This window comes from Setaria viridis, chromosome 2, assembly GCF_005286985.2.
Source record: "Setaria viridis chromosome 2, Setaria_viridis_v4.0, whole genome shotgun sequence".
Lineage (NCBI taxonomy): Eukaryota > Viridiplantae > Streptophyta > Magnoliopsida > Poales > Poaceae > Setaria > Setaria viridis.
The window spans coordinates 25,336,343-25,407,642 of NC_048264.2; the positions used below are offsets into that span (position 1 = coordinate 25,336,343).

At 46.0% G+C, this 71,300-nt stretch overlaps 3 protein-coding genes, 1 long non-coding RNA gene, 1 other non-coding gene and 1 pseudogene across 8 annotated transcripts; 4 read left to right on the forward strand and 2 right to left on the reverse strand.

Moving 5' to 3' along the window:
• Positions 1-6,619: 6,619 nt before the first annotated feature.
• On the reverse strand, positions 6,620-6,693 carry TRNAN-GUU (transfer RNA asparagine (anticodon GUU)). The gene has a single exon. It is a non-coding gene; the product is annotated as a tRNA-Asn (tRNA).
• Positions 6,694-16,231: 9,538 nt separating this feature from the next.
• LOC117845609 (uncharacterized) lies at positions 16,232-17,160 on the reverse strand. The gene is made up of 2 exons (XR_004638096.2): positions 16,806-17,160; positions 16,232-16,712 (listed from the first exon to the last, which is right to left on the reverse strand). It is a non-coding gene; the product is annotated as an uncharacterized lncRNA (long non-coding RNA).
• A 682-nt stretch (positions 17,161-17,842) lies between these two features.
• LOC117845611 (cytochrome P450 89A2) lies at positions 17,843-19,663 on the forward strand. The gene has a single exon (XM_034726676.2). The coding sequence runs from the start codon at positions 17,988-17,990 to the stop codon at positions 19,557-19,559; it is 1,572 nt and encodes a 523-aa protein (XP_034582567.1). The 5' UTR covers positions 17,843-17,987; the 3' UTR covers positions 19,560-19,663.
• A 22,255-nt stretch (positions 19,664-41,918) lies between these two features.
• Positions 41,919-43,407, forward strand: LOC117844193 (uncharacterized; annotated as a pseudogene).
• Positions 43,408-44,554: 1,147 nt separating this feature from the next.
• LOC117843165 (putative G-type lectin S-receptor-like serine/threonine-protein kinase At1g61610) lies at positions 44,555-47,887 on the forward strand. The gene is made up of 7 exons (XM_034723725.2): positions 44,555-45,974; positions 46,086-46,190; positions 46,260-46,456; positions 46,583-46,790; positions 46,903-47,140; positions 47,232-47,382; positions 47,492-47,887. Exons 1-7 carry the CDS (start codon positions 44,657-44,659, stop codon positions 47,792-47,794), a joined length of 2,520 nt encoding a protein of 839 aa, XP_034579616.1. The 5' UTR covers positions 44,555-44,656; the 3' UTR covers positions 47,795-47,887.
• Positions 47,888-64,527: 16,640 nt separating this feature from the next.
• Positions 64,528-69,532, forward strand: LOC117845137 (E3 ubiquitin-protein ligase At1g63170). 4 transcript variants are annotated; one of them, XM_034726067.2, is made up of 5 exons: positions 64,528-64,712; positions 66,140-66,274; positions 67,650-67,784; positions 67,854-68,151; positions 68,945-69,532. In XM_034726067.2, the coding sequence occupies exons 1-5, from the start codon at positions 64,543-64,545 to the stop codon at positions 69,179-69,181; spliced, it is 975 nt and encodes a 324-aa protein (XP_034581958.1). In that variant the 5' UTR covers positions 64,528-64,542; the 3' UTR covers positions 69,182-69,532. The 4 variants fall into 4 exon arrangements, with proteins under 4 accessions (XP_034581958.1, XP_034581959.1, XP_034581956.1 ...); XM_034726065.2 differs by having other exon boundaries at positions 64,571-64,712; positions 65,454-66,274; XM_034726066.2 differs by having other exon boundaries at positions 64,572-64,712; positions 65,459-66,274.
• The last annotated feature ends 1,768 nt before the right edge of the window (positions 69,533-71,300 follow it).

Consider the following 71,300-nt stretch of genomic DNA (forward strand, 5'->3'; position numbering starts at 1 on the left):
TGGCAAGGAAGAACACGTGTCAGGTCCGGAAATTGCGATCGGCTAAGTTTCCGATCCCGGGAAAGCTTATCAGCGAATCGGCCGATTTACTGTAGTAATGAAATCGGCTATAAGGCAGCCTGATTTCTATAGCCTTGTAGACAGGGAATTATTAAAATAATCGATACAAAGCTATGATAACAATACTAGGAATAGATCTAATCAGCAATAGATGAATTTAACAGCAGAATATAGAAAAGAGCCGAAACTACCGATTCCTAGCTGGATAACTGGTGATAAAGACTAGAAAAACAGGTAAAACCTATGGATCTAGTAAATATCGATAACTGGTGAATAAATCTAAAGGAAACAACAGCGATACGCTCGAAGTTAAAGCTTAGATATTACTCGATAAACGAAACTTACAGAATCGGCCGGAGATCAAGATGATGCAGCCCTGCCAACCCGCACGAACTCGTGAGAAGAGAAAAGTAATGGCGAAGTCGCCTGCTTGAAAGTAAGTACGAAGAAAAAGTAGCTTGTTGTATTGATTGGTTGATGATTACAGATTTACAAAGGCAGCTATTTATAGCCCCGTACAGATATCTTCTTAACCGACTAGAATTCTATCCCTAATTCAAACAGAAAACGAATATCTACAAGCACGATTCGTGCTAGGTTGGTTACTCCACGCTTCGTGGACTGATTTCCACCTTATCCTTCTATTCCTTTCCAAGCCCATACAGGCTCAATTAGCCCATCCTCCTAATCGGCCGACTCCTTATCGGCAAAAGATTACCGATTGGGACTCTGGTATATTCGATCCAAAGCGAGACAGAAGTCACCGGCCGATCTCACACTGTAGCACCATTTGGCCGATTCCCAACTGTGCTTCTCCGATTCCCCCTCTTCTTGGCGCCGATTCTACTAGTGACGAAATCTGGCGTCAACAGTAGCTCACCCCAATCTGAAACCGAGTGGGTCGCCATGCTTCACGAGAATATGTTAAATGTGCATGCCACCAGCCGAATTATGGGTCTAGGCCTGGGTCAAGACTGGCAAGTACGGTATCATACTTGTCATAGGATACAGTATTAGTGTAGGGGAGAGTGGTGCTGACCTGTTGCCCCCTGATTTGCTTTTGCCCTCGATTGGCCCCGATGGGAGTGCTTCACAGTTACGGGGTGGTCCTATGTGAGGGATCGCATTCAAGCCCGGATGCAGGATGGTATCGTAACTCCCAAGTTCTTCACCCAGTTTGGTGACGTTCTCTCGGTTGACGGACCGTTTGGTCTTACTCCGAGATGGGTCCAAGTGTACACACTATGCAGAGTTAAAACTATACGTATAGCCGCGTCCTCAGTCATGGACAACCCTGTGTCACGACGACTCTCCATTAGTTTTTGGGAAATCTCTACCTCCCCCTTATACCTACTTGTGTGTTGTGAACTGCAACTGCAGTCGGGAAGAAGGAAAGTTGCTCCCTTTCCCTTTAGGATCCGGCTGTAGTTGTTGAGAGGAGAAGAAAAGGAGTTTTTGCCTCGTTCCTAATATGGAGATAGGATGTTGGTGATAGGGAACCTGTTGGGGCAGGTGTACCCGATGTGCTGAGAGATTGGGATGATGGTTATGGAGTTTATCTTTATGCTTGCTGCTGCATAGGAAACCCGAGCCTATTCCTTGACTACATTTTTTACCACTAGCACTAGGCTACTTAAAGCTTGCATACGGATGGTGACGTGGACCTGTCCCAATCCTTGGGGACAGCTCGTGAGCTTGCAGGTTATAAGTCCGACTTCAACAACAACCACGACGGTTGGTACGACTGAGGGTTGTAGTGCTACGCTCAAGAATGCCTATGGAGATGGTCGTGAAGATGGAGACGCTTCCAGAAGCTAGCTACCGCTGTGTTGGTTTTATTCATGCATTTAGCCCAAGGCGCATGTACCAGATCGTACTCTCACATTCTAGGATGTAATAAACTAAATCGTACGGTTATCGTGGTATGGATATGATATTTATGCTCAAATGAGTTCTATATGTGATAGCTACTAATCCATGGACTATTACGAGGATATAGGGAGTCGAATTTCTCCTTACAGAAATCTGGTTCATTTCAACTCTAGCAACACAACACACTGGATGTTAGGTATTACGCTTATGAGCGGCCTGAACCTGTCTAAAATCTCTCCTAGCAAAATCATATACTAACTCCCCTAAACGCCTCTCGAATCCCTACGCATGAACTAACCCCTAGGCCGAATCTCTAAAAGGGGGGTCCTTTGAATCCTAGCTCTCGGTGCTCGACCACCGTCACCTGGTGCGCCAAGTAGGGGGATAGTGGTGTGTTGAGATTTGAAGCTTCCCATCTGCGCAGGGGCAATGGGGAGCCATTTCGATCATCACTGGGCTCACCACAAGGACTCAGATGGTGAAACCAGTGGGGGCTAGGAAACACCCCACCGATGGGTAGTAGCGTCGCAGGCAGCACCGCCTGTCCCTGCTCCGTGGTGGCCGGACGCCGTGGCTTCAGCGCCGCTGCGCATCAACACTCCTCACTCGGTCTCCGACCGGACAGTCTCCGTCGTGGGTTGGGTCACTCGCTTCCAGAAGGAGGCGAATAAGTACGCTAAGGCAGCAGCCTGCCAGCACGGCTCCCGCGCCCGCTGCCACCATGATTTCGACAATCTGCTGCTAGGAGCCGCCTAAGCCCTCCTTTGGCACCCACCGGTGGAGGCTGGGGTCGAGATCTCGGAGGGGCGATGGTTGGAAGATCTGGCCAAACTAATGGGCAAGGCTCAGGCTCCTTACAAGTTGGATGAAAGCTCACGCGGCCAAACCAGTCGCGATGGATGTGGCTCCGGTTCGGCCCACCATCCGTCCCTTAGCCAATCCCGGAGGACCATCATGTCTTCCCCCCCCCCCCCCGGCTCCGAGCAGCAGGATCTACGCACCCTCCTTGAGCGGAACCATTCGAAGGAAGACGCGCGAGTCACACTAGAGCAGAGCTGGGAGCAGCATTGATGCAGATATTCCAAGAAATTCTATTGCATCAGATTTTGTGAATGCTTCAAGTACATACATAGAGAATGAACTCTCCAAAAGAGCTGAAAAGTGTCAAAAGGTGACTTCTTTCCAAACTGAATATGAATATTTAATTCATAAGAATATGATACTACCTCATATTTGTTATGTTATATTGTTCATATCAGATGTTAAGGAATCTTGGACATGCATGTATCAATGGTGGGCTTAGCGGGAGGCGAGGGAGGTCACATGCAACAGTTCTGTCCATCAAGATGAACATGAAATCTGCATCAACTTAGAAGATTCTATGATGCAAGGTAGCATATTTGCAAAGAAATGATGTCTTCTTTCCAACAAATCAAACGATGCATGATTTGGATCATTCTACAAGGAGATATGACAATTTTAGCATAAGATGTATAAGCTGTCCAGGGCAATGCGCGATGGTTCTTTATACCAGAAGTTCAGGGTTTATAAGGCATGCCAAGTATATATCTATATGTTTTAGGACCTTCCTAGGACGTGGGAGACCTCCTTGGCATGTTCAACTCAGACTCATGATGATCAAAACACTAAGGGAAGTTGAAGTCAACTCGGACTTGGTTCCATGACGCCAGACAGACCCGCACAAAAACATGCATAAGGTCCTCATATGGAGTCAATTTAGGCTGTATAAGTACTCGTTGGAAATCTTATTGTCACACCCTGAAAATTTTGAATTTTAGGATGTGATAAAAAAGGAATAATTAAACAATAATTTTCTCATAATTTCAAAAACTTTCGCAACATTTATTTTCTTGACAGGAAATTTAGTTATTGTTTTTCTGAATTAAATAAAGTGTTCTTTGTGTGTGCATTTATGCTGATGTATTTTGGTGTTTCATGAGTGCAAAAGTTTCAAAAATGCATTTAGACGATGTCCACACCCTTCTGGGATTTTTCAGCTTTTCCTGAAATTTATTCTCATTATCTAAGAGCTAAATCAAATTTTTGGAAGGCTCTATAATCCTTTTCATGATCTCCAAGAATTTTATTTGGATTGATCTTGTCCCAATCTATCTCTAGGAATTTTTCTGGAATTTTTGGGATTTTCAGAGTATTTTTCGTGGTTTAAATGAATTATCTAGATTTTCTGGATTTTTATTTACCCGGGAAATGAATTCTGAAAAAGAAACCTTCTCTATCCCTTTGGGCCGAGCCTTGGGCCCAACCCGCTCTAGCACGTCAAAGCCCATCGGGCGATGGCACCACTGCTGGGCTGCACGCCGCCGCCACCGGCCTCCTAGGCGTGCGTTCCCAGCACACCGGTGCCACCCCCTGCGCCCTATAAAGAGCGAGCACCCGAGCCCCCGTGTGCCCTGTTTGCTGCCTCTCGCCCGGTCATTCTGCACCATCGCCGCCTCTCTGCCGTGCCGTGCCGTGCGCCGCCGCTGAGCATCGCCCCTACCATGGATTTTGACAACAATAATCTTGAGGCCTTGCTGAAGTAATACCTGTACCTCATTGATAAGGGCTGGGATGCCCATTTTTGCATTTGTACATATACATTTTTTATTCTTTTGATTCTAAGAGAATCAAGAAACATCAATCATCCCAGTTTGACAATTATTATTCGTATTTGGTTCTTAGTTATCAATTTGATTTTTCGGTATTTCTCGGTATGTGGTGGATCGGAGCAGAGCAATGTGATTTTTCGATATGGAATGGATCGGATCAGAGCAATATGATTTTAGTTAGTGATCAGAGAGCCTTATACAGTTATGCTTATGGATTTTCAGTGATGCATATGTCTGTCAAGGTACCTCGGGGTTATGTTGAACATCAATATTTGGCCTCCTAATAATTATCTATACTGTGATATACTCCCTCCATTCCAAATTGTAGATTCATAATTTTTGCCATTAATTTAGATATAAACTATTTCTCAAAACTATGAATCTAGAATGCAAAAATGACATACAATTTGGGATGAAGGGGAGTAACGTTTTCATGCTCTCAAGAGAGACTGGGTCCTTATCACTCATCAGTGAAGTCTTGCTACTATATGCTTTCGGTTGAGTACAGTATCAAAAGGATTATAACTTACCGTTCGTACTACATACGTCGTCAGGCTCCCTGGTTTCGACCTTCGTTGACACGCCTGTTTGTCTTTGGCTCTTTGCTTCAAGAATTCATGAACAAATCAACCTACACGTTCCGCACAAGATGAACCTGAATTAGGTGTACTTACACGTATCTACATTTTATTTACTCGTTCCCTGGCATAAACAGATCATTGTATGTGCTTACACCAAAGATAAATAATTTAGTTAATACTCTTGAGCAAATCCGTTTAGACCATATGTCCAGTCCTTCCATAGTAATTCACTACTGGACTGTGGGTATCATAGTACTCACAGGGAGACGTATTATCGTGTCGGTTATGGATATATGCACAGGAAAATATCCAAAGACACAGGGGAATTTGAGCATTATCCTGTGCCCCAATCCGTCACCTCCACCCCAAAATTGAGCCAGCGCCCAATCCCCCTGATCCATCTCTATGACATATATCATCATCTCGAACACAAAGTAGTATTTATATCACCATAATATCATCATCGCCATCATCATAGTAGTCAACAACATCACAATTCACAATTGGCAAGGTTCTGAAAGGGTACATCACGCGATGGTGGTGAATTGAAGATAATGAGGCCAAATGATCTTGGTGCACGTCAGAATGTTGAGGGAGCCGTGTATGGGTTGCCATGGTGGAGAATGGAGATGGCTGAGAAGCAATTCTGACTTGGGCAGCCTGGTGTGCTATTATCCCCTGCAGCGTGACCTATTTTTGATAGGGATGGTCAATGCCATGATATCCGAAGCTGCTAGGTGTGTGTAGCTAGGGGATTTTTATTATTAGTTCACGTGAAATATACACGCGCAGTGCATGGGATTCGAACCCATGACCTCAAGCCTCACGCGTAGCTTACTTACCATCCCACCTACACAGCATATTTATCTATATAGGGGATTCAATCCTTTTGTATTAACTCGTGGGAACTCTTTAGTCTCGGTTTGTGTTACCAACCGGGTCTAAAGATCCCTTTAGTGGTTGTGGGCTAGCTATTTCGTTACTTGAGTTTATTTTATTTTCACACAGCGTTTATTTTTCTTTTGATGTGGATGCGCATATATAGATCAACCTGCTAGGTGGTTAGAACAGATTGGTTCAAAGTGTAAAGCAGAATCATAGGTGTACAATTCTTCTCCATATACATGATATGGGAATATATATGTACACTCAAAGCATTTTGGTTAAAACCAGGTCTCCATTTTCTTAAACATTGGTTCTACATTTGTTTCCTTCTTTTATGCAAAAAAATGGGAAAACATCATCATAGTATGAGATGATGACGGCCTACTGGTACCTGCGCAAGCTTCCAAGGCCCTGTACTATAAACATCTTGCTATAGGCAACTCCTATGATGAACATGATTTAATTTCAAATATGATGTAAAATATGCATTATATATTTGAAAAGAACTAAAAGGTAACTTGAAATATGATGTACAGCATGTACAAGAGAAAGAATTACATTCAGAAAAAAATAAAAATGCGAAAAAACATCCGCTAGAAGGAGGGCTTGAACCTCCGACCTTGTGGTTAACAGCCACACGCTCTAACCAACTGAGCTATTCCAGCAGTCTTTGCTGCTTGACCTTTGTGCCTTTACAAAAACAATATTTTTCTGAACCTAACGCCTCTACCCGTTGTTATCGCGGCGGCCTCACGGGAGCATCCCCGCGCCGCCAGAGCCCGTCCCTCCCGCCGGAACGAAGCTTGCTTCACGTACTTCGTTCCTCGACGGACTCTTTAATTTCCTCCTGTTGTTGTGGTCGTCGTCACCGTCTCCCGGACTCAACGGCGCTGCGCTAGCTCAACGTAAAGCTCTGTTCCACTTCCACGTGATAAATCCCCACTTCTAACGCCATGACCCTCCTTGGTTTCTCATTATCTACAACGGCAGGGACGGAATAGAAGAGAAGGCAATGAGCTGTTTTTTTGTTAAGTTTTAGTTTCTCTCGTGGGTCCTACTCTTTCACATCCTTTGAGCCCAAATCCGAAATTCTTTAGTTTAGGGAGAGAACACTACTGGACTATCGACCTCTAAGTACCGGTTGGTAACCTCCTTTAGTACCGGACGTCTGACTGGTACCGCTTGTTCGGTACTATATGCCCATTTAGTAATAGCCAAAATACCCGGTACTAAATGGACCATTTAGTATTAGTCGGTAGTATCAACCAGTACTAAACTGCAAGTCATGGCGTGCTGTTGTAGATGACGTGCTGTTGCAGACGACAGTTACTTACCAACTGGTACTAAATAGTTATTTATTTTTTTTGTTTTCCTTTCATTTTAATTCATGGGTTAGTTAGTATTTGTATAAGTGTACAATATTCGTTTGTGTATATTAGCAATATTACGCTAATATATATAGATCTAGCATATAGTATACATATATTATATTTATACAATTTATATACACTTCAAATATTACAAGTATTCCGCATATGCACTACGCGTCGTCATCCGAGTCCCTAATTGGATGAAGTCGACCCACACTTGTTCAATCGTAATAAAATTCTTTCTTTGGATTTACGACCTCCTCCAAAACAAATCCACAGTTGATCTTGAATTGCCTTGAGTCGTTCTAAGGCAATGAGATCTTCTCTCATTTCAGAAATCTGTTACATGCAAATTAACATCATCATTTTAAACCAATATATGTGCATAGTGAAAAATATTGAATTGTTATGAATTGTGTTTACGTACTTGGTTTTCACGGTCCGTTATTTGCTTGGGACCTACAAAGTCGTGGATGAACTTACAAAAGTAGTATCCACATAAGTTATTTCCATCCTCCTGCCTCAAACACTAAATATGGAAAAAGGAGTTATGAAATATTTAAGTAGTCATGGTTTTTAAGGAAATGACATGCACTAGATGTCCAAATTGAATTCATACCAGGAAGTTATCCCTGATATGAAGTTGTTCCTTGAACGGTTCTGGGTGTTTTTTTTTAAGCGAGCCCATACCCTGTTAAGCGCGTCTATAAGGCTTTGGTACTCTGATTTTGGTTTCCTCTTCGAGACAACCACTATGACGTGGCTACAATCAATCTCGATGACAAGCAGTATCCAGTGGAACATGTTCATATACGTATACACACACAAACTTGAACGGATGAAAAAAAGGATAAATGACTCACTGAAAGTTGTATGGCAAAAGTATGTATTGTGTGTGATGTTGTTTATCCATGAAGTTGAAAATAGTCTTCATGGTCCGATTTGGCCATTTCATTAAGCATTCCTCATTTATAACATGCGGGTCCATGAAGCTAAGATGATAGTATTGTTTTCTTTGGTAGTATTGAATCTCCATTCTGCATCATACAAAATAAAAGAGGGGATGAGACGACGCACAATTAATGTAGGAGCTAGGATGTAGAAATTAGAGCAAACACTTACAGAACCTGTGCACTACTGAGGGACTTGTCAAGGGCGTCTGGTAGGTGAAATGCATGATACAAGTAATGAAGACTTTCAAACTCAATCCATTTATGAAATGCATACATTTTTGTTGGTAGGTGATCCACCAACTGTGGCCACACAAGAGGTTTTCCCAACTTAAACTCCCATTTAGCAGCACCTAGGTGAGTTTGGTTATCGTTCGCCCCTACGAGTTGCTATTTTGTGAGTTTCATCGTGCAATCCATTCAGCTAGAATCTCATCTTCTTTTGAAAGCACTATGAGCATATCAATTGATTGTTGAGATTGTTCTCCAAGCTGGGGAATGGTGGATCATGATCTTTTTTTCTTCTGATATGACTTTGTGATTGAGCAGTCATAGTCTGAGATGGGTTCTTTCACCACATTTTTAATCAACAAGGATTTAAAGTATTTCTTCGTTCCTCTTGGTTGCGTCAACACCTTATGGGTAAATCCGGAATTCACGAACAACTCGCTTGGTTAGCTAGGGGACCTCCTAGCACAATAGTGAAATTCCAAGGTTACGATATGAATGGTTATACATTTTATACGAGAGCCCAATAGCAAAAAGGCACCAACCAAAATAGTGGTGTCCGTAAATGCTATAGACAACAACAGGAGCAAGGACTCATGTTATGGTTTCATAGAGGAGATCTGGGAACTCGAATATGGACCGCTGAACATCCCTCTGTTTCATTGCCAATGGGTGAAGCTGACTGGAGGTGGCGTAACGAAAGATCAGTATGGAATGACAATAGTGGACCTGACTAAGACTGGATACAATGATGAACCATTCATCCTTGCCAATGATCTGCATTAGATTTTATATGTGAAGGACATGTCTAGCAAACCTAAGAAAAATTCTGAAGATAAAGAAAAACTATGGGAACCAAAGCGCCACATAGTTCTTCCAGGTAAAAGAAAATTTGTGGGAGTCAAGGACAAAACAGACCAGTCAAAATGATTATGATCAGTTTGATGGCATGCCTCTATTCGCTGTCGAAGATGACCCAAGCATCATGCTAGCCAAAGAAGAAGCTCCTTACTTACACCACGATCATGACCAAGGAACTTTTGTCCAGAAGAAGTTTTTTAACGTTACATTGTAATGCACTAAATATGTTCCACCTTTATGCAATGCTCTATGGCCATCAGAACCTTTGAATTATATTGTAATGCTCTATGGTGAACATTTATTCGATAAAAATAAACAATGTTAACTTAACCACATACATCAATTGCATTTTTTGCGCATTGAAATTATTTAATTGAAGAGTTTGTTGATGATAGTGATGCATTAAAACAATTACTTTAGAAACTTAATCAACTAGTATAGAATTAATGACCGATTCAAACTTATTTTAAATATACTTACTAATTTAATATATTTTTGCATGTTCAAAATATGTAAAGTTTCTATTTTTCTTTAACAAAACCAGTGCAATATAAATTAAAATTACAAAAGCAGCAGGAAATGAAAGAGGGGCCTTTAATCCCGGTTGCAAATTTCAACCGGGACTAAAGGGTGCTTTTTCATCTCCCACGTGAAAAGTAGCCTTTAGTCCCAAGTTTAAACCCTTAAAGCATCCGTCTCCTTCTCCCCTCCCTCATCTCCTCCTCACTTCGTCTCCCTAGCACCCTCCCACGACCCTCCCTCGCGCGCCGCCACCACACCGCCATCCGTGCATCTGTCGCCACCGCCACATTTCGCCTCCACACCCCGTCCGCCCGCACCCCATCCACCTTCGTGCCCCTTCGCCGTCCACACCGCATCTACCGTCCAGTCGCCCCGCCGCATGCCCTAGCCGCTGTCCCGCTGTCCGTAGCCCGGCCGCCGGCCGCACACGCCAGCCCCCAAGGCACCCGCCCCCCCTCCCCCCCCCCCCCTCCACACACTGGGGCTTGCTGACACAAACACCATTTTTTTTACTATTTTTAATGTGTAATTTGTATAAATTACTTTTAATCCTTAAAAAATTAGTATGAACTAGTTTAAATACTTAGAAAAATTGTACAAATTAGTTTAAATACTTAGAAAAATTGGTACAAATTAGTAGTTTAAATACTTAGGACAATTGTACAAATTAGTTTAAATACTTAGAAAAATAGTATATTTCACAAGTTTCTTTTAATTGTATATACATGTATGATATTGTATATGTCATTAGTATGTATACTTAGAAAAATAGTATATTTCACAAGTTTCTTTTAATTGTATATACATGTATGATATTGTATATGTCATTAGTATGTATACTTAGAAAAATTGTATATTTCACAATTTTTCTCAAGTTTCTTTTTATTGTATATGTCATTAGTGTGATGTTGATTTTTGAAACTCATTGGTAATTAATGTGAATAAAAGGTCATTTAGAAAATAAACAGTCATGCACTTGGCTTTTTTGGCATCAATGTCCAAATATTAGATATTTTATGAATTTATGGTCGATCAAAGTTCTAGTACGTAACATGCTTTCACTTGTAGTTATCTCAGGGCTTACTGTGAGGAATCTTATTAGAGGCATTTCAATTCCCAGTATCTTGTATTTCAAATTTCAACAGCAGGTAAGAAAATTTTAATGTTTGGATGTAAGCAATGGTATATTTCGCAAGTATCTTATTAGAGGCTTACTATGAAGGTTTATCCTTCCTCATTAATGGGTTTCAATTATATTTCATGTGTATATTTCACAAGTTTCTTTTGTACGTTCTATGATTTCATGTTTATACATTAATTGTACTACTTGATTCAATTTTTAATTTAATGTATCTATGATTACGTGTGTGTTTAACTAATGTCATTATTAGTTGAGATGGGAGACGAAGAGGATGCAAGGTATATAATAGAGTATATCATTGCTGGTGGTTGTGGCTCCAATGTTCCAAGAACATACACCGAGGATGAGGGTAGCCAGGCGGACATGTTCCTCAACATGCTCGGTGATGGCAATGATGAGCCCGAGCATGGCGTTGATGACAATGCAGAACAAAACCTTGCCATGATGGAAGGTTCCGGCGAAGTATATATTATTTTTATTATTTTAATTCATCTATAATTTCATATTCATTATTACTATATACTAATTAATGAATCTTGAACTGTTAGCCCTCTGGATCAATGAAGTGAAATAAGCCGCGAGGTGGTACAAAGATAACGGAGATAAGGCTTCACATCACCGAAGTGACAGAAGAGGGCCAGCCAATTGCTCCCGAAAATGTGGCTAGAAAGTTCGTGAGTCAATGCGGGGCTATTGTAGCATTAGAGAATGGAACGGTAAATAAAATGATCCATACGTGCTCCCGCAAACACAGAAGGATATGTTGTGGGAAGATGTTAAGAAACACTTCACACTTCTTGATAGTGTTAAAGAAAAAGTTGTGAAAGACTGGACGCTGAAGAAGACGGCAACCCAATTCCAGACCTTAAAGAAGAATCTGGATGCCAACTTTATCAAGAAGGACAAAACTCTAGATTTTAATGACTGGCCAAAGTTAAGGGACCACTAGAACTCATTTCTAGAATACAAGATGAGTGAAGGTAGTGTGAACAAGGTTCATGTTAACTCAACCAATGCCCAGAAAAAGGAGTACCATCATCTTTTAGGGCGAGATGGTTACATGAGTGCAATTCCCAAATGGAAAAATATGGAACAAGACCTATTTGATCGAGGTATCGTACCAGCAACTATTGACTAGCCCGATCGATCAAAGAATTGGTATTACGCTGACGGAGGCAACCTGAGCCAAGAGGATGGGACACTAATGTTCAACGAGATAATACATCAAAAGGCCCTGAGGCTTATCCAAAACATTGAAGATGCTAAAGCGGGAAAGTTGAAGGTTGATAGAGAGAATGATGAGCTTACTTTGGCACTCGGGAGTCCCGAAAACCCAGGATGTTGCCGAGGCTTCGGTGTCGTTCCGTGGAAGTTTGCTTTCCGTAGGGACATCGACACGTACACAAGCCGAAAGAGAAGAAAGGAACAGCAAGAGAAGAGCTTGCGGCGCATGTTAGAAGCTAAAGTGCATTCACAAGAAGTAAGAATGCAGTAAGAAATTAATCAGCGAGTGGCCCTAGTAGTTACTGAGATGGCCCAATCTGGAGCACTGCTGGATCCCAACGTCGTCGTCAGCCCTTCTCAACATCGAAGCAGTTGTGCTTCCACAGGGGTCCCTAATGAGAATATGCCAAGATTACCCGTGGTTGCGCAGGACAACCAACGGTACCCTATGGATGACATCACTCAGCCCACCTCATGTGAGTTGTATAGACCATTTGGCAACATCACTATTAAGGTATACATATATATAATTTATGTAATTATCTCAATTGATCCACGGCTTGAGAGTTTAATAATTTCTTTATTTCTCCTATATGTACAGGTGGCGTACGGAAGTGCTTTACCTATCCTGCCAGGGCAGACAAGCCATGGCATGGAGATTCCACCTGGCTACTCCAGCGTTGGCCTAGAGCAGATTTGTGATAGTCAATATGAAGGCCTAGAGCTCGACCTCCAGGGGAGGTGATGGGGAAAGGACACTAGGAGAGCACTTCACGGTATCATTCTATGAAGCAAATGCTACATCATCATCCCTGGCAAGGAGGCATCATTGCTCCCCATAGATCCCCCTCAGTCACCATCTCCTTAGAACTCAAGACCGTCATCTCCAGCACATCCACCTCCAAGACCATCATCACCACCGGGATTGTCACATCCTGCTCGATCACCGTCTCCATCTCCATCGAATCCTGGTGGTGCGAGCGACTACGACCAAAACACCCCTCCGAGATCACCATCGTCGGGACTAAACTCTAGCGCGAGCAACGAACCTGCAGCACCTCTCAAGAAGTTGCGACCACCACCTTCCAAGCCAAGGCAACCAAAGGCAAAAGAACCTGTTAAGAAAACAAAGAAGTCTGAACCCATTCAGAAGCTACTAGGCGATATGACTCCTAAGGAATTGCAGGAGGCATCGCAAGCATATGTAAGGGAGTAGTTTGGGAAAAAAGCTGCAAAAAGAAAAGTAGAGGAGATGGAGCCAAAGCTAGTAGATCCAGCGAAGTTAAAGTTTTTTATTGGTATGAAAAAAGAAGTAAAGAAGACTTTACTATCGAACTACGAGCGTTCGTTAGTTAAGTCTTATCAGAAGAGAAAATAAGGAGAGTCGTCTTCCAGTCGTACTGTCCCCCAGCTCGGGGAGCAAGCAGATAAAGACGCTCAAGCTACAGCAGTAATGCTCTTAGAACAACAAATCCAAGTCATTACGTTTATGGAAGATACAAGTCTGTCACTTGCTGAAGTTCTAGGGCAAGCTGAACCGCCAGCTCCAGAAAAGATTGTATCTAAATAGCCCTTTAAGGTAGGCAAGCCTCTAGTAAGGCATCAATTGGTACGAGAGCTCTCTACGAAGATGTATGAATTCCATCAATGGTACATGGAGTAGTCGGGCAAGGAAAGGTTCATGTTAAACCGATTGATTTTTTCGATGAAGGTGAGAAACTCCTGTGGTTGCAATTCAAGGATATATATGAAGTGTACCATCAGGATGCACTTGACGTCTCTCTCATCAGCGCCTAGGTTCTATAATTGTCTGTTTATCAATATGTAAATTTTAGCTCAAATCATTATTTTTTATGTGTGCGTCGTCCAACTAACTTTGTCTTCCATTTTATGTAGGATGCTAATTCAGAGGTGCCGCAGAGAATCATACTTCAACGTTGGTTCATGGATCCATCGCTCGTTAGCCCCGATCAGATACGGGATCAACCAAAGTCTACATTGGAGGCAATATACAATTTCTTGGAGCAAGAAAATTACAAGCAATACATAGTATTGCCATACAACTTTAAGTAAGTATGGTTACCGTCTATTTTTGTTTTCTTATTCCTTACCTAATTAATGTTAGTTAGTTCTAATATGAATATTTATGTACACAGTTTTCACTAGATTCTACTTGTAATTATGATTGATAAAAGAAACGTTATTATGTTCGATCCATTGAGGAAACCATCAGCGGAGTAAAAAGACATTCAAGACATGCTAAACTTGTAATAATTCTGAACCTATGTCTCTATGCAAAAGTTTGTTTCATAAATTTTCACCAAACACTATATCATTCATTATTTTAATTCACAGTGCATGGAAACGATTCCGTAAGACTCACCGTGGTGAATTCAAAGAAAAACTTACATTCAATACAACGTTCCCGGGACATATGAAGTTTGCACATTTTGTACATTCTATAACACGAATATTTCATAACTTGTTTTTTCCCACTAAAGTGCTTGAGACAGCAATTAGGCAATAATTTATGTGGATACTATTTCTATGAGCACATGAACCATTTTGTGTGGGACAAGGTGATATCAGAAAAAAATAGAGGTACTTAAAATAAAACTATTAATAATTAATTCTTTTCTAGCTCCTTATATTTAATTATTCGTGTAACATTCGCATATTTCTAAATTACAGATGTTGCGGATTAAAGAAAAACACTTGGAGAAGGAGAGGCTTTTGGCAATCCAAGAAGGTCTTATAGAATTTCTGGTGGACAAGGTGGTACATCCCAATGGAGAATTTTATTACGATGGACATTCAATAGCCGAACCGAGCAACACCATGACAGGAGGATCCTAAGAATGAAGACGACAAATAATTGTATATATAGTAATTGTATAAATACTAGTTTGATGTGTATCATATACTAAGAATTGTATATATATAGGGGGTGTTTGGTTCCTCCCCCTAAATTTTTATCCCCTGTCACATCGAATGTTTAGATACTAATTAGAAGTATTAAATATAGACTATTTACAAAACTCATTACATAGATGGAGGCTAAATGGCAAGCTGAATCTATTAAGCCTAATTAGTCCATGATTTGACAATGTGCTGCTACAGTAACCATTTGCTAATTACAGATTAATTAGGCTTAATAGATTCATCTCGCCGTTTAGCCTCCATCTGTGCAATTAGTTTTATAATTAACTCATATTTAGTCCTCCTAATTAGTCTTCGAATATTCGATGTGACACGAACTAAACTTTAGCTCGAGGAACCAAACGCCCCCATAGTACTATCATGAAATATATATACGACTTGCATACAATACGAGCGTATACGTGTATGTAGTGTACGCTAAGGATGTATACGTATATATGTGTGTGAAGCAACAATTAGCATTAATATGGAAAAGAATTTAAAAACAAGATCTTTAGTACTAAAGGGGTACGTGACCCCCTTTAGTGCCAGTTGGTAAAACCAACCAACACTAAAGGGACGCATGCTTGCGCGTGCGTGGCGGCCCCTTTAGTCCCGATTAGTTTTGGATCTGACCCGGGACTAAAGACAGTCCCCTTTTGTTTCGAATAGATAGTCTATCCGACTAAAAGTGGGTTTTCCACCTGTGTTAGGATATCATATTTTGGAGCCACGGGTGAATTTCCCCGCGGACATAAATTTATACCTCCCATGGGTAGAATTTCAAGCGGCACGAAATCCGCAGGTACCCAGTACAATTTGCATCCCTAGCTCAGCCTATCAGTGGTTAAAAAAAATTAAAGAAACTTGACCTTTCACATACGCAAAAGGATGTTTGGGCTCCGAGCCAAAATACAAACAACGGCTAAGAGGGTTGACTGAGGGACATAGCTAAAATTAAGGGCAGTCCTAATGGATAATTTCTAGATGAAGTTTCCAAAAGAGAAAAGAAACAATTAATATTGAGTAGAAAGTATCCTTCACAGTCCATGATTTCTATAGCAGTTTCTACACAAATCAAAACTTAAATGCAGCACTAAAAAGAGTGTATCAGCTGTGGCAAGCAACCATGTAGCCTCCTTTGCACAGTTGACACTATCTGCAGGATCATTGCCACTCTTCTCTGGCGTAACCGGTGCCATATCCGCCTTCTTCAGAGATGCACGTGGCACATTGCCCTTCAGATCATCTGACGCCATCTCCATTTTCTCGATCTCTGCGAAATCGTCTAGCAAGTTCATCTTCAGATGACGCCATGATGGATGCACCGTTCTGCTTGGGTATGACGATCCGACTTTTGCTTAGTGATAGCTTCAAATAGCTTGCCAATAAGTTTCTCCATGCAAAATTATGCGGCCATCTTCACCTTGGTTAGATTCTACAAGCTTCGATACAATCTCAGTCTTCAACTGATCCCATACTCGAAGTTAACCATCAGATCAGAAAGGAAGAGATATGCAGGACTGATTAAGATGACGGAGCACATCAGAGAAAAAAAGTACCTCAAGATCCAAGACGGATCAGCTGCTTCCTCCTACTCCATATGCAAACGTGGTTGATCAGAGAGATTGGTGAGATTTTGGGTGGCGCAGGTGCTCAACTGCAGACGGGCAGTGGGACGCTCAGCAGGCGCACACGGACGCGCGCCAGAACCTGCTGCCCCCGCGCCTTGCCTGCTCCTTGCGCGCGGGAGGAGGTCCCCGGCGCGGAGGCCCGAGAAGGCAAGCGCAGACCGGCGTATACAGCGTATACCGGCGTATACCTGGACCCCAGGGTGTCGTCCGGCGGGGGCGCGGCGTCGTCGGCGGCCGTCGGGGAGGAGGCAGCGGGAGGTGGGTGAGCCCGTTGTGAGAGCGCGAGCGCAGACCGTCGGGGGAGGAGGCAGCGGCGAGAGCGCGAGCGCGAGCGCGGCGGCGACTGCAACCTGCGCGGAGGAGCCTCGGCTGCGGCAGCGGTGAGGTCGGGGGAGAGGGCGTGCGGGAGAGGGCGTGCAGAAGAGGGCGCCCGGCCGCGACGGCGCCCAGCCTGCGCACCGGATCCGGAGAGAAACCAGTAGTTTCTCCCCAACGCATTTTCTATCGTTTCTTTGTGCGTTGATCGGCGTGAGGACGTCGTTCCCTCGCGGAGAAATGGTTTCTCCTTTCCATACTCTCTCTCTTCAATAACTCTTTTGCCACATCAGCAAATTGCTGAGCTGTCAGCTTAATTAAGAGGTATAGAAACTACCATCAATGTCCCATTGGGACTGCCCTAAGTCGATCTATCCTCGAACCAAGGAACCGATGTTCATGTTTAAGGCCTTCTCCTAGACCTACATGTACACCTGCAGATTTACGCATGAAAATTGCCACGAAACTACCTGGTGAATTTTGTTCAAAGAAGAAAGAACAAGCACGTTGACAGTCAACAAATCCTAAACTGAGCAATCCATCCAGAGCTTGTATGGTCCCATGGCGACGATTCATCACTCCTGACGTCAGCGAGACTCGATCAAAATGGATCCACTGTGACGTGATGTTCTTGCTTGTGAAGAAAAGGAGTTGCGAGTTCACCCTTTCCCCACTCTGCTTTCTCCCCAAGCACATCCAACTCGCCCATTCGGCTACAGCGATGTACATAAACGCCATTGGAGAAGCTTAATCGCACCACGCCTCCCGCTAATGCCCCACCGTTGAGCGCCAGCCATGGACGCGCCGCAGCTCCTCCTCGGAGCCCTCCTCTTCCTCCTCCCCGCCGCGCTCCTCGTCCGCACGCGGGGCAAGCAGCGCCCGCGCCTCCCGCCAGGCCCGCCGTCGCTGCCGCTGCTCGGCAGCGTGGTGTGGCTCACCAACACGCCCTCCGAGATCGAGCCCCTGCTGCGGCGCCTCTTCCAGCGGCACGGCCCCGTCGTGGCGCTCCGCATGGGGGTGCGCCTCAACGTCTTCGTCGCCGACCGCCGCCTCGCGCACGCGGCGCTCGTCGAGGCCGGCGCGGCGCTCGCGGACCGCCCGGCGCTCGCGTCGGCCGGGTTCCTCGGCGAGGGCGACGCCACCATCTCCCGCGCCGGCTACGGGCCCGTGTGGCGACTCCTGCGGCGCAACCTCGTCGCCGAGACGCTGCACCCGTCGCGGGTGAGGCAGTTCGCGCCGGCCCGCTCCTGGGTGCGCCGCGTGCTTGCCGAGAAGCTTGGGGAGCACTCCGGGGGCCCCGACGCGCCACCGCCCCGCGTCGTGGAGACGTTCCAGTACGCCATGTTCTGCCTCCTCGTGCTCATGTGCTTCGGCGAGCGCCTCGACGAGCCCGCCGTGCGCGACATCGCCGCCGCGCAGCGGGAGGCGCTCATCTACCGCTCTAGGAACATGCCCGTCTTCGCCTTCCTCCCGGCGGTCACCAAGCACCTCTTCCGCGCGCGGCTCGACAAGGCCCGCGCGCTGCGGCGGCGTGTCGACGAGCTCTTCCTGCCGCTCATCGACGCGCGGCGCGAGTACAAGAACATGAAGCCGGGCGGCCAGCCAAGGAAGGAGACCACATTCGAGCATTCGTACGTGGATACCCTGCTCGACATCAAGCTCCACGAAGACGATGGCGACCGCCCGCTCACTGACAACGAGATCATCCTCCTCTGCTCCGAGTTCCTCGACGCCGGGACGGACACCACATCCACCGGGCTGCAGTGGATCATGGCAGAGCTCGTCAAGAACCCAGCCATCCAGGAGAAGCTCTACAACGAGATGAAGGCTGCCGCCGACGACGACGACAAGGAAGAGGTCTCCGAGGAGGACGTCCACAAGATGCCGTACCTGAAGGCGGTGGTCCTCGAGGGCCTCCGGAAGCACCCACCGGCTCACTTCGTGCTGCCGCACAAGGCCGCGGAGGACATGGAGATCGGTGGGTACCTGATCCCCAAGGGCGCCTCGGTGAACTTCATGGTGGCCGAGATGAGCAGGGACGAACGGGAGTGGAGGAACCCGACGGAGTTCTTGCCGGAGCGGTTCCTCCCGGGTGGCGACGGCGAGGGCGTGGACGTGACGGGCACCAAGGGGATCAGGATGATGCCGTTCGGCGTGGGGCGCAGGATCTGCGCGGGGATCGGCGTCGCCATGCTGCACCTCGAGTACTTCGTCGCCAATATGGTGCGGGAGTTCGAGTGGCAGGAGGTGCCCGGCCACGAGGTGGACTTCGCCGAGAAGAACGAGTTCACCGTCGTCATGAAGAAGCCGCTGCGCCCGCGTCTCGTGCCCAGGAGGGCTCACAGCACGAGGACGAGTACTCACTAGCTATCTAGAATTATACTACGGTTCAATGTCAGAGTGATTCTATGGTTCTTGTTTTGTGATGTAAATATCGATTCAGAGCATTACTCAGTCGTCAGTACTCGCTAGCTCCCAAAAATGTCGAAGTATCTTCTTCGATGGGCAGGTTTCCCTTCAAGAAGAAAATTTACCAGTGTTTCAGATGCATCTGACACCGGGTGTTTGAAGCAGACAAAATACAGGGAAAAGACAGGTCATAGAATTCGGGTGTTTCAACTGGATCTAACACCCGAATTTCCTAACGATCAGATTAAGATCTGGCAGTTCTAGTCAAACAAAAGGTAAACTGACACAAATAATACCAAACGGTTGTCCATCATCTTCTACCTCCCGTTCTTCTGCTATGTTTTCTTCTGCTCGTCTTCCCTGCCACCTAGACGGCCTCCTGCATTAACCTCCACTCTACCCTGCTCACCGGGTGTCCTCCAACGCTCAGGCCGGCAGCGCCACTGCCACCGGCCTCACCACCCCACGCCCGCCACGTGGACCAGCCTGCCTCCCTTGGCATTCCCTCTAAGGCTGGCAATGGAGAAGCTTGCCATAGCCCAATCTCCAAAACCCCCCACCCCGAACCCTAATCTATTCAGATACCTCGCCGGAGATTGAGAACAAGGCAAGAGGAGGAAGGAGCCTTGGATTGGTGACATAAGAAGAAGCAAAAAATCAGGTCTGAGAGGGAAAACACTCAAATAGGATAGAACAATCTTGAACAAAATGGTAAAAACACCATTTTTTATGTCAAACTCTTGATTGTTATGTTCAGTACAAGACAATAAAAGATACCAGAAAGAATGACACGAGATGGTTATCATAGCTTAAAAAGGTAAGATATAAAACTTTTGGACTACATAATGTTAAAAATGAATTGCATAGGCTAAAAACCTCTTGCACCATATACATTTACCTCGTAAATATTCCCCACTCAAAATAACTTGGACAAAAAAAGGATGCTTAATGGCTACAGATAGATCACTGTTGAGCTGAAAAAATTTCTTAGACGTCAAGCCTCCTGGGCATGATTTCAGCATAAGCATCTTGATTTGCAGGGCGGAGGTTGAATCTCACAACCCTAGTCCCTACTCCCTAGGGAATGTAACTTGTCTTCACAAATTTCGTACACGCGTTTTCAAGAAAATAGTTGGGGAGTTAGCTAGAAACTCAGAATTAGAACAGTCAAATGGGCAGATAGTTTGGGTAATTAACTAAAGATTAAATTCAACTGCAGAGTTCTTTTCCTGGAAGATTCAAAGTTCAGGTATATTACATAAAGAGTTCAGATTTCCAAATCAGAGTTTGAGTGCATACAGTCAGTTGTTACATAAAGAGTTAATATACATTCAGGGTGCAAACACTCAAGTATTATATTTAGATATTGCAAATAAATCTGGTAATTTATGTCACAGATTAACTCAGATGGACCTTCACAGATTACACACTAGAATTTGGAGGCAGCAAGCTCTGATGTGCATACGGAATGGTAGATAAATGTTTACTAGAACATTCAGTGAGCTTTGCGCGCCCTATCGTCTAACAATATAAATGAATAGAGACATGAGCTTCGTTTTAAAAGAATTTTAGGTAACTTAGGCTAAGTCAACTGCCAATGCCGTGTCGATAGTTTAGAAGATTAAGCAGCACAAGCACAAAACAATTATCGATTATCAAAATAATTATGCGTTTGACAATAGTGAAACCACAACAGCAACGCAGCAGTATCATGTTGGCAGAATGATTCTCCTTGTGACTAAGCATCCTTGCTTGAACTGTAAAGGGAATAATCATCACATGCGCTATTAGGTACTGTAATGAGGGCAACAACTTGGCATTCAGACTTGATTCTGACAAAACTCTTCCTTTAAGTACTCTTCTGTGCCTTGGTTATGTAGAGAAACTACCAGCTACATCCATTGGGAAAAATGAAATCTGCCAGGGTGATGCTTCTGACAGGGAATGGATATGTGAAGGCCATGTAATTACCTGTGACAGCAAAGACTGAAGAATGCAGCTAGTTTTAACAATTTCATTTGTCCATTGGCTTAGTTTAGGAGCTTGATCTATCACCTTTTTGAGAAAAGAATACACTTCATTAATCCTTAAGTCTACTTTTTTGGCTCCATTAGGAATTTCTACTAAGTCCCATACATCATTTGCTCTCATAGACTTAATCTCATCTTTCATCACACACTTAGGTGAATTTTCATCCTTTGTGGCCTCCTTGTATGAACAAGGATCATCTGCCCTCCCAATATCATTTTCATCTTCATTCAAAAAAAACTCATAATCATCTGGGATAGCAGATCTTCTTTCTCGCACTGATCTCCTGACAGGTTCATTAGTTGGTTCGTTAATCGTTAATTGTGTAGGGCGGTTCAGGATCTTCATCATTTAGCATTGGTGTCAACTTCAGAGTCCTCAACATGCGGAGTAGCTGCATTATCAGCTGCAGGGGCAACGAGTGTTGCACTCGCAAAGGGTACTGCAGATACAACAATTTGGGGCTCGGGAAAAACAGCATGTGGAATCAGCGGTGAAGGAACATAAACCCACTTTTCCTCAAGGTGAATTTTACTGGGCTCCAAATTCCCACTTATTCCATCATTTTCCAAGATCACCACGTGTCTTGTTTCAAAAAATTTGGTAATGCGATCCGAACAATAGAATCGGTACCCTTTAGACCTTTCAGGATACACAATAAAATGGCAACTTACTTTTTTGGGATCTAATTTCACAATATGTGGATTAAATATTTTAAATTCAGCTGGACAACCCCATATATGAATATAATTCATACTCAGCTTTCTCCCAGTCCCTAATTCATAATGTGTTTTTGGTACTGATTTGCTTGGACCTGATTAAGGATATGTACAGCTGTCTTTAGTGCTTGCATCCACAGCTTAACTAACAAAGTAGAGTGGTTCATCATAATTTGCACCATGTCCATAAGTGTGCGATTCCTTCTTCTACTACACCATTTTGTGGTGGATCACCAAGCATTGAGTATTGTGCAGCTATAGCATTTTCTTGGAAGTACCGCAAAAGAATCGGGGACCTTCCCATAAGTAGTATGTCTGCTATTATACTCTTCCCCACGATCTAATCATACTATTTTAATCTTTAAATCATGCTGAGTTTTACTTCAACCTTGACTATCTTAAATTTTTTTCTAGCACTTCAGACCGTTCTTTAATGGGATAAATGTGTCCATATCGTGGGTGATCATCAGTGAATGTAATGGACGAGTCAAAACCATCAATAGACTTTATTGGGAAAGGACTGCATATATCAGTGTGGATTATTTGTACAGGTCCTGTGCTATGGTTAGCACATTTATTTGTATGATTTACATATTTCCCCTTAATGCAGTCTAGATAGTGGTTATCTGCATCACTGAATTCTAGTGGAGGAAGGATTTGTTCTTTAATTAGTCGTCCAATCCTTCCCCTCGAAATGTGGCCCAAACGATAGTGCCACAACTTCGAAGATGACTCATTAAAACTCTTGCACTTTTTGCTTACGTCACAGACATTCATAGACACAGATTCATTCAGAGATACTACCTCCATCCTGAAATACAAGGCATCCTAGCAATTATAAGACAAATTAAGGGAGAGAACAAATGACGCATGTGCCCTTCAGTTTGTAGAGGGGGAAGTCTGTTTGGTTGGCCAGAATCAAGCCGAGTTGCGCAGCAACGGTACTCACTGAAAAATGTTATGGTATCACACTAGTAAATAACGCATTGTTTTCATGCAGGTACTCACTGAAAAATGTTATGGTATCACATTAGTAATTCATGAAAACAATGCGTTATTTACTAATGTGATACCATAACATTTTTCAGTGAGTACTGTTGCTGCGCAACTTGGCTTGATTCAGCCACTTATGTGCAGCAACTTCCCAGTGTGAAAGAACCAGCTGACGATTGGTCTTGCCCTCGTTGACTTGGATTATGCACTGAGGGTTGATGAACCCACAGCACTTGAGGCTACAGTTGAGCATTATGAGGCAAAAAAGGCCGAATATTTGGCCAACAATGAGAAGTGGGAGTGGGAGAGGTCAAACCGTCTCGCATGCCAGATGATGAAGAACTCCATATCGGACGGCATAAGGGGAGCCATCACTGATGATGAAAATGCTAAGAAGTACTTGGCATCAGTTGAGGAACACTACAAGGGGTCCTTAAAATTTTATGCTACCACATTGATGTAGAGGCTTACCAATGCTAGGTACGATGGGTTAAGGGAAATGTATGTGACCACATTATGCATATAATTGATGCTAATGCTCAGCTCAATGACTTGAAAATGGGCATGGAGGACGCTTTTCTCATTCACTATATTTTGGTGTATCTTCCTAATGAGTTCAAAGCCTTCAAGGTGAACTATAATGCTCAAAAGACAAAGTGGAGCATGGGTGATTTGATCGCCATGTGTGTCCAGGAGGAGGAGAGACTGAAGGCAAAAAGAAGGGATGTCATCAATAATGTTGGCACCATCAAGAATAAGGGTCAGGGAGGTTATAAGGGAAAGAAGAAGAAGCAGGAAGATTTCACTCCCTACAACAAAGAAGCCACAGTTCAAGCCCTTTTCTCCTAGTGGTCCTGGATCCTCATCTACTTGAGGCTCACATGGAGTGAAGGACAATGTCTGTCACTTCTATAGAAAGGACAAAAATTACAAGGATGATTGTCCTAGGTGGCTTAAGTGGCTTGCCATGAGAGGCACTGTTGACGAAATTACTTTAGTTGACAAATCTCTTTATGTTGATTTCTGCTTACATTCATGGTGAATTGACTCTGGTGCTATGGCACATGTCACCAATTCATTCCAGAGATTCAGTACATCCCGAAGTCTGAACGGAAAGGAAAGAAGCCTTCGAGTGGCTAATGGGCAGGAAGCTAAAGTTAGAGCAATAGGACTAGTTCCCTTAGTTTTAAATAATGGTCATATTTTTCAGCTTAAAATATTCTTTTTGTTCCCTCGATTAGGAGAAATTTAATTTCTGTTTCACGCTTGGATGATGATAATTATTCATGTAAGTTTGGAGATGGTCAATGTTTGTTAATTCTAAATGTAATAAAGTTGGTCATGCGACATGACAGGCTTTATATGCTATCTCTCAATGAATCTATGTCTTTGAATGTACGTGATGTAAGCAAAAAGCGCAAGAGTTTTAATGAGTCATCTATGAAGTTGTGGCACTATCTTTTGGGCCACATTTTGAGGTGGAGGATTAACGACTAATTAAAGAACAAATCCTTCTTCCACTAGAATTCAGTGATGCAGATAACCACAGTCTAGACTGCATTAAGGGTAAATATGTAAAGCATACAAAGAATTTATATGTAAATTCGGTACCAATTAAGATTGAACATATTGGCACCGAATTTATGCTCGCAGATCCACTTACAAAAGGCTTATCACCTAGTAATTTTTGTAATCATGTAGCCGGAATGGGATTACTGGATGAGAATCATCATAAAACCAACTCCCATAAAGTATTATATATTTATCTTATCGATATGGAATGTAGTGCTATAAGTGATGAGGTCCATGATATTTATATCACTATGACACATACTTTGGTGTGGAATTTTGTTGAGAAAGGACTTATAATACAATGTTTTAGCTTTAAGATTATGGGGGAGAACGTGGGATAATCTCGCAGCTAACACGCGATAATCCTGTAAGCTTGAGTCTAAGGGGCGACGCCCCTAGGACTCGAGCTTACATGGTTATCATGTTTTAGCTACAAGATTATCCCAACAAGCTAAAAATTAGCCAACCCTCCAGCTAAACTTTAGCTCATTAGCCCTCCACACCCAGCTGATGGGGGCTAATTTTAGATATGAATGGCAAAAACCAAAAATATCCTCCCACTAAAATCCTACAATTTTCTCTCCAGCACCCCCTAAGGACAATAGAATGGACTTTTACCAATAAATAGGCTAAAATTTAGTTCTTGCTCCAAACAAGATAGGACTAATTTTAGCCGACTAAAGTTTAGACATCTAAACTTTAGTCAGAGCTAAATTTTAGCTTTAGTCCATCCAAACAGGCCTTCAATGAATGCTACAAATCAAGATCTAAAGCTATTCTAAAGAACCATGTTACAACAGTCATGTAAATGTTCAACAGTCAACCAGAAGTGAGAAGATCAGTAATTCTGTGGGGTACTCACATTTGCTTGTAGTGCTAAAAGGTGGTGTCACAGATTTGTTGCAACTTTCCATAAATCACGTGGGATCTACTTCCACAACATAAGAATATGAGTCAGCAAGATATTCTGTTAAATCTACCTGAAGTGCAAGAAGTACATTAATTAGTCGAGTGCAACCAAGGCCATGTTATCCAGAAAATCTTGCACGGAATATATTGACTAGCACTGTGCTTACCCTAAATTCTTCAATCAAGACTTGTCACTTGTCCTAACTATTTAGCTCAGATTTGCACTTGATGTTGATGCAGACTACTAGGTTACCTACCCAGTCCTCACTCAGTTTTCTAGCTTGCAGGGTCCACGGCAAGCAAGCAAAAGCTACGATGAGCGGATACTTGCGAAAGCTCGCGTATCAAATACTGATACTCATCCGATACTGCCAGGACGCTGATAATCCTTCTATACTTGTTGGACCAATATCAAATATTTTAAGATATTTTTAATTTTTTAAAAAATAAAATAATCCCAATAATTTGTTGGCACCTTGCCGATTCTTTCCAGATACCTAGAAACCCTAACCTCTCATTCTGTGTTTAAATACACCCTTTCTGCACGTAGGACCCTCTCTCCACGCATCCCCACATCGTTTCTCATGTGGTCACCGATTGCACCGTCACCATCTGCCATCGCCGCCGCTCACTGTCGCCCACTCTGCCTCTCCTTGATCCTCCTCCCTCCAAGCCCTCCACCCTACCCAGCCAAGCGGCAGTAGGTTGCACTAGCATCCCCATGTCGTAGTTCCTCTTCTCCGATCTGATATATGGCGAGTGAAATTGGTGCCTCAGATGCATCTGCATCCAGCACTGTTGCTGGTAGTGCAGGTGCACTTCCTGCAACAGGCAACAATTCCTCCAGGGCAAGCCAAATCTTGGCTGGTGCCCGTGTTTTTCCTCCACACGACAATGGGACGAAGCCCTTGTGGAGGTATGTCGAGGTGCTGGAGAAGACAGGAAAGGGTCAGGGAGGAAATGTAAGGAGTAGATGCAGGCTTTGTCATTTCATAATCAACAAGAGCTACTCAAGAGCGAGAGCCCATCTCGTCAAGATTCCTGGTTATTGCGTGAGATTCTGTACAAAGGCTTCAGATCAGGTTCTTTCTCAACTTAATGATGAAATTGCTAAGGCTGAGGTAGTCTCTGCTAGAAAATTGCCTAGAACTATTCCATTGCATAGGGTGTGACAGGCAGAAAGAGATGGGGTGTTTCCACTATCGAATCTAGCTTTAATTTAGAAACTCGTAGACAGCTTGATGCTTTGATTGCAAGGATGTTCTACATAGCAGGTTAGCTTATTTCTCTTTATGTCAAGTCTTAATTAATCCATGTATGTTTGCATTTTATTTATACATTTGCTTTGTCAATGTCAATATTTGCAGGATTGCCTTTCAATCTTGCAAGAAACCCATACTTCAGAAAGGCCTTCATCTTTGCTGCAAACAATGCTTTGGGAGGCTATGTTCGTCCAAGCTACAACAAGTTCAGGATAACTTTTCTGGTGCAAGAGACGACGCATGCTGAGAGAATGCTGCAGCCAATCAAATCAATCTGGAGCTCTAAAGGTGTTACTGTTGTATAGGATGGGTGGTCTGATGCTCAAATACACCCTCTCTTAAATTTCTTGGCTGTGACAGAAGATGGGCCAATGTTTTTAAGAGCAATCAACACTGAAGGAGAAGTCAAGAAAAAGGAGTACATTGCTGAGAATATGCTAGTAGTAATTGATGAGGTTGGGGCACAAAATGTTGTGTAGGTGATCACTAATAATGCACATAACTGTAGAGGTGCTGGGCTGATTGTTGAGCAAAAGCATCCCCATATTTTCTGGACCCCATGCGTTGTTCATACCTTGAACATTGTCTTGAAGAACATTTGTGCTGCTAGGGACATTGCTTATGAGTGTTATGAAGAATTCAATTGGATAAGCAAGGTTGCTGGTGATGCCTCTGCGATTAGAAGTTTCATCATGAGCCACTCCATGAGGTTGTCCATGTTCAATGACTTTAGTTAGTTGAAATTTCTGGCCATTGCTGAGACAAGGTTTGCCTCTATTGTTGTGATGTTGAAGAGGCTTCGTGCTATCAAAGAATCTCTTGTACTGATGATGGTCAGTGAAAAGTGGAATACATATAGGGATGACAATGTGTGTCAGGCACAATTTGTCAAAGGGAAGATTCTAAATGATGTGTGGTGGGATAAAGTAAGCTATATCTTGATTTTACTGAACCTATATATTCTATGATACGTGCAGCCGACACCAATAAACCATGCATCCATTTGATAAATGAGATGTGGGCTACAATGATAGAGAAGGTGAAGAAAACAATTTATCGCCATGAAGGGAAAGAACCACAGGAGGAATCTACCTTTTACTTCACTATTAATGAGATCTTAGTAAGTCGATGGGCAAAAAGCAACACACCATTGCATTGCTTGGCACACTCCTTAAATCCCAATGTTATATCCATATCTTTTTACGTATTCTACCATTCCATTTTTTTGTTGTTTAGTTCTTAATTTTCACCTTTAATTTATTCATGTATATACAGGTACTACAGTGAGGCATGGATTAATGAGATTCCAAACCGCCAAGCTCCTCATATGGATGAAGAGATTTCAGATATGAGGAACAAATGTTTCAGGGTTTTTTCTGGTGATGAATTAAAAAATAGCTAGCAACAGTTTGCTGATTTTTCTTTGTTTGGAAATGGATTTAATTCATATGACTCAATTGAGGATAGAGTTCACCTAGAGGCAAAGCAATGGTGGGGAATTCACGGTAACTCTGCTCCTGAGTTGAGAAAGTTGGCATCTAGATTACTTGGGCAGCCAACGTCCTCTTCATGTGCTGAAAGAAACTGGAGTACCTATGGAATGATCCATAGTTCCATAAGAAACAGGTTCAGTTATTTTTCTTCATTTTCCATTAATTTATTCAGTCCCACCAGCATGGAATTTGATTAAAATTAAATCAATGTAGGCTGAATCCTGGACGTGCTTAAGATTTAGTTTTTGTACACCAGAACTTGCGTCTTCTTTCTGTTGAAATAACGGGCCTAGCCCATAGTAATTTCAGAATTCCAAATAAATCTCAAAGGACCATGTGGGCAAGAGGTGGAGTGGTGCAAATCTTTAGTCCTACATTGCTAGTGGAGGGGAGGGACGACCAACTTAAATATGGAAGTTGTCTCCACTCCTCCAAGCTATGTGTGTGGGGAGAGAAAGAGAGCTCCACACGCGCGCACTCGCTCGCCACGTCGGGCCGGGCCGGGCGGGGCGACGGGCGCGGGGCACCTGCGTGAATGGTCCGCCGAAATCCAGCCCCTCGCCTTGCGGGGGTGCGGTTTCCTTTTGCCGTTTTATTTTTTGGTTACTTGGTCCTTAAGTCAGCGAGATATATGGAATCCTAATCGGTTTAGATCACGATCGCGACGTGTCGGTGTTTTAGACCGGCAACCCGCCTAGGGGGTACCCTAGGTGGTCTTTTATGCGGTAAGGGTTGTCGAGAATCAAGGAATCAATGGTGATGCAAGGAACACGATTTAGACAGGTTCGAGCCGCTACATCGCGTAATACCCTATGTCCTGTGTGTTGGTTTGTATTGATCTTGGGGATTGATGATCTAGAGTCGTCCTCGTAGGTTAAGGGCTTGGGTGTTGAGGTATGACCTTGAGGTCTGACCTGCCGAGCTAGGTACCCCTGCCCTCCTTTATATACTCCAGGGGGCAGAGTACTAGTCGGATTACAAGGAGGAGTCCTAGTAGGAGTACACAGGACTAGGACTAGTCGGATTACAGGGAATCCTAGTAGGAGTCCGAGTTCTTCCTTCCTTGCGGGTACTGGGGATGTATCCCCGACAAGCCCCCGAGCGCTTCATAGTCGAATGCAGCAGTCTTCGAGTAGTCTTGAGATATTCGCCGAGTAGTCTTGGTGCTCTTCGAGTCCTTTGTCAGGCTGAATCTTTCAATGCTTCTCAAAGCTGCCATGAGGCTATGGTGTGCTCAAAGTCTTGACCAACATGATATTGTAGTCTTCGTGTATGGAGGGCGGCGAAAGTCGCACTCCATATGGAGTAGCCCCCGAGCCTTAGGTTGAATCGTAGAATCAGGCTGAGGGTCAAAATCTTGAATCTTTCTCTTTCGACTTGAAAAAATCGATTGTTGGGTGTAGCTAATCAGCCCCCGAGCCTTGGATTGATTGAATAATCAACCCGAGGGTCTTGAATCTTCACTCAGGTCATCATTCGAGTAGTCTTGCGGCGTCCAGCCCCCGTGCTTATGCGCCAGGTAAGTCGTTGGAGCCACGTTGAGTGGTTTTGCGGCATCCAGCCCCCGAGCCTGGGAGGTAGCTGAGCCACTGGAGATATTCCGAGTACTGAGTGGTGCTTAGCCCCCGAGTTTGGGAACTAGCCTGTGCCGTTGGAGGCATGCTTAGTGGGCGTCGCGACGAGCGTCGTCGCTGAAGCTCGATCTGAAAGAAAAGATGCATACATTATGTAGCATTTTTGTAGGATTTTGAAACTGCTGAAATTTATTCAGTGAACAGTATGAAAGTTGTGTCATGCTCTTATTCCGGTCATACTCTTCCCGAGTAGTGACCTTAAGAGAAGATAAAAGTGAGATTAGTCGCTGCTGCGACAAGAAAGAGACTGCACGATTGCGAGTCAAGCTCTTGTTTCAGTCATACTCTTCCCGAGTAGTTAGCCTGTTACACTTAGGCTCTCAGTCTCTGGGTAGCCGTTGCCGCTGCGTGTGTGAGATCGGTCTCGTATACGCGTATGGGCTTAGGCGTGACAGATGCGCCTGAGGCTTTCACGAGTTAAGGCGTGTTCTCCTCGAGAAGAGTAGTGACCTCAAGAGAAGACAAGGAAAATTCGCTGTTGCGATAAAAAGGGAGCGCGGTAGCGCGAAAGAGTTTGCTGCCCTCTGGCGAATAGAGCACGCGTTGCGCGCAAGAGTTTCCGGCGAGTAGAGCGCGTGTTGCGCGCAAACGGAGAATAAGCTGGAAAATAATTTAGAAAAGTGACTTAGCTTGATTTGTGGATGATTGTTGACGAAGCCGTGACAGTCGTTGATGAAGCCGTAACGATTGTTGACGACTAGTCGAAGGCGATTCTGACTAGTTGTTGGTGATGCAAAGTTTGCCCCGACTAATTTTTAGTCGAGACGAGTTGAAGTAGTCCGCCCTCGACTAGCCTTGTAGTCGAGACGAGTAGTGGAAGTAGTCGTCAGTGAGCGTCACGATGTGGTCAGAGTAGTCGTCGGCAAGCCGCCTGCAGTAGTCGGCGAGCGCTGCGACGTACTCGAAGAAGTCATCGGCGAGCGTCTGGACGAAGTACTCATTAGCGAGCGTCGCGATGTGGTCGGAGTAGTCGTCGGCGAGCCGCCCGTAGTAGTCGGCGAGTGTCGCGACGTACTCGGAGAAGTCGTCGGCGAGCGTCATGACAAAGTAGTCATCAGTGTCTTGCCGAGCGAAGTAGTCGAGGAGAGTAGTCGAAGTCGTTGCCGAGCCGCCCGTAGTAGTCGGCGAGCTTGCAATGTAGTTGAAGTCATCGACGAGCTGCCCGTAGTCGACGGAGTCGTCGGCAAGCCGACCGTGGTCGTTGGCGTGCCCGCGACATAGTCAAAGAAATCATCGGCAAGCCGCCCGTAGTCGTCGGCGGGCTCGTGATGTAGTCGGAGTTTCGAGTTGTAGTCAAACTCAGAGTCGCTGTCAGACTTCGAGTCGGAGTTGGACCCAGAGTCGCCATCGGACTCCAAGTTGTAGTCGGCCCCGGAGTCGCCGTCGGAGTTCGAGTTCGAATCGCGGTGGAACCCGAGGTCGCTGTCGGAGTTGACGGTCTGGTGCCGGAATGATCCGGCACCGTCGGCGACGCAGAGCCAGGATCCAAAAACGAAGGTTGCGCCAGCTTCGATGAAGAAGGCGAACTTGATGATGATCTTTGCCATTGAATTGGCACTGAGAAACTCGACGAGTTCCCCTACCTGGCGCGCCAGCTGTCGGTGTTTTAGACCGGCAACCCACCTAGGGGGTACCCTAGGTGGTCTTTTAGGCGGTAAGGGTCGTCAAGAATCAAGGAATCAATGGTGACGTAAGGAACACGATTTAGACAAGTTCGGGCCCCTAGATCGTGTAATACCCTACGTCCTGTGGGTTGGTTTGTATTGATCTTGGGGATTGATGATCTAGAGTCGTCCTCGTAGGTTGAGGGCTTGGGTGTTGAGCTATGACCTTGAGGTCTGACCTGCCGAGCTAGGTACCCCTGCCCTCCTTTATATACTCCAGGGGGCAGAGTACTAGTCGGATTACAAGGAGGAGTCCTAATAGGAGTACACAGGACTAGTCCTAGTCGGATTACAGGGGAATCCTAGTAGGAGTCCGAGTTCTTCCTTCCTTGCGGGTACTGGGATGTATCCCCGACACGACGTGAGAATCGTGGGCTCTCCTATATATGCGACCTACCGGCCTCTACCAAAAACAGATCTATTCGAGCTAGGGTTTTTGCCTCCTCTCGCTGCTGCGCCGCCACCGTAGTCTACTCCATCCCGATTGTCGGCGTGCACCGGCAATTGGGAGAGCAGGTCTCCGGAACCATTGTCTTCAGCGATCCTGCACCAGGAGAGGGTGAATAAGGTTTTTAGGAAGCGCTCTGCGCGACTGCTCGATCGCTTCCTCCGCTTCGTCAAGTTCTTCATCGACTCCTTCACCATGGCTCGTCTACCTCTTCGTCACTCGGGCGTCACTCGCCGTCGCGAACAACGTCAGGCTGCTGATCGTCGTCGCCTGTTGTACCCGGTAGTCGTCCAGGAGCCGGTCTTTATCAAGAAAGAAACATACGATCTATTATCTCAAATTATGTGTTCCATACTAGCCATTATGATCTGTTGCAGTCTGATAGCACTGGATAGTATGGTAGAATATGTGATTCTATTTGCAATGATAGACTTGTCTAGATCTTGCGTAGACATATCTAGTTTAATCTGCTATTTGTTCATCGTATTCATGATATTTTTGGATTAAATTAAAACTAAAAGTGCTTATATATCCATCAATCCAAAAACCTTATTGTAGGCACTTTAGTTTTATGGCTGGATTTTTGATGCACTGAGGCCAGCAGCGTTTGCTGGCGTGCACTTCAAGAGGTGGTAGGTGTAAGCCACAGCGTGAAGGTGTTCTGGGTGTCCAATGGCAAGCTGGAATTGATTCTCGCTCCTGAAAAGGAGAAAGAATATTCGGAAGCCAACACAATCTTCTTGGGCGCTGTGATTGGTGCACTTGCAGAACATCTGTAGGATGTGTACCTCCATCACACAGTCGCAAAGGAGTTGTGGGATGATCTGACTGCCAACTACGGTGGCTCAGACACTGGCACTGAACTGTACATCATTGAGCAGTATCATGACTACAAGATGGTTGATGGAAAATCTGTAGTCGCTCAGGCTAATGAATTACAGTGCATGGTGAAGGAACTCGATCTGCTAAAGATTGTCATGTCCGACAAGTTTGTGGCTGGGGGCATTATTGCCAAGTTACCTCCATCCTGGAGGGACTTCGCCACTTCTCTCAAACACAAGAGGACAGAAATTTCTGTTTCAGACTTGATTGAGTCTCTTGATGTTGAGGAGAAAGCTCGGGCTAAAGATGGATGATCTAAAGCTGTTGAGGGTCAGACCAGTGTCAATATGGTTCACCAATCACATCACAATGGCAATGGTGGCAAGGGCAAGGGTAAGAACAATAAGCCTAAGCAGTCCACTACCTTCAAGAAGAAGAAGAACAAGGAGAACGAGGGATGCTTCATGTGCAGTTCTACTGACCATTGGGCAAAGAAGTGCCCAAACTGCAAAGAAAGAAAACCTCCACAGCAGAAGTTTGTGAGTATGGTGACCAGCGCTGGAGACGAAAATAGTGTGTATGGTAATTTACCTTTTGTTTTTTCAGTGTTTCAATCTACTAATACTTTGTGGCTTGATACTGGTGCTAGTGTTCATGTGTGTGATGATGCCTCCTTGTTTTCATCTTACCAAGTCGCTCGGGATTCCTCTATCCTAATGGGGAATGGGTCACATGCTTCTGTTCATGGTGTTGGTATGGTAGATCTGAAGTTTACTTCGGGAAAGATCGTGCAGCTAAAGAATGTGCAGCATGTCCCTTCTATCAGGAAGAATCTAGTTAGTGGCTCCCTTTTGTGTAGGGATGGTTTTAAGGTAGTGCTTGAGTCTAATAAAATTGTCGTGTCTAAGAGTGGACAATTTATTGGTAAAGGCTATGAGTGCGCAGTCTGTGAACTATATTTGTGATGGTATTAATGAGAGTGATGCTAGTGTTTGGCATTCACGTTTATGTCATCTAAATTTTGGTTCTATGTCTCGACTTTCCAGCCTGTGTTTAATTCCAAATTTTTCCATTATCAAAGGTTCTAAGTGTCATAGTTGTGTGCAATCTAAGCAACCTCGAAAACCTCACAAGGTGGTCGAGGAGAGACACTTGGCACTACTTGAACTAATTCATTTTGGTATATGCGAGATGAATGGTGTGTTGACCAAAGGTGGAAAAAGATATTTCATGACTTTGATAGATGACGCGTCTAGATATTGCTATGTATATTTATTGAAAACGAAAGATGAGGCTCTTAACTACTTTAATCTATAAGGTTGAAGTTGAGAATCAACTTGAGAAAAAGATCAAAAGAATTAGGTCTGATCATGGTGGCGAGTATTTCTCTAATGACTTCGACTTGTTCTGTGAAGAACATGGTATTATACATGAGAGGACGCCTCCCTATTTGCCCCAATCAAACAGGGTTGTCGAAAGAAAGAATCGCACTTTGACTGACTTGGTGAACGCCATGTTAGACACCAGTGGATTATCTAACGCATAGTGGGGGGAGGCTGTATTGACTTCATGTCATGTCCTGAATAAAGTACCCATGAAGAATAAGGAGAAAACTCCCTATGAAGAATGGATTGGAAGAAAACCATCACTTTCATACTTACGCACTTGGGTTGCTTGGCCAAAGTTAGTGTACCAATCAACAAGAAACGTAAGTTGGGACCTAAAATTGTGGATTATGTCTTTTTGGGATATGCCCATCACAGCATAGCCTATAGATTTTTAGTTGTTAAATCAGAGGTACCTGATGTTCATGTTAATTCCATGATGGAGTCTCGTGATGTTACTTTCTTTGAGAATATATTTCCTATGAAACATTTGCATAGTATGTCTAGACTATCTTCTAATGTGATTGCTGAGACAACTCCTGAACCTGTTGTGCTTTTTGATCATGCTGAACGAACACTTGAGCCAGTTCATGAGGAGGTTAACAGTGAAGCTCCTCAGAGGAGCAAGAGACAAAGAACTACAAAGTCCTTTGGTGATGATTTCACTGTTTATCTCGTAGATGATACTCCTAAGACTATTTCAAAGGTATTTGCATCTCCAGATGCAGATGATTGGAAAGAAGCTATCCATAGTGAGATGGACTCTATTCTTTCTAATGGAACTTGGGAGGTTGTTGATCGACTGTATGGTTGTAAACCTGTGGGTTGCAAGTGGGTGTTTAAAAAGAAGCTTAGGTCTGATGGTACTATTGATAAGTACAAGGCTTGACTTGTGGCTAAGGGTTATACCCAGAAAGAAGGCGAAGATTTCTTTGACACTTACTCACCTGTTGCGAGATTGACCAGTATATGAGTATTACTTTCCCTTACTGCCTCACATGGTCTTCTCGTCCATCAGATGGATGTTAAGACAGCTTTCTTTAATGGAGAGTTGGATGAGGAAATTTATATGAATCAGCCTGATGGGTTTGTAATAAAGGGTCAAGAGAACAAGGCGTGTAAATTGCTGAAATCTTTGTATGGCCTGAAACAAGCACTTAAGCAGTGGCATGAGAAATTTGATACTACACTCATATCAGCAGGCTTTTCTGTCAATGAGTCTGATAGATGTGTGTACTACCGCTATGGTGGGGGTGAGGGAGTTATATTGTGCTTGTATGTCGATGACATACTGATCTTTGGTACGAATCTTGACATGATTAAAGAGGTCAAGTTATTTCTGTGCCAAAGTTTTGACATAAAAGATCTGGGAGAGGCTGATGTAATTTTGAATATCAAGTTGATCAAAGGAGAGAATGGGATTACTCTCACACAATCTCATTATGTGAAAAAGGTCTTGAACCGGTTTGGCTTCAAGGACAGTAAGCCTTCTCCCACACCTTATGATTCGAGCTTGATACTTCGGAAAAACAAGAGAATTGGTAGAGACCAATTAAGATACTCTCAGATTATTGGATCACTTATGTATTTAGCCAGTGCTACTAGGCTTGATATCTCATATGCTGTTTGCAAACTGAGCTGGTTTACCTCTAATACGGGAGATGATCATTGGCGTGTGCTTGAGCGAGTCATGCACTATTTAGTTGGTACTATGGATTACGGAATTCACTACTCCGGGTATCCTGCGGTACTGGAAGGCTATAGTGATTCAAATTGGATATCTGATGCTGATGAACTGTATGCCACAAGTGGATATGTCTTTACTCTTGGTGGTGGTATTGTTTCATGGAGGTCATCCAAACAGACTATCTTAACGAGGTCTACCATGGAAGCAGAACTTGCACAATTAGATACAGCCACAGTTGAGGCTGATTGGTTACGTGAACTATTGATGGACTTGCCTATTGTCGAGAAACCTATGCCGGCAATACTTATGAATTGTGACAATCAAACGGTGATAGTCAAAGTGAACAATTCTAAGGACAATATGAAGTTATCAAGACACGTTAAGAGACGTCTGAAATCTGTCAGGAAAATGAGAAACTCCGGAGTAATATCAGTGGATTACATCTCAACTGATAAGAACATGGCAGATCAGTTCACTAAGGGGCTGTCACGTAATGTGATAGACAGTGCATCAAAGGAGATGGGTATGAGACCCATATGAGCTACACCATGGTGGTAACCCAACCTATGTGATCGAAGACCCCGTGAAGTAGGATCTGGGAAGAACAAGCCATTGGATAGCATGAGAGTATCCTACTAACCCACTCGAGAAATGATGCAACACTCTCAAACCACTGCATGGCAGGCTGGCTACTGCCTTAATATATTTTGTTGGCTTTAATTAGCAAAGATGTTGCCCTACAGAACATCTTGGAAAAATATACCTATATGAGCCCGAATGTTGTAAGGTTGCAATCTGTGAGACTTGGGTGATCTCTATTAAGCTCATGAAGAGACCAGGGAGTATGACCTATATGCCCCACCCGCGGGGTAGGCTACAGGCAGCCAGGTACTAGTCCCGACTTTGAGTGAAACTTGTCCGCACAAAACTAGCAATTCAAGGCTTAGTCCATTGTTCAAGTTGTGGATGAATGTAGCTTGAAGCTCTAGGCGAGAGTTCAACTTAACAGTCCTCGCTGAAACACTAGTATATAAACAGCAGTGAGAAACAGGCAAAATCTCTGATGGGCATTTGAGATCTGGTGGGGGATTGTTGAAATAATGGGCCTAGCCCATAGTAATTTCAGAATTCCAAATAAATCTCGAAGGCCCATGTGGGCAAGAGCTGGAGTGGTGCAAGTCTTTAGTCCAACATTGCTAATGGAGGGGAGGGATGACCAACTTAAATATGGAAGTTGTCTTCACTCCTCCAAGCTAAGTGTGTGGGGAGAGAAGGAGAGCTCCACACGCGCGCGCTCGCTCGCCACGCCTCGCCGGGCGGGGCGGGGCGAAGGGCGCGGGCGCGCGGCACCTGCGTGAATGGTCCGCTGAAATCCGGCCCCTCGCCTTGCGGGGACGCGGCTTCCTTTTGCCGTTTTATTTTTTGGTTACTTGGTCCTTAAGTCAACGAGATATATGGAATCCTAATCGGTTTAGATCAGGATCATGACGTGAGAATCGTGGGCTCTCCTAGATATGCGACCTACCGGCCTCTACCAAAAACAGATCTATTCGAGCTAGGATTTTTGCCTCCTCTCGCTGCTGCGCCGCCACCGTAGTCTACTCCATCCCGATTGTCGGCGTGCACCGGCGATTGGGAGAGCAGGTCTCCGGAACCGTCGTCTTCAGCGATCCTGCACCGGGAGAGGGCGAATAAGGTTTTTTGGAAGCGCTCTGCGCGACTGCTCGATCGCTTCCTCCGCTTCGTCAAGTTCTTCATCGACTCCTTCACCATGGCTCGTCTACCTCTTCGTCACTCGGGCGTCACTCGCCGTCGCGAACAATGTCAGGCTGCTGATCGTCGTCGCCTGCTGTACCCGGTAGTCGTCTAGGAGCCGGTCTTCATCAAGAAAGAAACATACGATCTATTATCTCAAATTGTGTCTTCCATACTAGCCATTATGATCTGCTGCAGTCTGATAGCACTGGATAGTATGGTAGAATATGTGATTCTATTTGCAATGGTAGACTTGTCTACATCTTGCGTAGACATGTCTAGTTTAATCTACTATCTGTTCATCGTATTCATGATTTATTTCTGGATTAAATTAAAACTAAAAGTGCTTATATATCCATCACTTTCAAGGAAAACTGAAGAATATTGCCAAGGCCCATTAGCAACGTGGGATGTTGGAGATACCTTCGAGTTCGACCTTGATGGTGCTGCTGATTTTCTTCAGCAGGCTCAACTCTCACTGGATGAACCAAACCTAGAGAGAGTGCTAGATGATATGGGGGCTCTGGTTCTATCTGATACTTCAGGTCCTAGCTCATCCACCAAGCAACAATTAGATTTATCGTTTGCATACTATTTTTTATACAAGTTATGTAATAATGATCCTTTGAACTAGACCTGAACGTTGAGTTGCAGTATTATCTAGAAACTGGTTGTGAACTTGTGTGACCTTTATCATATTACATACTAAGTGGTCGATCTACTATTTTGTATTCTCTGCACTGCTTGTTTGCTTCTTATTTTTTTATCTGTTCTGCTGTTTGGACTTTTGAGTCAACTGAAAAATGGATCACTGGAGTTATTGGGCAACCAGGCTACACACTTGTTAAAGTAAGCATTATGTGTCTATCTGTTGATTCTGATTCTTTTGTATTCATGTGTACTAATTTGGCAATTCATTCTCCTGTTATTTGCAGCTTGCTTCCCTGTTCACAGTAGTAGTGACTGAGGACGAATAAAAGAAGACATGATGAAATACAAAATAATAAGAAATCAGGTATTCCAATAACCTTTTAAGTGGTTTTTCTGAATTATGCATTTATTTTTATTTCTATTATATATAAATATAACATATATATTCGTGTATCCCTGTATTGGTGTTTTCGGGAAAATGGCGTATCTCGGTGTACCGCCTTATCGCATATCCGTATCGCAGTATCTGTGCAAAGTAGAGCAAAAGTGCAAAACTTGGCTGTTGGATGATGAACTACTAACTGCACAGGCTAGTTACAACATCCAAAGTCTGAAACGAAGAGTAGCATTAGGCATGAATTGCTAGGCCTAAAGATGGCCTAAACAAGAATTACCCAAAACTACAGCTAGTATGCACGGGAACAAAAGAGGCGTCGAAACTACAGGACGAGCAGCTATGCACTACCGGGAATGCAGCTCGCGTAGGCTGCCGGCTCCAAGGCCAGGCTGGGTTGGGCTCCGCGGCGGATGAGCGCTTCGACCCGCCACGGCGTCGCTGCGTCGGGAAAACACAAACGGCGGCACGATGGGGCTATCCAACACAGGAAGGCAACAACGAGCGATGGTGGCATGGTGCGGGACGGGGAAGCTCACCTACGGTCTCGGGGAGTCCAGGATGGCGGTGCCGTGGCGAGTTGGTGCAGCTCGGAGGACACGGCGACTTCGTGCCCGCAGCTCTCGGCAACATCGTCCGTTTTCGCTCCCCGTCGTGCTCCCGCTTGGGGCATGGCGTAGGCGAAGAAGCACTGGTCCTGTGGCTCAGCACGTGGTTCACGGTTTGGCCCGGCGTAGTCGACGGCGTGGCGAAGTGATGTCGCCCGGTGCGGCGGCTCCTGGCCGGCGGCGGCGGCGACCCGCTCCTCCGCTTCGCAATCTTCCCTTCCCTCGGCTCTCCTCTCCTCACGTGTTTGGTGGCGGCGGCAAAGGGAAAGAAACCCCAAGGCTCAAAGGGTTTTGGCGAGACGAGGGGCATCGATTTTATATCCAAAGGCTGGGCTCGGATGCTCCCGTCCGTGGCGGTGATCTTTTCTAAGGCGTGGCAGGGCCGATTGCTGAAGGGAGAGCGTTGCAGACTGGGCTGTGTTGTGTGCGCAGGTAAATCTGAGCAGGCCGGATTGGGCCTGCGCAGCCGTGGCCGGCAATCCTACATATATGGAAGTGTTGGAGATTCATGCGGCCAACAGCAGCGGCACGATCTCCTTCGACTCCCTCGAGCTCATTTGCTCACGTACTCGTCCGACATACGCTGCTGCAAGCTCGGGCGTCGGCGACGAGGCGCTAGGGCTGGAGGGGAGGGGGAAGTTGGCCGGTGGGGTGAGAGGGGTTCGGTGGCGAGGTCACCATCGTCCGCCGGTTATGGTCGAGGTTGGCGGCAGTGGGTGGTGTCCGCTGCAGTTAGGGTCAGGGGTGGATCCGGGGGGCTAGGGGCTGCAGCCTCCCGAGAACCTGATTTTACCTGTAAAACACTGTAGATATAGTCTCAAATCACCACTAATTTCTAACTCTAACCCTTAATCTCTACTATTTAGTCCCCCTCCCCCCTCCTGAGGTGTTCATCGTGGTTCCGCCCCTGGTTAGGATTAGTGTGGGGGTTTGCGGGGGGGCTCCAATAGTCTCCGGACTTAGAAAAGGTTGAGGAGGGAGGGTGACGGAGGTTTGGCAGGTGGCGAATACGAGATGGTGTAGGAGCTGGCCATGCAGGGCAAGATCTCTAGTGGGCGGTGGTTGGTTGCGGGATGACGAGATGCACCAGTTAGGAAGGGAGGGATGGAAGTGGCGGCGGTGGATGTACCACCAAAAGTTACCAGAAAAAAGTTGTAAGAGTTTTTAGACTCTAAACCTAAAACAATGAGAAGCTCGATAACACAAGAAAGACAACTCGGATAAAGATAGAAAGTGGGCTGACTGCACCAGGCCTCCAAAATTTTAGGGCCCCAATGTGTCGACCTCCCTCTGGTAGTCTGGTGCCTAGTGGCCTCTGTAACTCTATTCCTGCCTGCATCTGCAATTCTGTATGCGACCAGCGGACCAGGCCTGCATGCAACTTTTTGATTTTTTGGCCTGGAGAATCTGTTGCGTCATTGGCTCATTGCGTGTTGCCGAACCAGGAGTCCATAACCGTCCGATAAACCGATACTCCGATTAGTAGGCCTGGCCTGCCGCTGCCGCCTGCCGTCTGCCGATTAGGATTAATTGCCAAATCACGTGAGTGCCGCCAGCTGCCGCAATCTCGCCGAGTCGCCATCTCGCCGAGCTGCGCGCGAACTGCGATTCTGCGAAGCTACCGCCGCAATCAAGCCTGCATGCAGGCAGCGATTCCACCTCTGGGGCTCTGACGGCAGGTCTGGCTTCTTCACAACAAAAGCTACCGCTTGAAGGCGTGATCACGTGATTCGCTGAGAAGGTGCAGGTAACGTAATACTGTGCCTATTTCGAAGAATACCAGAAGAATGATGTTTTTTAATGGAAGCTAAGAACTTATGAGTAAGTAAGATTCGTCATTTAATCGTTTTGTATGAATACTTATGGTATTACATGAGGAAGTCTACGTGCATTTTAGCTATTTGCATTTTATAAATATAGGCCCTACTTTATATTTTGCACCAGGGCTAAAAAAACGTAGGTACGGGTCTGTTCCACGGCAAGGCGATCTCCTGGTACCGCCGGGTCAGCGGCTCGCAGACTACTAGTTCAGGGGCCGTACGGTCGCTGTAGTACCAGCCCCAGCCGGCACGCTCTCTCAGACAAACCTTGTCGTAGAGTAGCAGGAGCAGGCTGCCACGGCCTGTCAACGACCTGCCGCTCGCCGCCGGCGCCGGCGCTCGGCACGAAATCGAGCGAGATCTGGCGCCGGCCAGGGTCACCGGCTGCGTCATGTCGTGGTGCTTCTTGTGCTGTACGACCCTGACAGGGATGACATGGACAGGGACTTCGACGACGACGTGTACCGCCATGGATGGCCGTACACCGCGTCGTGTTGTCACCGGCTGAGGAGACTTGGCTCTTCTCCGTGGACCTGCACACCATGGAGCTGGAGCGCGAGCACGAGAGGAACAGGTACAAGGGAATGGCGTACCCGTGCTCATCCCCTCTCCGTCGCTCGCCGTCGTCGACAGCCGCCGCTTCTCCCTCGACCTCGACGGCTTCCTCCCGGACAGCGACAGTGGGTGGGTGCTCGCCGACAGCCGCGGCAGCCTCCTCCTCTTCAGGAGGCGGACCGGCTGGGCTGCGCGCGCCAACACCCGCGAGTTTCCCCGTTCCCCGACGTCGTCGTGTGCGAGCCTCTCACGCGGCGGTGCCAGGGGATCCTCAGCCCGGAGGAACACGCGACGTGCCTCGGCGTCTTCTTGCTCGACAGCGGCGGCCGCATCGGCATGTCCGATTTCAGGGTCGTCGCCGTCCTGCACGAGTACCACGAGTCGGAGGAAGGCCGCGCCATGCCGGCGGCGTGCGTGTTCTCGCTGGGGAGCGACGGCGGCGGCTGGCGCGTCCTGCCGACCGCGTCAACCAACTGCGCTGCCGTCAGCCTTCCGGGAGAGATCGAGCGCGTAAGCTTTGCCGACCGCGCGAACGGCTCTCTCTACTGGGTCGTCGGAGGAGAAGAGGACGGCGCCGCCATGCTGGTCTTTGACGAGGCCGCCATGGAGTTCGCGCGCGTCCCGCTCCCGGCCGACGACGACGACGACGGTGGCTCGTTATCGTCATACGACAGGTGGAGCTTCCGGGTCATCGGCGGCGGCGAGGATGGCGGCGCGCTGCGCGTCGTCCGGCTGGTACGCAACGAGCTCAGGGTCCTCGCGCGACGCCGGGGCAGCGACGGCAACGAGTGGGTGTGGGTGGTCGAGAGGCTCGTGCGGCTGCGGGAGGCCACGCTCGGGCTGCCGGGGCGCGACGAGAGGTTCTTCCAGCGCAACGCTATGGTCGTGGCGGCGCACGAGGGGTACGTCCTCGTGACGCCGCAGGAGAAGACGTGGCTCTTCTCCGTCGAGCTGGAGACGATGCGGGTGGAGCGCGAGCACGAGAGGAACAAGTACGCCGGGCCGGCGTAGCCGTCTCAGCTGCCTTGGCCGCCGAGCCTGATGGCCTGTACTGCTAATGATCGCGGCAGAAGGCGCAGGAGATAATCATGCTGCTTTTTTTTAGCACAGATAATCATGCTGCTGAGACGATTTGTGCTTACAAATCAATCAAACAAGCAAAAACAATTCAGAGAGCATATCGGTGGCGGACGGACTGGCTTTGATGTAAGTCTGGACAAAGTGGCTTGATCCTTGGCCGTTGGGTGGCCCACTAGTACGAGGTCCAAGGAATTTATTTTCATGCTTCTGCGGCCCGCGAACAAGCCGTAAAAAATCGTAGATTAGTTAGTATTTTAACGGCCTGTTTTGCTGGACTTATAAGCTGGCTGAAAAGCTGAAACGGCTGATTTGTTGTGAGAGAAAAACATTGTTTGGTGGCTGATAAGCTGAAGCGAACAGGTTTACTGTTATTTGGCCGGTTTTTGAGATCCTAGCAACAACTCTCGTTCATCGGATACACCTCTTCAACCCTAGTCTCCACTCTCCACCACCACTTGTGCTGCCTCTTTGCCGCTGCAGCCGCCGCCATGCTTGAGCGTCGCCGCTCGCTGTCCCACGGCGGCCCTCGCGCCTGGCCGCGCCACCTCCCGCGGCCCTGCATGCTTGCACCAGAGCCAGAGCCGGAGAAGAACACCGATTTTTTCCAGAATGTTCATATAAGTTTTAGTATATGTTGAATCCATTCTATTAAAATGTTGGAACAGTCTAAAAAAAATGTTGAAAGTAGTTATTTTTTCAAAAATATTGAATGTAGTATTTATAAATGTTGAGAAATGTTGAATGTAATCTTGGGAAATGTTAAATTTATTTATCTATAAGTTGATCATATTAGTTTAGCCTAATGAGCTTTAAAGCCATGTTGGCACACGGAAGCTACATAGGAGCTCCCGTCAAAAATCCTGCAGAATTCAGACATCTTCAACAAGAAGATGCTATCATGTTCCCCATGCAATAGGGACATACAATGGGACCTGCTTCTGAAAGCAATGTTCTTGTTAATGAACACGGAACACTGAATAGAACATACATTGCAAACTTTGTTTAAGAAAGAACTAAAGGACTGCACCAGACTGTCATTACTATCCAACGTATAGTAACCATTCACATCTCCTTGTACACCGTATGCGTTCCGTAACTAGATTTTCCGTTGCCATCCTAACTACCGCGTGCTCGGTCCGCGTGGACAGTTGAAATGTCAATCACAACATGAGCAGTCTGAATCCATGAGCCACGCTTACCATTCCACGGGACTTGCAGACCTCTGCTTCCGTAAGTTTTGAGCCGCCTGTACTAGTAGGAAGCTTCCTGGATGCTGGCATCATACACCCTTCCATTTGCACTGAACCAGCAGGCATTATTGCCGGTCATCACTTGTCTCCTTCATCTCTCTAATGCATGACGTCAAATTAAAGAACAAAAACTTTGGCATCGTAATTTTCTTGTACATCAAGCCTCAAAATTAAATCAAAGCAACTCCTATTAAACAAGTAAATTCTCCAGTCGTCTAGCTAGCTGATGCTAATATATCCATGCCAAGTAGTTATTATCAGCTCATCCTTAATCGTCCGGCTCACCCTATCTAAATTTTGAACTCTGAGGAAATAGTAAGTGCCCAATGGATTGGTCAGCGGTAGTCCTCGTCGTCGTCCTCCTCCTCGAGCCTTCGCCGTGTGCATCCGACGACCGGCTCGACCTCGGCAAGCCGCTCTCCCCCGGCACCACCATAGTATCCGACGACGGCGGCTTCGCCTTGGGCTTCTTCACCCCCACCAACTCCACCTCCACTCCGGCCAAGCTCTACCTCGGCATATGGTACAATGACATCCCAACGCTCACCGTGGTGTGGGTCGCCAACAGAGAAACCCCGGCCACGAACACCACCTCCTCCACACCGACGCTGTCCCTGACCAACACGTCCAACCTCGTCCTCTCCGACGCCAGTGGCGTCGTCCTCTGGGCAACCAACGTCACCGCCGTCTCCGGCAGCTCCTCTCCGGCCGGCGCCGCCGCCATGCTTCTCAACACCGGCAACCTCGTCATCCGGTCCCCGAACGGCACCGCCATATGGCAGAGCTTCGACCACCCCGCCGACTCGTTCCTCCCCGGCATGAAGATCCGGCTCGCGTTCGCCACGCGCGCCGGCGTGCGCCTGGTGTCGTGGAAGGCACCCGGCGACCCCTCGCCGGGGACCTTCTCCTACGGCATCGACGCCGGCACGGCCCTGCAGCTCTTCCTCTGGAACGGGACGCGCCCGCTGATGCGCGACGGGCCATGGACGGGCTACTCCATCGCCAGCCGGTACCAGGCCAACGCCAGCGTCTTCGTCTACCAGGCCATAGTCAGCACCGACGAGGAGATCTACCTGACCTACACCCTCTCCGACGGCGCCGCCCGCGCCAGGTTCGTCGTGACTGTCGCCGGCAGGTACCAGCTCCAGAGCTGGAAAGGCGGCGGCTCGGCGTGGTCGGTCCTCGGCGACTGGCCGGCCTGGGAGTGCAGCCGCTACGGCCACTGCGGCCCGTACGGCTACTGCGACAACACGGTGGCAGCGCCGACGTGCAGGTGCCTCGACGGCTTCGAGCCCGCCGACGCCGAGGAGTGGAGCGGCGGCGACTTCTCGCGGGGGTGCCAGCGGAAGGAGGCGCTGCGGTGCGCCGCCGGCGACGGCTTCTTGGCCCTGCCGGGGATGAAGTCGCCGGACAAGTTCGTGCGCGTCGCGAACCGGACCCGCGACGAGTGCGCGGCGGAGTGCGCCGGCAACTGTTCCTGCGTGGCGTACGCTTACGCCAACCTGAGCACCACCACGACGGCGGGGGACGTGACGAGGTGCTTGGTGTGGGCCAGCGACCTGATCGACACGGAGAAGATGGGTGACGTGGTAGGCAGCGACACGCTGTACCTCCGGCTTGCAGGCTTGGATGCAGCCGTGCAAGGTAACAACCATTTTATCTTCTCCGATCCATTTACAGTTGATGTTTCGTGGCTGCTACATGTATCATAAAACTTTATATATACTGACTAGTGACTACTGAGTTTGAATATAGGTGTCAGAGGAAAGAGCAATGCACTAAGGATTGCTCTGCCAACAGTTTTGACGACTAGCATTCTAATAATCACAGGCATATTTGTTTCCTGGTTTAAATTCAGAGGTACAAACTATAAATTTCAACTGTCCTCGTCGTCAGAAAGGAATTCGTTAATGATGAATTTGGATGTAGGTAAAAGAAGAAGTAATAAGGAATATAACACCAAGGTAAGTCTGGTTACTACGAGTTCGTCAGATGTACTCGTTGAAGGAAGCCCTGCCCAAGATTTTGAGCTTCCCTTCATCAAATTTGAGGATATTGAGACTGCGACACACAATTTCTCGGAAGCGTATAAGATAGGACAAGGAGGCTTTGGCAAAGTTTATAAGGTATTTTGCCCCCATTTACTAGTAGACTGGTAGTAGCTTTCTAATATCAATTCGACTTCAGTAATTACATTAAGTTGTCCATATGACAGACTAATCTTAAGTTTTCTGTTCTTACATTTTGCCAAGGCAATGCTAGGTGGTCAGGAAGTAGCTATCAAAAGGCTAAGTAAGGATTCAGAGCAAGGAACTGAGGAATTCAGGAATGAAGCTATTCTAATTGCCAAACTGCAACATAGAAATTTGGTCCGACTACTTGGTTGTAGTGTTGAGGGTGGTGAAAAGATCCTCGTATATGAGTATTTGCCTAATAGAAGCTTGGATGCCATTCTTTTCGGTATGCTTTAGTAACACACACTACAAGCTGTTTTTTTGTTTTTCTAAAGAAAGAATAATATTTTCATAGCAAACATCTCAAAATGCAGTGCTTTGTTTGGATATGCATGCAGATAGCTCAAGAAAAACGTCATTAGATTGGCCAACGCGATTTAACATAATAAAAGGGGTAGCAAGAGGACTTCTTTACCTTCACCAAGATTCAAGATTGACCATAGTTCATAGAGACCTCAAAGCTGCTAATGTTTTGCTAGATGCAGATATGAGACCTAAGATAGCAGACTTCGGCATGGCAAGGATCTTCAATGATAACCAGAAAAATGCAAACACTCGGCGTGTCGTCGGAACATAGTGAGTATATGGTTGAATTAAGTGCTCAAATTTAATGTGATTAAAATCCAATGTTTTCGCAATAACTTTTGGACATGAATTTTAAAAATAGTGGCTACATGGCTCCTGAGTACGCAATGGAAGGAGTCTTTTCTGTCAAGTCTGATGTCTATAGCTTTGGTGTCCTGATCTTGGAGCTTGTAACTGGTACAAAGAGAAGTAGTTTTAACACAATCAAGGGTTTTCCAAATCTTATGATCTACGTGAGTATATGACTTTTTTATAAAGTTTTAAATTAAAGCTAGTATAGTCTAGACGTTTCAAAAGCAATTGCCATTACCACAATCCAATTAATTGTTTTCGTTATTTCAGGCATGGAATATGTGGAAAGATGGGAAGGGAAAAGACTTGGTTGACCCATCTATTATGGATACTTGTTCACAGGATGAAGTTTTGCTTTGTAGTCATATGGCACTCCTGTGTGCCCAGGAAAACCCAAATGATAGGCCATTTATGTCATCTGTTGTGTTGGCCTTGGAGAATGGAAGCACCACACTCCCAACACCTAAAAACCCTGGCCACTATGCACAGGGCAGTAGTGATATGGAGCAAATAAGAGACAGAATTGACAATTCCATGAATTCCCTTACTCTCACGAATATAGAGGGACGATAATCTTCTTCCTCTTCTTCTTTTATGTATTATATGCATTGTCCAAATTTTGGCTCAACAAAGGTCCTTTTCTTGGGTCTCCAAGTGACCAAGTCATTTCCTTAGTATTTTTCTATTCATTTTCCTTTTCTTTGTGAGCAATCTCACAATGGAGTCTGGCAGAATAAGATATTATTTGTTTCCTAACATAATAATAGAGAAAAATCAATGAAGCGAATTTGAACAAAATAAAATAAACTACTTGGTGGTTTCTCACTGTGTCCCTTTTATTCTTGCAATTGAAATTGGCAGCATGGTTCCACAATCCAATCTTGATTCTGTCTTGTGATTTTACAACTTTATTATGGTCTAGTCTGATAGGCCAAATTTAAAAATTGTTGTCAATATAAATACTAAGTTTTCATGATGTTAGCAGTTACTATCCTATGGTTGCGGTCTTCTTTTAGAGACAGCTTCCGGACTACTTCAAGATTTGTGATTCTGACAACCTTGACTAGGAAAGAAAGAAATAACCGACAATGATCAATGGTGGTTGTTGATCTCTTGGAGTCCAAAACTGACCACGGATGAAAACACACTGGAACTAGAAATCATGTTACTGAACACTGAGTAGAACATGCTGACCTCTCTTCTCTACGGCTAAAAAAACCAAAGAGACGACATTTTTACGGTCCGTTCCGTGAGCCTCGCCCCTTGGCCCTCGCTCCAGCCGACCTCGGTCCTCTGTTTCACGGTCCTCCGCGCAGAACACAGCCTTCACCCTTGGATCAATCGGTCTTCTCTCCACGCATGGGAAATCGCTCCCTCCCATCCGCGCTGCCCTGCGTCTGTACATCGTCCTGCCAAGAATCAAAATTGGCCCTTCGATCATCCCTGCCCCTCTCCATACACGCCACGGCGCAAACCGCTCAACACACCCCCACGATTTTCACCTCTTTGCCATTTCCTTTTAATTCCTTTCTAACCTCGCAGACGCATCTTCAGACTCACCTCTGACTTCTCGCTCCACGAGGAAGAACATCGCCTCGCTGGAGGATGCCTGCCGTGGTGGTGGAGGTCCTCTCCTTCACTCCACTGCTCCATTGCCCTCCACGACACCTAAAGTGAGACATCCATCATGACCTCTTTCCATTTTGCCATTTTCCATCGAAATCTATGCGCCGTAGCTCATCCTAGCTTTTTCCGGTGATACTCCGGCCATGGCGCCGCTGCGTATGGTCATCGTCCTCCTTAGTCGAGGAAAGATGATTCATTGGTGGCCCTCAGATCCAAAATTAATGGCAACGATTATATCTATCAGATGATAGAGATCGCCGAAGAATCGTCGCTGTATGCAACGCCGGCGAGCTCAAGATCTCACACACGCACGCAGGGAAAACTCACACGAACTCCCTGGAACACGATCTTGTTTTTGTGCTGCGTAACGTTGCAGCGCCTTTTTTTTGTCTCTATTCTCTTATAAAGAGAAACGGATTTACAAACGAAAGACTCAGTCCTCAAGCCCAAAGAAGCGCGCCACCACCCTTTCACGATGCCTGCCATCCCAAGCACCAGGATCATGGTGCACCTAAGGGTGCCTTTGGTTGGGCTTTTGGACCTGCTTTTGCTGTTGCAAAAGCCAAAAGCCAACCAAAGGACCAAAAAGCCACATGTGCTTTTGCCCAAAAGCTACTTTTACTCTAGTACAAAATCAAAAGCACCTTTCCCCTGCTTTCAAGTACTTTTTAGGTAAAAAATTACCCACCTGCCACTGATTATGAAGTACCATTTCGTTTACACCCGAATCTATTTCTCTCCCGCACGCGAAGGAACCGTCCGCTCCTCCACAACACAAGCACCGTTCGCCTCCTCCAGCCGTCCCCAGCAGTCCACCGCCTGCTGCCCCCGGTCCCTAGCCTACCGCTCCTAGACACCGGCCGCCCGCCGCACCCTGCTGCCCACCACCGAACGCCACTTGTCGCACCCCACCCGTCGTCGAGCATGGGCTCTGCTGTGGGCGAGAGCTCCTCCGCTGCCACCGGGCGCGGGCGTGGGCTCCGTCGTGGGGTGGACTGGGCAGCGAGAGGAAGAAGAAGGGACCGCTCGTCAGTGAGAAAGGGAGAGAGTTGAGTGGGGTGGACTGTGGATGACATGTAGGGTCCATTCGACAATTTATTCAAAAGCCACAGCTGCTCTAACCAAACAATTTTCTGCTTTTCCCACAGCTACTTTCTCATAGCTTCTTTTCCACAGCCTACAGCTGATAGCAGCTTTTCCGAGAGCCACAGCCCAACCAAACACACCCTAAGACGCACTCCCGTGCGAACGTGCAAACGTAAGATCAGCTCTACACGCGCACAGCTAACTACCTCAGCCATGCGCTCTAACAAATTGAACTAAAACCAGCTAATGTGCACAAGGCTTATTCAACAAATCTCCTCCTAAGACTTGTGCACTGAACTACTTACAGATACAAAGGCCAATCTTGGCGTAGAGCTCTTGGAACTTCGTCTTGCAAAGTGGTTTTGTGAGTACATCACCAAGCTGCTCATCTATCCTAATGAACTTCACCTCGATCTGCCCATTTTGTGCATAATCCCAGATTAAATGAAATAGGATTCTTGACTAGAGAGATTGTGGACTTGTTGTCCACCCTAAGCACAAAATTGCTCACAACTGCATTCAGAATTTCAGCTAGCAGCCGTGCCATCCAAATAGCTTGACAGGCAGCAATTGCAGCAACAATGTATTCAGCTTCACAACTTGACAGTGCCACAACCTTTTGCCTTGCTGACTGCCAACTAATTGGACTGTCTCCAAGGAATAAAATGACTCCAGAAGTGCTCTTCCTGCAATCAACATCCCCAGCCAGATCAGTATCACTGAAGCCCAGAAGTAAAAGGCCCATCTCCCTTCTTCCTTGCATACTTGAGCCCCAAATCACTAGTCCCAGCAATGTATCTCAGAATGTGTTTCATTGCTGCTAGATGCTCCTCATGAGGCTCCTCCATGAATCTGCTCACATACCCAACTGAGAAAGCCAAATCAGGTCGAGTATTTACCAAATATCTCAAACTTCCAACCATATTTAGTAGCAACAACTCGAGAGCTTTCACTCTTCTGACTCAGCTTTAGTTTCGCTTGCATAGGCACTTCACATGGATTGCACTCCTCCATGCCAGCCTTCTCAAGGATCTTTCTAGCATAACTTCCTTGAGACAGACTGATTCCCTCTACACCTTGCTTCACCTCAATGCCCAGGTAATAAGTGAGTAATCTTAGATCACTCATCTAAAAGATCTCTACCATCTGTGCCTTGAACTTCTTGATGTTGTTGCAGCTAGTCCCTGTGATTATCAGATCATCCACATAGACTTCTACCACCAGCCTCTCAGTCCCCACACCACGGCAGTAAATAACATGTTCAGATGGACACTTCTTAAATCCTAGAACACCCAGTTTATCATCTAATTTTTTATTCCAGGCACAAGGAGCATGATGTAAACCATACAAAGCTTACGTAGTTTGAATACCTTGTGTTCTAGGCTGGGTTGAGCAAATCCCGACGCTTGCTCCATGAACACCTCCTCCTAAAGGTCTCCATTCAAGAACGCCATCTTGACATCCATGTGGTGGACCTCCCAACCTTCATGCGCCACCAACACCAACAATAGCCTGACTGTTTCCATCCGCACCACTGGAGCAAACACTTCATATAGTCAATGCCTTGACGTTGCACGTATCCCTTGATGACGAGCCACACCTTGTGCCTGATCATTGTGTCGTGCTCATCCCTCTTCACCTTGAACACCCACTTGAGGCCTATGGTGCACCAGCCTTGTGGCACCTCAGTGAGAGTCCAAGAGCGGTTCTCCTCGATTGACCACAGCTCCCCCTCCATCGCCCGACGCCAGCAAGCCTCCTTCTTCGCCTACGCCAGGGACGCGGGCTCCTCCGTGCTCACCGCCAGCAGCCTGCCATCGCCAAGATCGCACACAGCATAGCCTGGAGGCGATCCTGACCCCACGACATCATCCACCGCCTAGAAACACAGCGGTGCGTCTTCGTCGTGGTCAGCATCCAGTTCCTCATCGAGGTCCTACGGCAGGGACACAAACTGCACACCAATTGGTGTTGATGCTGGCATGCCTAGGGAGCCACCCTGCCAAGCTGGTGTCGAAGCAGGGGGTGTCATCGACGTTCCTGGCTCTACTTCTGGCGCGTCCTCCTGACCATCGTGGCTAAGGCTTGTGAACTCAATGGTGAAGATCTCATCGCCATGTGCTACTGCAGCTTCCTTCTCCACACCATCAGACCAGTCCCACTAGCCCTCCTCATTGAACATCACGTTCCTCATCATGTGAACACAGTGAGTCACGGAGTCATATGCCCGAAACGCCGTGGAGCCGCGCTCGTAGTTGACGAAGATCATCACCCGTGATCCTCAAGCTTCTGGAGGTGTGGTTTTGTGTTCCGCACGTAGATAATGTAGCCAAAGGTCTTCAGGTGGTGAACCACCGGCTTCTTCCCGTGCCACGCCTCGAACGGGGTCATCCCTTTGACGCTCTTGGTCGAGCACCGGTTTAGGATGTACACGGTGGTGTTCACCGCCTCACCCTAGAACCAGCTCGGCAACCCCTTCACCTTGAGCATGCTGTGGGTCGTGGCCACCATTATGCCATTGAGGCACTCGACGACGCCATTTTGTTGTGGGTTGTAGGGGACGGTGAGTTGACGACACATGCCTTCAGCTGCGCAATACTCCGCGAACTCGATTGAGAATAATTCACCGCCTCGATCAGTCCGGAGCGCCCCCAATTTGAGCCTGGACTTGCCTTCCACCCACGTCTGGATCTCCTTGATCGCTCCCGCTACTCGATCCTTGGATGGCAGAGTTGCCACCCACATGTTCCAGCTTCAATCGTCCATGAGAAGGAGGAAGTAGTTGTTGCCGCTCGGCGTCGCTGGTGTGATGGGCCCACACAGGTCACTGTGCACCAGCTCCAGAACGCACCGTGCACGGTACTTCGCCTACTCCGGGAATGAGGTGCACCTCTACTTTCCAGCCAGACACGCCTCGCACAGCTGGTCCACCTGCTCCACCGCCGGCAGGCCGCGCACCAGCTCCTCCCAAGCCATCTTGCACAGTGCCGCCATGTTGAAGCGCCCTAGCCGGGTGTGCCATTGCCAGGCGTCTTCCTTGCCGCACGCCGCCAGGCAGACCGGTTGTGCAATGTTGATGTTGAGCACATACAGTCGGTTCACCGCATGCGCGACCTTTGCCAGGAGCCGCCCGTTGTGCTCCCTGATCCTCATCATGTCGTCGTCGATGTTGATCTTGTAGCCCACCTCATCAAGCTGCCCAACACTCACAATGTTTGTCATGAGCTTGGGGATGTAGTAGATGTTGGAGAAGGATCGATGCTCACTGTTCTTGCACACAAACAGGATGGTGCCGCAGCCTTTAATCCACACCACAAAGCCGTCGCCGAAATGCACCGAGCCACAGACAACCATGTCTAGCTCCGCGAACGCCGCCCCGCACCCCGACATGTGATTCGTGGCCCCGGTGTCGAGCACCCATGACTTCGCATCCCGCTCTTCTTTTTCTTCGAGGTGGACGAACACCTCCTGCTGGTGCAGCCGCACCCAAATGCGCCGCGCCAGCTCCCCAGATCCTGATCCTTCATGCTGCAGTGTTGGATCTCCTCCTCCACCTCCTGCTCGATGGATGGTGCCTAGGGAAGAATTCGCCGCACATGCTGGAATTAGGAGCCGGACTGGGGACGAGCCGCAAGATGTCACCGGGAGACCGGTGGCGGTAGCGTGGTGGAGCGCCGCCGTGGTGGTGTTAGGAAGACGCGGTGGATGAGTGGCGTTGACTTGAGAAGGAGTAATGAGGCCTCCTCTTCTTCATGGACCACATGGGCCTGCTCTTTCTTGGTCCTGGATGGGCACTCACAGGCCCAATGGCTACTCATCCTTGTTGATGGGCCTATCGGAATTGTTCGTCGGCACACTGGATGAAGACAACCCACTGCTGCCGTTGCGCCCATGCCTGGCCCCACGACGCACAGAGCTGCTGCTCCCGCTGGCGCTGCTGCTTCCCTGGTTCTTCGCCTCGCGCTACTTCCTCTGCACGTCCTACTCCTCCTCCGTCAAGTACAACTTCCCTTCAAGCTGCATCATCGATGGTGGTGTCTCGAACGCCTCCTCCGCGGCCTTCAAGCGCCCGATCAGCTCGGTGACAGTGAGTGTCGTCGGGTCGAGGAGAGTCTGGATCGCAAGGATGATCTACTTGAACCACGCGGGCATGCTGTGAAGCATCTTCTCTATGATCTTCACCTCCTCCACAGGTTCTCTGAGTGTCAAGAGATTAGCCGATGTGCCATTGAGTTGGAGCGTGTAATCCTCCATTGATTCGGTCTCCTTGCACGTCACCAAATCGAATTGGCGACGCAGCTAGTACATCGTGGACTTCTTTACCCTATCGTCGCTGACGCGCATGGTGGTGATGGCTTCCCACAGCTCCTTCGCCATCTTCTTCTTGGTGATCATGGACACCATCTCCTCTAGTATGGTGTTGCAGATTGCATCAAGCGTTGTCATGTCCTCATGAGGGTCGATGCCGCCAATGTTGACTGCCATCCAGGGCGCCCGGGCCTTCAACTTGACCTTCATAAGGAGAGCCCAGTCAGAGTAGTTGTTCTTGGTGAGGGTGGAGTAGCTAGTCCTGCCGTCCACCTCACGGACCACCCGCTAGATCACCGTCCCCTCCTTGGTGCCTCTCGACCCATCGCCCTTCTTCATCTTCTCCATCAATGGCGGTGTTGCGGCGCCCGCCATGATCGCCCACTCGATTGCGCGATCTCAATTCCAACGGCAGTATCTCGTCACGATCGATTCCTGGCCCGCAATCGGCTCTGATGCCACTTGACAGAGATCGTCGGAGAATCGTTGCATACAGTGACGCCAGTGAGCTCAAGATCTCACACACGCACGCAAGGAAAACTCATGGGAACTCCCTGGAACACGATCTTGTTTTTGTGCTGCGTAACATTGCAGCGTTTTTTTAACTCTATTCTCTTATAAAGCAAAACGGATTTACAAATGAAAGACTTGGTCCTCAAGCCAAGAGATGCACGCCACCACCCCTTCACGATGCCTGCTATCCCAAGCAACAGGATCATGACGCGCCAAAGACGCGCTCCCGGGCGAACGTGCACATGTCAGAGCTCTACCTTAGCCATGCGCTCTAACGAACTGAACTAAAAACCAGCTAACGTGCACAAGGCTTATTTAACATCAGATACCTCTTCGTATGAACCCAGTTCACCGTAGACCGATTAGACATTGCATATGCCATCCCATCTCTTCGACTCTTCCCACTCCATGCCTCGATTCCCTTCCGCGCCGCCACCCACTCGTGTTCTGAACTTTTGTTGCGGGGCCACCCTACCTCGTGTCGTGTCCTCCCTCATCTCATCCAGGGGCGGACCCAAGGGGCACCTAGCCACCTGGCATACACTGCACAAGACAAGATATCAGCAAAAGATATGGGTGTTGAATGATGATTGTGTGGCCCTCATATCTTCGTTCCTGATCCAGATAGTAGATGACCCATCTCGTAGCAGACTTGAATCTTGCGCCAAAATTTCCTGTTCTTTTGTGCATATGAGCATTTGAAATGATAGGGTGTGACAAATCACTTTTCTCTGACATATCACTTTCCAATTTCTGCTATGTATTTTCTCTGACATACCACTTTTCAATTTCTGAACCTCTTTTGGAATTATAGATTGTGACATTAGATTGCTCCGGACATGAAGTGGGGATGAAGAAGAATGCCAGCTAACTGAATATTCACTGTTCAGGCAATCTTCAATGTTCAAATCTGGTGATCAATTCCCTTCGTAGGTACCCACCACAGTATACAACTAGGCATGACAGTTTCAGAACTGAGGCCAGCTACAATATACCATGCTGAGCCCTGGATACAAGGTTTGATCCATGGACTTCAATGTCTATGATGACTAATTTGCTGGATATACATATTCCTCCGTATCTCTAATGCTCTGTTTATGTTTGCTCTTCTCAACCATGTCCACATTCAATACTGAATACCAGCTGTACATGCAAAAATGGATGGGAGACGCAAAAGGTGTAGCAAATATTTGGATGGCGGACAATCTCTATGTGCAGGCAACACACAGTTCTCTGGTGGTCATGCCAGCAGTACAATGCCGGGGAAGCTGAACTCCTATGGCTGCTAATCAGCCATGTCCACATTCATTCTTGAACCTGTGAGCTCCTGCAATCCTAGCTAGATTTTAACTTAGCTACAAAACTGAAGTTTTCTGAATGTGGGTTTTCATTGGCTCTTTCGAGCCTTAGGGGGCTATGCGTGCAGCAGCATGCAAGTACCTTGGGTCCTTGACCTGCTGAAGGTGAGTTGATAAGATTCTTAAGTTGTTATAAGATGGTACTACATAGTTATGCCATACTGCTCTCAATATGGATCCTTCTTCTTCAATGTGATCGACATGGTGGCAGAGGTGATGGAGAAGGCTGCTGGTGAGGTCATCCACACGTTCCCAGCAATGAAAATCTCAAGGAGGCCACCTTGAAGGTTAAGGCAGTCAACGATGCGACCATGGAAGATGCTGAGAAAGCCGAGGCTCTGATCCAGAAGGTATTTCGCAGTACGTTAGGCTTCGATTGCGTACGATGGCTTGTTGATGTTGCTATTGCCTAAAGCTCATGGTACAGTTTTGCAAGTTATTTCTTCCTGTTGTTCTTTGCCATGTTCGGTAGTTGGAGATATGTGCTGATCTGGAGCCTGTAGGTTGCAGTCCCTGTAGGTTGCAGTCTGCCTACCAACTTGTGACAGTGACTTGCACCTTGCACGTTTAAGCACCGGGTTATTACAGTTCAAAAGAAAAGGGAAATGAGGCGTTGGGTTATGACTTGTGAAGGAAGTGGAATAGATACAGTAAGCTTATTTTGTTATTGCATTTTACTATTGTCCAGAAAACTATGCCCTTTCTGAGGTAAAGATAGCAGCAAATTTAGGTTGAAACATTTAATTAGTCACTTGTCTGAAGAAATAAAGAGTAAATTGCATCCACCATACAACAACATGTAGGATTGTATCACTTTGGTCAACAAGTTGCAAACCATGCAAATTGATACATGAACTTGTTAGATGTGTGCATATACGGTCACATGCATGTACACCACCGAGTGTATTTTGCACCGTAGCAGGCCACGTCGACTATCAATTAGGTCACAAGTATTAATTTTGCATGTCTAGATCACGTTTTCCTCGGATGAATCATTCCAGATCAACATATTCGATTATATTAGTATTTCTGTTCGATTTGTTAACTTGCTGCATATTTTTTAATTATTCTTGGCCTTGACATGGCATCTTTCTTTAATCTAACTTTGCATAGTGTTGTTTTTACTATGCTACACTTGTGGCACTAATTTGGTTCTCATATATGTTACCACATAGCGCACTGAAACAACATAGACTGCCATGACAAAATAGTAGAAATTTTATATGAGATTCTTCGGCTCGAGAGCAATTGGAGAAAAAGGATATATTCTGAAATGGGTCTTACTTAAAAACTGAACTAATTTCCCTACTACCGAGTGATTGGTCTAATGACAAAATTAGTACATATGATATGAGATATAGCCCACGTGGCCTGCGATGGTGACAAAATACTCTTGGTGGCATACATGTGACGACCGTATATGCACACATCTAAAAGTTTATGTATCAATTTGCATGATTTGCAACCTGTTGGACCAAATTGATACAACATTGTTGTATGGTGGGTGCAATTTACTCTGAAATAAATTAGCATGATGACTATTGGTGTTTTATACTCGGTAACCTACTAAGGGGTATCCCGAGTTGGTAGATTGGTTGGTAGGGGATCGCCGGACCTGGACTCGAAGGTAAAAGTGAGGACACAAGATATAAATTTATACATGTTCGGGCCGCTAGAGTAGTGTAATACCCTACCTCCTGTTTGGAGTATTGTATATTGTGTCCTGTGCTTGGGTGTTGTTTGGTATTGAGGATTTCGTCCCCTGCTATGGTTCTATGAGATTTTGGCCTACCAATCTAGGGATCCCTTCTCTCCTTTATATACTCCATTCTAGTAGGATTACAGGGGAATTCTAGTAGATGTCCACCTTCTTCCTTGCGGGTACTGGGGATCTATCCCCGACAAGCCCACGAGCGCTTCATAGTCGAAGTCTTCGAGTACTTTTCAGATCCTCGTCGAGTAGTTTAGTGCTTTTCGAGTATTTTGTCTGGCTAAATCTTCAAAGTTCCTCAAAACTGCCATGAGGCTATGGTGTGCTCAAGCCCTTGATCATCTTGATTTTGTAATCTTCATCTTTGGAATGTGATATGGATGGTGGTGGAAGTCATACTCCATATGAAGTAGCCCCCGAGCCTTAGGTTGAATTGAAGAATCAGGCTAAGAGTCAATAATATCTTGAATCTTCTTCTTTTATCTTGAGAAAATCAACTGTTGGGTGTAGCTTATCAGCCCCTAAGCCTTGGAATGATTAAATAATCAATCCGAGGGTCTTTAGTCTTCACGCCAGTCATCTTTCAAGTAGTCATTTGGCATCCAGCCCCCAAGCTTATGCACCAGGTGAGCCGTAGGAGCCACGTCGAGTAGTTATTTGACACTTAGCCCCTGAGCTTAGAAGCTAGCTGAGCTACTAGAGATATTCCGAGTAGTAATTGATGCTTAGCCCCCGATCCTAGAAGCTAGCGGAGCCATTGGAGGTACGCTGAGCGTACCTGGAGAGTCGTCGCCGAAGCTTGACCTGAAAAAAAAATGCATACATTATGTAGCATATTGTGGAATATTGAAACTACTAAAATTTATTTAGTGATAAATGTAATGTAAATGTTGTGTGTCATGCTCTTGTTTTGGCCATATTTTCCCGAGTAGTTAGCATGTTATATTTAGACTCCCAATCTCTGTTTAACCATTGCCACTGCATGTCAGATCTTTATCTCGTGTATGCATATTGGCACTGCTGCTACGGAGATCTTTGTCTCGCATCCTAGCATTCAGGCATGGCAGAAGATCCGAGACTTTCACAAATTAAGGCATGTTCTGCTCGAGGATACAAGTGACTACTAAGAGAAGATAGTGAAAATAAGTAGTCGGCATTGCAACAAAAAAGACTACGTGATTGCGCGTAAAGTAGTCATTGAGATTTTTTTTTCCTTTTTGGCGAGGAAAGCACGTGTTGTCACACATAGGATTTCTGCCTCTTTAGGGTGTAGCCGCTGCGAGCCTCCAGCACTCAATGCACCAAACCCGTGGTCGTAGCTTCCGAAATTCAATGCACCAAGCCTATTGGCGGAGCTTCCGGAACTTAGTGCACAAAACTCGTGGCTATAGTCTCCATAATTCGGTGTACCAAGCCCATGGCTGTCGATTAATATGCCCTAAGAATAATTGGTAATTCCAGGCGTACAGAAATAAGTAGTCGGCGCGTTGCCCTGCATGCGAAAAATAGCTGGAAAAATTATATAAAATAATTAAAAAGTGACTTAGCTTGATTCATGGATTCATCGGACGATTAGCAGCAGGTGAATTGCTCCACTCCGCACTTCGTTTCGAATTCCAATTCGGCGAGAACAGATGCTAGCTCGGAATTAGCCTGTCCGGTGACTTCGCCTCAGATTCCAACGCAGTTGCACACCGAGTTGTCGATTGGATGGGAGAACAACGTTCTTGTCTTGTAGAGTAGATTGATCTTGATGAGGTCCTTCAAGCTCGCCCGATGATCTTGACGATCACCCCTACCTGACACGTCAGATGTCAGTGCTTTATAACCAGCAACCTACCGAGGGGTATCCTAAGGTAGTAGATTGGTTGGTGGGGGATCGCCGAACCTGGAACTTGAAGGTAAAAGCAAGGACATAAGACAGATTTATGCAGGTTCGGACCACTAGAGTAGTGTAATACCATATGTCCTGTTTGAGGTGTTGTATATTATGCCCCGCGCTTGTTGTTTGGTATTGAGGATTCGGTCTTTTGTTGTGGTTCTATGAGGTCTTAGCCTACCGATCTAGGGACCCTTGCCCTCCTTTATATACTCTAGGGGGTGGGATTACTAGTCGGTTACAAGGTAGGAGTCCTATTAGAATTACAGGGTATGAGTTCTAGAGTCCTATTAGGATTATTGGGTATGAGTTCTAGTAGGATTACAGGGGAGTTCTAGTAGGATTATAGGGGAGTTCTAGTAGGAGTTCGTCTTCTTCCTTGCGGGTACTGGGATCCCTAACAATGAGTAGCTAGGTGTGAGATCATGATTTTATTGAAACCATGGATATTATTTGATGGTGTAGGTAAGAGAGTGAATTGTCGATTCCTTTTACGAATAAAATTTTTTAGGTCTGGTATTTTTGAAAACTAAAATAAGTATATAATTTGTTTTGTGTCATCCAATTGCCAATATTCGTAGCATATTGTACTTATTCATGAATAGGTTTTACTAAAAGTCCGTAGTAATATGATGAGGCATCTTATACTAAGTTGTGGTTTTATATTGACATCGTTTCCTTTTCCCTAAGCTGTTGCATTATTAACCGGTTGGATGGATGATCGATTGGCAGTGTGAGGGTGCTGATGGAGACATTGATGATGGGAAGTGGCAGCAAAGGAGGTTTCCGCTAGCTGCTGGCAGCACACCAGCACGGAGCTCTGCCAGCGAAGTAGGCTAATAGTTTAGAGAGAGAAATATTACATGAAATCGGCAATAGGAAAAATCTGTAACGTAGTGTTCAAATAGCTAGGCAAGCATTCTATTTTCTTTGGACAATGATTTGTACTTCTATGTTAAAACATAGTGCATACTTTTATTATACATGCCGTTACAAAAATTTTATACTTCTATTAACGTAGTGAAACTAGAAGAAAGAGAAGGCCTGCACCACACTGACGTGATGTGCACTGTAACTACCGGGCCGTCCGATCGGCACACAGGCAGCAGAAATGTCAACCATAACTTTGTCAGAGTTCTTAAACGAGCCCACCGGACTTCTTAAACTTTATTACACTGATGGGCTTGTCTCTCTTTATGTGGGCCGTAGACGGGCCTATATCCTAGGTATTGGGCTCAACTTTTTGAGTGGCTATTTATTATTTCAGTTATATGGATGGGATATAAGTGTAGTTATATCACTGTAACGATTCCTGCCTCCATGCGGTTCCCGCCGGCCGCATCCATGCATGGGCGACGGCCTCCCGCACATGCATTTGGCGCCTGTTCCCTAGCCGTCGGTCGGCCCTTTGGCGCGTGTCCCTGGCCCTCAGTCGGGCGCATCGACCCTATGCAATACTCGTCGCCTTTTCCCTTTGACCTTCCGTCCCGTCTTCGACCTCCTCGGCTCCTGTCGGCACCGCTGGCGACGCAAACAAAACTTCCCTTCACATCCAGGGCAGGCCTCCAAGCCGGCGCTGCTCAAACATGCCATCGTCCTCCACGCCGCCTGCGTAGCTTGGTCATGGCGACCCCGTCCCCGCGTCCCTCTGCACGACCTTGCACCCACAGGCCCTTGCTTCACGAGGAGTAGGTCTGTCCTCCATGTCCCCTCTCTTTTGAGTCCCCACTGCTCCCCTACCTTCAGATCCCGACGGATGCACCTCAGGCGGCGCGATAGATGCAGGAACGGCGGCATCATCCCTCCACGCGACCGTGGATTCCTCCCGCCTCACGACGACCTCTCCCGTTGTGCCTATCCCATACCTTTCCATCTCCTCCCCGCTTCTGCCCACGGTGGCCGCCGTCGGTCACGACCTGCTCGACACGGAGGCCGCTGTCGACGAGAAGATGCACTTTGGCAGTTTCGCATCCCTCCACTACTCTTGAGTCCTGACAACCTGCTGCTGGCGCCTCCCCGCCTCAGGCCGGGCCCTACACGCTCCCTCATGGCCTCCTCCATCCAGCAGGCAGCGGGGAAAGAGAGGGCGGACAGCAGAGGAGGAAGGAATCCGGAATCCCTTCCTGCAGCTCGAGCCGTCGCAGGGCCTGACGTTGGAGGTGAGGTGAGCCGCGAGGAGTGCCGGTGCTGGACACCTCGCCGCTGAACTGTTGCCGCTTTTCAGCATTGAAGACACCCCCATCGTAAGGAACCTGACGCTCCTTGCTTCTTCCAATCTGTGTTCTGTGTTTTCCTCCAAATTGATCTGATCAGAGAATCAAGATTGCCAAATTTGCTTCCTCTTAGATTGAATTGATGCTACGCGGGCCAACCAGTAGTTTCCCGCTTAGTTCCTGGCTGCTCCCGCACCTTAGCGTTCTTCAGTTCTGCAATGGTTTGTCTTACTGATCCTTAAACTTGGATTGTTCTTACTCAAAATTTTCAGAACAGCAGACTGCTGCAGTTTACTGGTGACGATGAACCAAAGTAATTAGTAGCTTCCTAATGTAATTGTCCCTGTGCTCCCAAACTGTTCAATGAAATGCAACCAAGCAATGTGAATTTATGTAATTAGCATCGCCTTTTGTATCCCAGTTTTCTATATGACAGATAAATTTTCCTACTTTTGTCTGATTCATTGACTCCATGACAGATAAATTTTTCTACTTTTGTCTGATTCATTGACTACTGAGTCACAGGTCTTTTTCCCAGAGTTCGTTTAATATAGATAGGAAACAACCTGCTAAACACTCAATGCATCTTATCCGTACTACCTTCACTTCACTAGATTTAGTGGTGGTTATAGTTATTTGCCAAGGTGTACTTTCAATATTTGTGCCGATAAGAGTTAATAATTCCACCTAAACACCCTAGCTTATATTGTTACTATGCTGATAGTCTCACTGGATGATTGTTATCTTAACTGAATAGCTACTCATAATCTCATTCCATAGTTTTTCTTTACATGGTATACAACATTCCAACGTGCATAGTTGTTCGTTATTTCCAGGTGATGATTTGTGTACATCAAAGCATTCACATGGATGAGGGGCCATGAATGTTCCTTGATAACTTTTCATCCAGTGCCGACCTGCATTACATGGAAAGGCAAAACATTTGTGTACATTAGCTGTATTCTTTGAATAATGTTATCTCTCTCACTACCGGAAACCTCAAATTTGCTAAGTGTTTTTTTGCCGAGTGCTTTTTTCCAAAAACTCGGTAAACAATCTCTTTGCCGAGTGCCAATCCAAAACACTTGGTAAAAAAAAAACACTCGGCAAGGAGGGTTTGCTGAGTGTAAACAAAAAACCACTCGGCAAAGGGGGAGTTTCCCGAGTGTTTTTTTTGTTGCACTCGACAAACCTCTTTTTTTACTCACGCACGCGCCCCATCCGGCCATAAACGCACGCGGCCCAACCCCCCACCCACCCACACGCTCCTCCCCCATCCCGGCCCCTCCCCTCCTCAGCTCCCTCTCGCGCCCCCTCCCCTCCTTAGTGGCTTGATGGCCAGATCCCGACGGAGCTCGACGGCCTCCTTCTCCCTCCTCCCTTCCCTCCTTCTCCCGCCGCACCTCCCTCTCCCCACCGGCAGGCGAGATCCGGTGGCCGGGTGAGGTGCCTTGAGGGAGGGGGCTCCGGCGGTGGTGGCTTGAGGAGGGGGCTCGGCGGCGGCCAGATCTGGCCGGAGCTCGGCAGCCTCCTCCTCCCTCCTCCCTCCCCTCCTTCTCTCGCCGCCCCCTCCCTCTCCCCACCGGCGGGAGAGATCCGGCGGTCGGGTGAGGTCCCTCCCCCTCCCTCTCCCCACCGGCAGGTGAGATCCGGTGGCTAGGCGAGGCGCCTCGAGGGAGGGGGCTCCGGTGGTGGCGGCTCGAGGGGAGGGTGCTTGGGCGGCAGCCAGATCCGGGCTCGGCGGCATGTGCTCGAGGAGGGGGCTCGGCGGCGGCCAGATCTGGAGCTTAGTGGCGGCCAAATCTGGGCTCGGTGGTGGCGGGCCGAGGGGAGGAGGCTCTGCGGCGGCGGCATGTGCATGGTGGTGGCGGCATGTAGGTGGTGGCGGTGGCTAGAATGTTTTTTTTCAAAAAGCTTTGTTGAGTGTTCGACATAAAACACTCGGCAAAGAAACTTTGCCGTAGTTTTTTTTTTATTGTGTGCACTTTGCCAAGTGTAACACTTGACGAAGGGTTTGCCGAGAGTTTTTCTAGCTTTGCCGTATGTCCTGGGCACACAGCAAACCACCTGTTTCCCGTAGTGTCTGTCCTAAAATAAGTGATGTTTTAGAGTTCAAATTTTTACAATATTTATCTGAAATTTTCTAGAAACACTTATTTTGAGTGCTAAACAAACATTATGAGACGTGTTCTCTTGATATCATCAACAATTGTCACGGTGAGCTGTCAATACGCGTAATTCAAGTAACCATGCCGAATAATACCACGTTAAAGAATTTGAGCCAGAGAATCTTGAGCAGGTGTGACGCGTGCAAGAACACGAGCATGATCGCGGTTTTGTATAAACAAAGCTTAGCACCCTTACTTCAGCGGCAAAGAAAAGATTGAAAAAAAAAAAGTGAAAATCGGCATGACCGACACGTTGTTCGTGCCTGGAAGCGAAGCGAGCCACGCTCTCCTGGCACGCGCACACCAGGTCCATAGACCAACCCTCTCTCTGCTTCCCGCGCAGGCGCGCAGCCACCGGCAGACCGGCTCCACGAGTCCTATCGTCCACGGACCAGGTCCAGGGAGCGGCAGCCTGGACACCCACCATTCCCTTCACTGGAGACGAGACGAGGCGAGGAAATGGGCTGGGTCGCTGTCGCGAAAGGGACCTCTGCTCTGCCGGGCTGCCTCCCCCTCCTGCGGTCCTGCCCTCCTCTCGTGGCCAGGCCAGCACCCCTGAGACCGCCGCCGGCAAGGGAGGAGAGCGCGTCGGTGCGGTGCCGGATTGGTCGGAGGATTTCGGCGATTCGGTAAGTTCTCGCGTCTCCTCTCTCGTTCCGCCCTCGAGCTACCTAGTGAACCAATTTTGTGCATGTTTCCTTTTTATTTAAAACAACCCTTGTGGAGAGGCGCCAAGAACTCGAGGGGTTAGGGTGGGATGTTTTTGGCTAAAGTTGGAGTTTAGATTTTGTTGGGGGCAAGATTGAAGTGATAAGAACTGCTGGTGGTGTATTATCCCGTTAGAAAGAGATCTGTAGGGTTTTGTAGTAGGGCTCGTCTTGCGGTTATGGCATTAAATTCATGGCACCTATTCTTATTCTTTCGTGTATGTGTGATTACTACAACCTGAGTTCATGTTTATGAGTGAGCAATGGAGTTTATCGTTGACCCTTTGAGTACAGGGCATAGGAGTGAAGCATTTCCTTGCTAGTCCTGAACCTGAATTATACTGGAAGCGTGCTGGGGTTTGAGCTGACAGCATTTTAGCTTACCGTGAGATACATTAGCTCGTGATGAATCTGAATTGTAGCAAAATTTTCTTCCTTCCACAGCAAGGTTATAATCTGAACTGTTTAGACACTTGCTAATATGATTATAAACCCATAAAACATGGCCTTCCACAGTTGTTGACTCCAGTACCGACCAATTACAGCTTAGCATACAGCACTAACTTCTATTTTCGTATGGCACTTCAGTATATTCATGAATTACTACTATCTCTATATGTATGGCAAAAGGTACATGAGAAATCCTTTGTTTGAAATTTGTAGCGTAGGCTGCCTCGGTGGGTACCTTCCATGAAGCAAATGAAGCTACCTAGCATACAGCTCAAAGTTCAGTAGACTGTTGGGATCAACATTTCAGTCATCTGTGCTTTTCCTAACATGATGGCTAGTGGTAATTTCCAGTTAAAAAGATAGTGACTCATTATTGAGCTACAGATGGTTGGCCATAATGACTGTTAGTGCCCTTTTGTCGTAAGAACTAGGCTGGAAATTGATAGATCAAAGTTATTGATGGAGCAAGCTTGCTGTGATGATGTACATGAGCATGTCATAAATGTAGCACATGGGGAAACTGCATCAACATCCACCAGTCATCAAGATATGTACAGCGACTCAGATGAACCACATCAGGAAGATAGGCCTTCAATAAGCACACGAACCCCATCATCACAGTCTTCTCCATCGACATCGCCAACGTATAGCTCCAGAAATTTATCCTTTCCTAGAAGAGATAGTATATATGGTCATGGAAGAAGTCCTTGGAACTCTGGTTTATGGATCTCGTTTGAAATTGTCATGTACATAGCTCAGGTTGTAGCTGCTATTGTCATCCTCATCTTTTCAAGACATGAGCATCCCCATGCTCCATTGTTCGCATGGATAGTTGGATATACGGTTGGCTGCATTGCTTGTGTTCCTCTTATTTATTGGCGCTATGTTCATCGAAACAGACCTTTGGACCAAGAACCTCAGCAGCCACCCACAACATATCCTACTTTGACTCCTTCTCAGTCATCTGAAGGACGCACTCATCGTACCAGTGGTATTATCTTGCATCTTGGATGTACCACAATTACCTGCCCCAGGTAAAATTTTGTCCATACCACTTTCCAGTTTGAATTCCTGAGCTTACAAGGTTTTCAATGCTTTCACGCAGTCCTATGTGTTGTAAATATTACTATTTATAACAAGAGTTATCAGAAACCTGGCAGATTCAGTGAACAGATTGTAAGTTTAATTGGATTGATTGTTATCGCCAGGGTGTCTAAGAATTTAGTTATTTTAGTAACATGTTAGTTGTTTAAGGGAAAAAATTGAAGAGAGTAGATTGCACCATTAATCATCAAGACTTAACTTGATGATACAGAAAGATCATTGTGACCTGTTATTTTGTCATAATAGCTGTGAGTGCGTACTAAGATGCATGTCCCATGTGGATGACACGTTAAGTGTAGCATCTCAGTCGTCAAAACTACCTGATGGCCTCATCCAAAGCATCAATCCAAGTCCGATGACTAAAATGCTTAGTTATATGGTTCTGTGGGCTCTGGCCTATCTGAACCACTGGGGCAACTCTGATGGCCTGCATTGCAACCAATTAAACGATGAAAAAACCACAACAGCAGAAAGTTTAGAAATCAGCAAATTAATTTCTCGGTTTCTGTAGATGTTTATTTGGTTTATGAGGTAGCATTATCTAATTGTCTGCAGGGACATTATCTTATTTAAACCAGTGTGGGGTTGTATGGTTAGTTTTAATATGCCTTTCTCTAGATACTCTGATTTTTCAGTAGACCTGCTCCTTTGCTTTGCTTGAGTTTGTCCAACAAGTTAAACTAAATAATATTGATGTGTTTTGTTAAACAGGACAAAGACATACATTTAGACCTGAGTTTCAATTAAGTGTACCAATTTTAGTGTGCCACAGAGAATAACTTCAAATTTGAGAAATAAACAATAAATTTCAACAAATTCATCTTGTTTTGAGTTTTGTTGTTTTTAATAATGTAGTAAGTACCACAGAAAGGATTCTACACACAATAATATATTCTTGAGTCAAGTTTTGGCACCTGCTCACATCTTATGGAACAATTTAAGACTTGCCTGTGTTTATTGACCTATAAACTTGGAAATTTGTACTGTAGCATTTAGCATGGACTATTGTCACTACCACCTTCTCCTGTAATACCATGATGTATTGCAGCAGAAAAAGTTTTTCCACTTTTGGTGCCTCATTAGCTTTGCAGATGAATGATCCCTTCTTGTGTTTTATTAGAAGCATGTGAGTGGATTATGACATGTATTGCTCACCTGAAAATTGAACCTTTGGTAGTTTCAGTACTCCAGTGTCTTCAAAGTTGGCTAGTAGCTTCCTTAACACCCGATATATTAGTTGTATGTTAAATTGAAATGAATATTGTTGTCTGAACTCTGAAGGGATTATGCATTTATGCATCACAGGCTTAGCGTACTGGCTTATCATTTCAAGACAGCCGTAGACTGTTTCTTTGCTGTATGGTTTGTTGTTGGCAATGTGTGGATTTTTGGTGGGCGCAGTATTTCATCCGATGCTCAGGACGCTCCCAATATGTACAGGTACCTGCATTTCTCTCTGTTTCTTTCATAGTCTGTTGAACTCAAACCTGACTTTGCTCCTCTCTTTAGGCTATGTTTGGCATTCCTTGCACTTAGCTGTGTTGGGTATGCCATTCCTTTTATCATGTGTGCAGCAATTTGCTGCTGCTTTCCATGCTTGATATCTGTTTTGCGCCTTCAAGAAGATTTGGGTCAAAGTAGAGGAGCCACTCAAGAGCTAATAAATGCATTGCCAACCTACAAATTCAAGCCAAAACGAAACAAAAACTGGGGAATGGACCATGCTTCAAGCTCGGAGAATCTTGATGAGGGCGGCATACTGGGCCCAGGAACTAAGAAGGAAAGAGTTGTTTCAGCTGAAGATGCTGTGAGTATATTTCTCATCCTTTTCCTGTCTTGCAGTATCCTACTTGTAGTTGAAGGTTTTGCTTTAATGATGTTCTTTCTATGTGTGAGTTGTTAACATCTCTATTTCATACAAATGAAGCATATATGCTTGTGATGCTGTTTGCCGACATGTTCTCTAGGGATGCTTGGATATTTACTATTATTCTCATGTAAAAAAGAAACGCAGCTCTCTTAGGTGCTCTAGGTGAATAATGTTCCTGATCTCTGAGTAAGACCTTGAACTAGTCTGTCATTGTAGTATTCTGATATACCTGTATACTACTCCGTTCACTTTACAATATAGGTTCTTTTTTTACTCATGAGTCTGTAACAATAGAAGTTCATTGGTATTTACATGCACTACCTCTAGAGAAATGCAAGATTAAGCGGTTCTTACATGCCATACCATAGCAGCTACTGCCATTCCTCATTATTTTTTTCTGATTTAGTGGCATCTGGTCTGTGCACATGACAATTATTGACTAAACAGGAGTATTGTAGTTATGTGCTCATGCATGCTTGCATGTTTCAACTATGTTTCGAAGCGTTGACATTTTTCAACAACTGGGCACTCTCTTAGATCAGTCCATGTTTTATTCTTTATTCTCTACTCGATCATTATTTGTTAGTAAGCTGCCTCATAACGGATTGTCACAAGCAACTGGATACCAAGTTGACCAAATATCCATGCCATTTCTATTTCCATTATTCAGTCACATAGTTTCTTCTTTCTCACAGTATGATAACTGTAAAGTCTATTGATATTGATGCAGGTGTGCTGCATCTGTCTTACCAAGTATGGTGATGATGATGAGCTCCGTGAGCTTCCTTGCACACACTTCTTTCATGTGCAGTGCGTTGATAAATGGCTCAAGATAAATGCAGTATGCCCACTCTGCAAGACAGAGATTGGGGGTGTGGTTCGATCTTTCTTCGGCTTGCCCTTTGGCCGCCGACGTGTCGATAGGATGGCAGGAAGAGGTGTAGCTAGCTCAAGATTCAACGTATAGAACATGTTTTTTCAGTGTTATCCTTTCTTACACAAAAAGAGCCCTGCTCATTGTGCTGCTATGGTTTTATTGATTATTAAGAGAAGCACTGATCTGCATTTGGTGTGCTCAAGACGACGACTGCAGGTGGAGACCTGGTGCTTGTAAAGGCAAGCTTCTGTAGTACGTGGAGGTGTTGCTATATTCTGATGTAACCATTTTCAACAAGGATGTAAATAAGGAACATGAAGTTCACTTGTCAGGTGTATATTGCAAGGAACTTCACAGGTGTTCTATTACTGCCAGTTCTGTGATTCTATGCACCGCGTGCTTGGTGAAATGTGTTATAAAAGGCGACGGCCTATTGCATCAGCCATCAAAGCCAAGGCATTGAAGCTACCGCCCCGCCATTTTTTTTATTTTGTTGCTTTTCATATCCTATTATGTTGTGTCAGGGCAAACATATTAATTGGCATATGCAAAATATCGTGAGCCAATGTTTGTTCATGGACAGCTCTTGACTGGAAAGCTGTGAAAACAATATCCTCCAAGAGAAGTGCTGTCACAGAGGATAGGAGATCTTGTCACTTGCCTTGGTTCCTGAAACAATATCCTCTGGGACCAGCATCACAAGAGTTTGCTGGGGTTTTTTGGGCTAGAATGATATGAACTGAGGGGGTGTTTGGTTCTCTAGGAGCTCCTAAAATTCTTATCACATCGAATATTTAGATACTAATATCGAATATTTAGATACTAATTAGGAGTATTAAATATAGACTAATTACAAAACCAATTGTACAGATGGAGACTAATTTGCGAGACGAATCTATTAAGCCTAATTAGTTCATAATTTGACAATGTGATGCTACAGTAATCATTTGTTAATAATTAGGCTTAATAGATTCGTCTCATGAATTAGCCTCCATCTGTGTAATTAGTTTTATAATTAGCTCATATTTAGTTCTCATAATTAGCATCCGAATATTCAATGTGACACGAACTGGACTTTAGTCGATGGAACCAAAACACCCCTGAGCCACCACTCCGGTCCAGAGTCCTGGTCCTCGACAGCCTGAAACTTTTGAACTCACATTTGGCCGGTTGTATTGCTGGATGCAGGTTCTGTCGGCCAGCCGGCCAGGTGCCAATAAACCATTTACAGTCGGCCAGCCGGCCAGGTGCCAATAAACCATTTACAAATTCTGAATTCCAGGTGCTTGATCCTCCACGTGCATTTGCTTCTATTGGATGCCACCTACATGTTCTTTATTTTCCTTTTGGGATGCACACATTCTTGTATGGCAAAGAATCTGCAATGCACTACAGCAAAGGGCCACAGCAGGTAGGTGCAATTGTGTTGTTAGATGATCTGCTTTTGCATAGTATTTTGTTTCTATTTTCCTCTTGATTATACACTATTATTAGCAAAACATGGGTAAAATATAAAGTTGGGAGCGCCTCCGACGATAAATCTACTGGTATGGCTTCCTGGTGCCAATTGTAAATATTTTTGTCCTACCGGCCAAAATTGTTGACATGTCGGTTGAGCATATTTTGGCCAATATCTATTTTCTAATGGGGCCATGCCCATGGGGGAACTGGATGACAAATAAATGGCGCGTTACTGTGAAGCAACTCCCAGCAAATAGTAAGGTAATGATCATACGTCTGTAATGCATTGTATGTCCCAGAATAGGTCCCATTCTTCTACCCTTTCCGGGTAGTCGATGGCTATTCACAGCTACTACCTTAACACCAAAGAAGAGTTCGACCCAATGCTTTATTTCTGTCTTAGTGAATCCCGATTCGACATTAGAAGTATATTGATTCTTTCCCAATAAACGAAGACTCTTTTCTGTAAATACTGCGCATTTGATTCCATTATCGTATGATAATACTATATTTTGATTTCTATTTGTTTATTGTATTATACCTTTATATATTCTAGATATATAGAATAGAAGAATAATTCGAACCTCCGAGTAACGGGACCAAAACCCGCTGCCTTACCACTTGGCCACGCCCCATTTCGTTTTATGCAACACTAATAAACACTAGTGTTTTAATATATTATTCGTCAATCCCACTTCAATTACCTAAAAAATGAGGGATATTTTCTTGCTAGGATTCTAGACATGCG

Bases quoted from the DNA above. Each gene is read 5' to 3' on its own strand.
- LOC117845611 (XM_034726676.2), top strand. From the start codon at position 17,988: ATGGACGCGCCGCAGCTCCTCCTCGGAGCCCTCCTCTTCCTCCTCCCC.
- LOC117843165 (XM_034723725.2), top strand. From the start codon at position 44,657: ATGGATTGGTCAGCGGTAGTCCTCGTCGTCGTCCTCCTCCTCGAGCCT. The intron at 45,975-46,085 runs GTAACAACCATT...GTTTGAATATAG, and splicing joins CTTGGATGCAGCCGTGCAAG to GTGTCAGAGGAAAGAGCAAT. The intron at 46,791-46,902 runs GTATGCTTTAGT...ATATGCATGCAG, and splicing joins CTTGGATGCCATTCTTTTCG to ATAGCTCAAGAAAAACGTCA.
- LOC117845137 (XM_034726065.2), top strand. From the start codon at position 65,700: ATGGAGCAAGCTTGCTGTGATGATGTACATGAGCATGTCATAAATGTA. The intron at 66,275-67,649 runs GTAAAATTTTGT...TATGCATCACAG, and splicing joins ACCACAATTACCTGCCCCAG to GCTTAGCGTACTGGCTTATC. The intron at 68,152-68,944 runs GTGAGTATATTT...ATATTGATGCAG, and splicing joins TTGTTTCAGCTGAAGATGCT to GTGTGCTGCATCTGTCTTAC.